At 40.8% G+C, this 72089-nt stretch overlaps 1 protein-coding gene across 4 annotated transcripts; it reads right to left on the reverse strand.

The window, feature by feature from the left end:
• Nucleotides 1-4634: 4634 nt before the first annotated feature.
• CR2 (complement C3d receptor 2) lies at nt 4635-27841 on the reverse strand. Of its 4 annotated transcripts, none has more exons than XM_079761138.1 (25): nt 27748-27841; nt 27222-27310; nt 26176-26574; nt 25078-25254; nt 24888-24990; nt 24139-24224; nt 22592-22981; nt 21118-21306; nt 20933-21032; nt 20614-20696; nt 19474-19881; nt 18448-18624; nt 18278-18368; nt 17907-17983; nt 16630-17037; nt 16072-16248; nt 15911-15998; nt 15473-15555; nt 14693-15085; nt 13435-13620; nt 12225-12413; nt 11547-11570; nt 10227-10302; nt 6528-6636; nt 4635-5252 (listed from the first exon to the last, which is right to left on the reverse strand). In XM_079761138.1, the coding sequence occupies exons 1-24, from the start codon at nt 27792-27794 to the stop codon at nt 6543-6545; spliced, it is 4134 nt and encodes a 1377-aa protein (XP_079617264.1). In that variant the 5' UTR covers nt 27795-27841; the 3' UTR covers nt 4635-5252; nt 6528-6542. The 4 variants fall into 4 exon arrangements, with proteins under 4 accessions (XP_079617264.1, XP_079617265.1, XP_079617266.1 ...); XM_079761139.1 differs by having other exon boundaries at nt 4635-5267; XM_079761140.1 differs by lacking the exon at nt 16072-16248.
• Nucleotides 27842-72089: the final 44248 nt, after the last annotated feature.

The raw sequence follows: 72089 nt of genomic DNA on the forward strand, positions 1-72089 counted from the left end.
AAGATGGCTCCTTTCAAATGGACCACTGTGAGGCTGCTAGGAATCCCTACTGTATTTGCCTAGTCCATTTACTCTATCCTTCTCCTAAATGGCTGTTTCATATTTTTTATATTGACATTGAATGCAGACATCTCCTACATCATTCTTAATCTCTGTTTATACCTTTGCTGCTTTTCTTCAGAGAAAAATAGAAGCAATCCAAGAGAATTTCCACAAATTTCTCTCATCACTTCCCCCCAGGGCCTGTATCTGGCCTATATAGCTTCCTTCTCTCCTATTAGCATGGTTATACTGTTCACACCGTTACCTAAGGCTCACCTCTATAGCAGTATAGATCATCTGCTCTCACTTTTTCAAAAACATCACTCCAGGAATTCTCCTCTCTCTTCGGTACCACTGTTTCCCCCTTTCTAATAGAGTTTACCTTAAGCATGCAGATATGTCATTTCTCTAAAACAGCAGGCATAGTCCTTTGTTTTCCTTCTAATGGTCCTTTTGCTTGGAATACTTTCTGACCAGAACATTCCTTAGCACACCAAAGAATGTACATAATCATTTGTTGAATGAATGAGTGAAATGATTGAGGGAGCTATGGTTAACTATTTTCTTAGATGCAGCAGTGGTAAAGAGAAGGGTACATCAATCCTACCCCAGCTCCAAATATGGGCAGGCAGCTCAGGCCTTGCCATCTGCTAGTTCATTGCCCTGGCCCTAGTAAGTGGTTCAGTTGGAGGCATGTGACATTTTTTTTTTGACATATTAGAGCTAATGAAGGGACTTCTGAAGGAGTTATTAGAGAGAAGCTCTCTGTGCTGGAATGCTAGGCTGACAAGGTGTGTGTTTGGCCTTGTCAGCAAATACTTTTCCAGTTTTTAGGGAGTGTCGACCACAGAATGAGGCCAGCATGGAAAAGCAGAACCAGGGGGTGGAATAGATTCCTGAGGATGTGATTTGAATGTTTTCCTGTTTAGACTGAAGCCAGCAGTACCCGCGATCTTTTCTGTCATGTGATGCAATAAAATTTTTGTCTAATCCAGTGTGAGATAAGATTTCTGTGACTTGGAGATGAATGGTACTAGCTGGATCAGGTTGGCAGGTGGAAAGGAGCCAGCGATGACAGAGGGTATAACTGATGGAGCCATGTCCTGGAAGAAACAGGGAGCAGGGAGAACAGTGCAGTCTGTGAAAGTGGTCAGTGGAATGGATGGATATAGATAAGCTTAGAGGTGGAGGGAGAGGAACTTGAGAGAGATACCCTGTGATGTTTTCATCTGCTCAGTGAAAGATGGAAAATAGAGATGATGGTAGAAGAGAGTAGATGGTCTGAAGTGCATGAACAGATAATGTGGAGAAATGAAAATGGCACTCTGAATGAATAATATATGTTGAACAACATCTTACTTCTGGGTATATATCCAACCGAATTGAAAGCAATGTCTTCAGGAGGTATTTGCTGCACACCTGTGTTCTAGGCAGTGTTATTTCCACCAGCCACGAGGTGACAACAAGCCAAATGTTCATTGAGAAATAAATGGATAAACAAAATGTATACACATGCAATGATATATCTAGCCTGAAAAAGAAAGTACATTCTGGCACATGTTACAACAGGGATGAACCTTGAGGACAACATGCTAAGTAAAATACATGTGTCACAAAAGGAAAATACTGTATGGTTCCCCCTATTTGAAGTACCTAAATTAGTTACATTCACAGTAACAAAAAGTAAATGGTGGTTGCCAGGGACTGGAGGAAAGGGGGAATGTAGAGTTTTTGTTGAAAGGGAATAGCATTTTTTTATTTTTAATAAATATTTATTGTTCAGATTATTACAATTGTTTCTCCTTTTTTCCCCCCATATCTCCCCCTTACCCGGTTCCCTCCCCCCCGTTGTCCTTATCCATAGGTGTATGATTTTTGTCCAGTCTCTTCCCATACCCCCCACACAGACACCCCTTTCCCCCTGAGAATTATCAATCCACTCCCATTCTATGCCTCTGATTCTATTATGTTCACCAGTTTATTCTGTTCCTCAGATTTTTAATTCACTTGATTTTTAGAATCACTTGTTGATATGTATTTGTTGTTCATAATTTTTATCTTTACTTTTTTCTTCTTTTTCCTCTTTTTAAAGAATACCTTTCAGCATTTCATATAATACTGGTTTGGTGGTGATGAACTCCTTTAGCTTTTTCTTATCTGTGAAGCTCTTTATCTGCCCTTCAATTCTGAATGATAACTTTGCTGGGTAATCTTGGTTGTAGGTGCTTGCTATTCATCACTTTGAATATTTCTTGCCATTCCCATCTGGCCTGCATAGTTTCTGTTGAGAAATCAGCTGACAGTCGTATGGGTGCTCCCTTGTAGGTAACTAACTGTTTTTCTCTTGCTGCTTGTAAGATTCTCTCTTTGTCTTTTGCCCTTGGCATTTTAATTATGATGTGTCTTGGTGTGGTCCTCTTTGGATTCCTCTTGTTTGGGGTTCTGTGCACTTCCTGAACTTGTAAGTCTATTTCTTTCACCAGGTGGGGGAAGTTTTCTGTCATTATTTCTTCAAATAGGTTTTCAGTATCTTGCTCTCTCTCTTCCTGCACCCCAAAAATTCGGATATTGGTACGCTTAAAGCCATCCCGGAGGCTCCTTATGCTATCCTCACACTTTTGGATTCTTCTTTCTTTCCACCTCTCTGGTTGGGTGTTTTTTTTCTTCCTCATATTCCAGATCTTTGGTTTGACTCTTCGGGTGCGGTGGTCTACTCTGTATATTCTTTATTTCAGACAGTGTATGCATAATTTTTGACTGGTCCTTTTCCATTTTTTTGGTATTCTCCTTTGGGTCCTTAAAGGTCTCTTCAAGTTTCTCAGCAGTTTTTAGAAGATTCTTGAGTAACCTTATAAATATGGTTCTGAACACTGTGTCGTCCATTAGTTTGCTTTCATCTATCTCTCCTACTTGTGACATACTTCGATGTCTCCACATTTTGGCTGCCTCCCTGTGTTGATGGAGTGGCTTTGTGTGGTCGGTGACCTATAGGGGCCGGTAGCTCAGCTTCCTCAATCACCCTAGGTGGTCGCTCTTGGTACTCCCCTTTGCGGGCTGAGTGGAAAGTCTTGGTGTAGTTAAAAGCCCTGATTGCTGTTGGTACACTGGGAGGAATTGACCTCCAGGCCAATTGGTTGTGAGGGCCTGCTGTGTCTATAACGGAAGAATTGCTGTGCTGGAGACACAGTAGGGCTTTGGTGCTCACTGAGTCTGCCTCTTGACTGTGTCCCTTATGAGAGTGGTTGAAATCTGGTGTCGTCCACACCGACAGAAAAGTCACTCTCACTCTCCGACCGATGGCCGAGAGTCCTGTAGGCATCTGGGTCCCCCGCGTGGCCCCAGAAACTGGAGTTCAGAGTGGTTGGGATTGTTGGTATCACTGGTGGGAATTGATCTCCAAGCCAGTTGGCTGTGAGGATCAGCAGCGTCTCCGCTGGGAGAGCTTCTGTGCTCAGCTTGGATAGTGCAGAGTCTCAGAATGGCGCAAACTTGGTTTCCATCCGCACCGCCCTAAGAGGGCCGGTTTCTCCGTGCCCTAATCAATGGCTGCGCGCCTCTGGGAGAAGGCAGCTTTTGAGCCTCGCCTGCTGCCAAACAGACCAGTTTCTCCCCGACCACAGCTGGATTTCAGTGCAGTCGGGAGGTTTTGTTTTTCTACCAAACAAGAAAGCTAGCCACGCAGCGTCTGCTGCCCTCCCTTTCCGCGCACACGGATCTCTGCACCTCCACAGCTCCTGAGGCTCAGTGTCCCCCTCTCTTTTTTTCTCTAGTTGTAGGTTTTCCACTCTGCCAGCTTTCCGGTGGTTCTGGACGGTGTGCGCTCTGTTTTCCAGTTGTAGTTTCAAAATTATTGTGGTAGGGAACAATTACGTATTTACCTTATGCCGCCATCTTGGTTTCCTCGCATTTAATTTTTATAGCAAAGAAAAGTTCTAGAGATCTATTGTACAACGATGTAAACATACTTAACACTTCTGAACTGTACACTTAAAAAAAAGGGGGTTCCGATGAAAAATTTTATGTTATATACTTTTTATCACAATTTAAAAAAACATGCCAAACAGCATATATAGTCTGAGAGGAGATGGGGAGAGTAATTTTTGGTAGCCAGTGAGCAGGGTTTTATTTTCTCAATAGATTAAATGCTGGAACAGAGAAAATCAACAGCTGGATTTAGAGAGTGGCCAGAGAGAAGAGGGTGGTGATGCGCTGGGGGAAGCTGATAGTTGGACAAATGTAAGAGAAATTCTTGAGAATGAGGGAATTAAGTTTGTGATTTAAGACTTTGGCCAAAAAAACAACAACAAGGTGGTGGTATCTAGAATGCATAAATGTTAAATCACAAACTCTAAAACCCTGATTATGTCTGTATTCAGGAGTTCATTGAATCCAGAAAAATATCACATAAGGCACATTTCTGAAAGATAAAATTTATTCTAATAACAAATGTACATATTATTAAATGACATTTTATAAGCAACCAGAGCTTCTGACAAAACTGCCAATGAAACACCCAAAGTGTAAATTGTACACCCAAACGTTACAATTAAAACTTGACTCTCTTTACTTAAAAAAAAAAAAAAATTGTGCAAATTAGAATTACTGAGTGATTGAGGAAAGGCAAATAAACCAATAAATTCTGCCAAAAAAACCAGTAACCAAAGGCAATATATTGTGAGAAAAATTCAAGCTAAGTGAAAAAAGAAGTGAAATATTTAATCATATCTGAGGAAAAAACTACTATTACAGTAAAATTGGACTTCCCAACAAAGTTATGCGAACCGTAACCACAGAAAATGCTTCATACTTTGCTTAATTAAAACCACACTATAACCAAAAGTATGTGGTAACCAAGTATGCTGAATATTAAACAAAAAAGAAGAGTCTGCATATAAAAACAGTTCACTTTAGTGCCTTCCTAGAAAAGGTGACTCCTCAGAGCTATGTAATTGCTTATAGACAAAGCCTGGCTCCAGGCACATCCCAGGTGAGGCTTCAGAAAGTCCTTGAAGAGCAGCTGGCAGTGAAACTGGGCTCCCATCTTTCTCATCAAGCAAGTGTTCCTTGTGCTGCTTGAGAATAAGTGCAAATAGGAAGCTACAGCTTAAGAAATCATTTTAGTGAGGTGGCGCCCGTACAAAGAGGCTTGCTGATATTCAAGTGGTTTCTTTCCAACCCGTGTCCAGCTGCATTCCAAGCAAGAAGGCACACTGAAATAAGAACTCCTGGTGAGGAGGCAGCATGAAGAGCATTGGTACGAATCGAAGTTTAAATAATGGGAATGTTAACATTCTCTGTATAGACCAATTATAAGTGCTAGAACCAATAAAGCATCAAGCCATAGTCTCATCCTCATTCATTCACACATTCATTGAACAAATACTGATGTAATAGCTTTACTTTGGATCCCCACAGGTTTGGATTTAGAGGTCACTCTGGCATGGCCTCCCCTGTTCTCCTCAACAACATTCTTCTGACTCACCAGCAGCAAATAAACGTTTCTTGCCCCACTGCCACAGAAGTTTTTCTGTGTCTTGCTTATGGTATATAATCTTATGTGTACCTTATATTTTATTTTACTATAAAAGTTCCAAGAGATCAGAGGTGGTATCTTTATTTTATAGATTATGTAGGATAAAGCTGTTTGAAGTAAGATTTTACCTTGAATTCTACCCTTGTCAATTAATGACCCAAACCTAATTTAAAACTGTCAGCAAATCCTCCGATCACTGTGCTAAAAACGTATGCAGGACCCGACCTCTTCCCACCAGCTTGGTGGTAGCCACTCACAGCTTAAGCCTGGATAATTGTGATAGAGTCCTCAGTGATTCCCCATTTTCCGCCCTTGGCTTCTTACACTCTGTTCTTAACATAGCAATTAAGGTGACCATTAGCTTTTCCACTTAACCATTCCAACGGTTCCCAGCTTAGAATAAACACCAAGTTCAATCAATGACCTAGCATACTCTACATGATGGATCGTCCTCCCCCTCCTCCTCTTCCCTCTCTGATTTCATCTCTGCCACTTTCTCCCTTGGTCAGTCCATAGTAAGCCACACTGGCCACTGCGTGCACACAACACCTTATGATCTTTGCACTTACTGTCCTTTCTTCCTGCAATGTGCTTCCCCCACATGGCTGGCTCCTTACTTCACTCCAATCTTTGCTCAAATGCCATTTTCTTAGTGAAATCTTCCCTTCCGACTACCCTGTCCTCTCTATCCCCTTTTCTTGCTTTATTTGTGTTCATAATACTTCTTATTTATAGTATTCTTAATCACTTTGCTATTTAAGTATTTTTTGAATAGATAGATGAATAAAAATAACAGGAATATTAATTGGCAACATGATCTAATCATGTTAATTTCTATGCAAGATTTTAAAACTGCAATAGAATTAGTACTTAGCACTGTACTTATTGATAAGTAGAATTTGAATAACATTTTGACATAGAAATTAATAAACATTTTAATTTAATTAAATACCTGTTTATTTTCTGGTTAGCTTGCTTGGTTGTATGGATCAATAGAATATACTTCTCGTGTTTCTAAGTGAAGATCTCCTTCTGTAGGACTTTTATTTGTATAATAATTGCTAAATGGAAGGAGGAAGAAAAAAGTAAAATCTTTACTCATTGGCCATGATTACTATAAAGATGTAACAGTTGTTTTCTTTCCATAATTCACAACACAAGATAAGTACTTTTCATGGATGATACTATTTTTAAAATATATTTTTATTGCCCTGGCTGGTTTGGCTCAGTGGATAGAGCGTTGGCCTTCGGACTGAAAGGTCCCAGGTTCAGTTCCAGTCAAGGGCATGTACCTTGGTTGCGGGCACATCCCCAGTGAGAGGTGTGCAGGAGGCAGCTGATTGATGTTTCTCTCTCATCGATGTTTCTAACTCTCTATCCCTCTCCCTTCCTCTCTGTAAAAAATCAATAAAATATATTTTTTTAAAAAAATATATATATATTGATTTCAGAGAGGAAGGGAGAGGAAGAGAGAGATGGAAACATCAATGATGAGAGGAAATCATTGATTGGCTGCCTCCTGCACGCCCCCTACTGGGGACCGAGCCCGCAACCCAGGCATGTGCCCTTGACCAGAATCAAACCCAGGACCCTTGAGTCCACAGGCCAACGCTCTATCCACTGAGCCAAACCAGCTAGGGCATGGATGATACTATTTTACTGTCCTAAGCAACCTATGAAATAACCACTATAATCCTCAATTTTGGAAAGGCCCATAAAAATAAACGACTTACTAGGTTGCCAAGTGCCCTGGTCAAAAGTTGACGTTACACAGCTTTACTTTAGATCCAGGACTCTCAATGACCAATAACTATGACCCCCCATTTGAAAAAAAAAAAATCAAAGCTATTTTTTTTTAGGACATCATCATAGATTTGCCTTTTGGGGACATAATCTTCAAATCTAACTTAAAAGGAAAATTTTATATTTGATGTTTAATACATAGTCACATACCAATGAAAGCTTTAAATGATTTTAAGTGGATATTTTTATTTTTCCTCTTTGAAAGCACATATACTTTGCTGTGCTTCTAAAACCACTTTGCTGAAATTAGGAAAGGACAAGAAAATGCCATTATTCTACCATGTAGAACTCTGAAATAAAGTATTACAAAATTGCTGGGAAAGAAAGATTACTTCTAGGGATATTTACAGCATGCCCCTAACTACGGTATTTAAGAGGTCGGATTATAGGAAGATACATTAAGAATGTTATAAAATGGTAATTTTAGGTCAATTTAACATTTAGATTTTATAAAAATATCTTAGATGCCCAAAAAAGAATAGAATAGTTTCTCCTTCAAATGTTTAGATGGCTTTTATAAATATTTAATTTTGTTACAAGACATCCATTTTAAAGTGATTACCCATCTCATTTGCAAAAAGTACTTAAGGCAGATGAAAGGTCTGTATCAACTATAAAAAAATAAATTGAATTTGATTAGAAAATGGAAATAAAACAAGAAGGTGATGCTTAGGAATTTGGTTTAATATAAACATTTGGTTCATATCAATTGAGGCACTTAAATAATAGTATGTAATATAATCATGTTAATAAACTTCATAATAACCTATAATAATAAAATCATAATATGCTAAATAGACCAGACGTCCTTCCGGATGTCCTTCCTTCCAGACAAAGCCACAGTGGGCGGGGGCCTTGGCAGAGGCCCCTGGCTGCAGCGGCGGTGGATGGGGGCCGGGCCAAGGCCCTTGCACAAATTTTGTGCATTGGGTCTCTAGTCATGAACATAATTATTTCAGGTTGTAGCATTCCCAAAGGTTGCATATTCTTCTACACATGCTATGTCCTGATAGCAAATTTAGGAAGGAGCATGAAGGAAAGAGATAGAGACCACATTCTCTACTTATTTAAATTTGTTATTACTCTTGGCTAAAATTATCTTCTAACTTCCTGCGAGGAAGCCATGCAAATGACATCTCTATTTATTTATTTATTTATTTTTTGAGACCTTTTTCTTCCTTGAATTCTGTGCAACAATTGTCTCCTGGCTTTCCTCCTACTTCTGACTGTTGCTTCCCCTCTTGTCTTTTAAGCATACTGTCCTTCTGGGATTGGTCGTCAGCCCCATTTTTACCTTTTAAGTTTATTTTGGTGCCAAGGCTTCCATTGTGATTTAAACGTCACCTGTCTGAATTCGGGCCCCTCTCTCCAGTCCTACATCACAAGGGCCACACACTGGCAAGGTCAGCACTGAACTCATCTTCCCCCCCAAACCTGCCCTTTTCCTCTTTTGGTGAAACGCTGGGACCATCAAATGACCGCCACTTGGCTCATTCTCTGTGCCCTCTTGTCCCTCCTTCCCACAGGACACTCAACCCTGGAAATCTAGGTTCTCCACAGTGAAGATGCGTCCTGCATCTGTTCCACCTCTGGATCCCTGCCACTGCTGCTTCGGCTGATGGCCCAACCCTGCCCCTTCTTTAAAAAATGCGAATCTGAAGACACTTTTCTCTTGCTTCAGTTCCTATAGGATAAACTCTAACTCCTCGTTATGGCCTGAAGGCTTTTGATGATCTAGCTCCTGACCACCTTCTTAGATTCCTCAAATGTCTGTTAAGTGGAACATTAGTTCCAAGAGTTGTTAAACGCATTATGTGAGAGAAGAAAAAAAAAAGAGTTGTGTAGTCCAATTAGTTTAGGAAACACTGGTTTAAAAAACATGAAACTGGCTTCTTCATTATAGGACTTTACAGAAAAGCTGCCAATTTCTCACAAATTAATCTATAGACTTAAATGCGACCACAACATGTCTGTTTTTAGAAAATGACAAATGATCTAAAATCACCTGAAAGAACAAACAGAAGAGAATAGAGGGGGAAAATCCTTAAAAAAAAAAAAGTTATGGCGAGGGGATTCCTGCCCTACCAAATATTATAAGAGTAGAATGCCATACTTTTTAAATACAAAGTGATTTTGATAAAGTAGATCAATGAAGCAGGAAAAGGAGTCCAGAAACACAAAATATGCAAATATATTAATAATTTGATATTTGATCAAGTTAGGACAAACTTTCTGGAAAGTCATTTGGCAATATTTATTATGCATCTTAAAACATCATACACGTATCCCTAGAAATTCTAGAAATCTATGCTCTGGAAATAAGTACATGTATATGAAAAGGTTTATTAAAGGTGTTCATCATATCTTTATTATCAAGATAAATGCGGAAGCAACCTAAAATTACTACAATACAGAAATACATGAAACAGAACAATAATCTATTATATAATTAAAAAGAAAGCATGATTTCAAGACACAAAAATATGTACATACGCCAAACGAAAAAAAAATTAAGGCAGGAGATTATAATGTCAAAATTTCAATTTGAAAAGAAAAAAGAATGTAAGAAAAAGATCAGATGGACTATACCAAAATACCTGCATTTGTTTCCACTAGGATTTTTGTCATTCTGTTTTCTAGAATTTTTATAATGAGTGATTTGAATACATATCATTTAAACATGCGTCCGATATAATTTAAGATCTGCCAGATAGGGCTTCCCATATGTTGCATAAAATGCCACATTCCAGTTTTCACATTGCTATATTCTTTCAGGTAACTTGTCCTTCCATATTTAGTTGAAGCTTAAACCTTTAGTGAATTTTGGTCCAGCATGCATTGAACTTACCGTTTTCTGTGTTTTGGTAGCAGGTATAAGGTGACAGCAGTCAAGAAGAGAAGAAATAGCAAACCCACAGAAAGACCTAGAAAATAAAACAGCAAGCATCAAATGCCAGGAAAACGTGACCTATATGGTTTTGAAGTGATTCTGGGGCCTATTCCTAGTGGAGGGGAATATGGAATGTTACTTTTCTACTTATCGTTTCTGAGCCATATAAATATTGAATTTCTAAATAATGATACTTGGGGTTAAGGTTTTTCTGATTCAATCTAGTCCACATTTAATCTAAAGCACCAAGAATTTCACCACATGATTCCAGGCAAGCTCTGTGGGGCTTTTCTATTCCTTTCAGTGTTATTAGTAATATTCCAGTCACTGGGGTAAAATTAGAAGCTCAGAAGACCAGGATCCTACAATTTTGTATAACATCTGACTGTCAGTTGTGCACTAGTTTTTCTACTGTAAAATAAGCCAGCCTATTCTTATAATGCCAAATCATGCTAAAGACTAGGAGTTAATGTAAACTAAACTTTCAACTTAAAAACTGAGAATAGCTGGATGTTCTAATTATTTATTCAACCCTATCCAAAAGTGACAGCTTGTAATGTGAAGGGCACATTAAAAATTCCATAAACACCAAAAAAGATAAATTTCTTATGAGTTAAAGAAAAAAAAATTAGTAATACTCAGGCAGGATACAAGACCTCAAATTTTATATAAATTTTTACAAAATATCACTTGATCAAATTCATGAAAACTAACAGAGATATTACCCTCTAAAGTAGTTAGGTGTAAAGGGTTTGATGTCTCAAATTGTTTTGCAATGATAATAGTAATGTGTTGGATATATGTAGGTAGAGAGATATAAATGGGTTAAAGCAAATGTAGCAAAATATAAACAATTGGTAAATATAGTTAAATTAGATATCGGAGCTTTTATTACAATATTTTTGTAAGTTTTCTTTAAGTTTGAAATTATTTCAAAATATAAAGTTAAAACCGGTTTGGCTCAGTGGATAGAGCATCGGCCTGCAGACTGAAAGGTCCCAGGTTCGATTCCGGTCAAGGGCATGTACCTTGGTTGCAGGCACATCCCCAGTAGGGGGTGTGCAAGAGGCAGCTGATCGATGTTTCTCTCTCATCGATGTTTCTGACTCTCTATCCCTCTCTCTTCCTCTCTGTAAAAATTCAATAAAATATATTAAAAATATATATATATATATATAAAGTTAAAAATAAAATAATGACCTAAAACTGTTCAAATTTTTTTAAAGTTTATTTTAAAAAGATCATTAGAACATTTTTTAAGTAATTAAGAGAACTTACCACCAACAAGAGGAGTGAGTGAACCTAAGGAGAATCCAAAATCATGAACATATTAGTCTAGTTGCATGGTTCAATGACGTCCAAAGACACATGGCAATGTCTGAAGTTCGCATTCTCTCTAAGTTATCACTCCTATCTCGCGCATTCTACTTAAAAAATTAATTGGAACCTTAACTCTACCCACTCTTTCTTCATTTTTTATATAACAACTCATTGGACTTTAAACATATTTTCACTTTAATTAAGTGGGAGTAGTTCACCAAATAAAAAACCAATATACTCAGTATAACCAGGGATTTCTTGGGTTAGAATGCAAATATTAAGTGTTATAACTGGTTTGTTAACATATTTTTTTTGAGGCCCCTGTCAAATCGTTAAGCACTGATAAATCAAGTTATAGCAATAAGGAAAGTCGCAGCAGCAACTTCTTACAAAATGTAATGTTAGTTTTGCACCTTTTAAGTTAGTGTTCCTCTACTTTCTTTCTTTACTTCCCTCATCCTCCGAAAAAGTTTTGCTTCTTCTAGATTAGACAACCAACTTCAATTCTATCCATCGTATCACTGGTTACAGGCCTATGTCAATTTAAAATCCAGGAGTCCTTAACATTGAGGGTATGATACCCCTTACTGTCTTCTCGCTAGTGAGACAAGTATCAGCTAAGTCCCTTGTACTTACCTTGTGATTTGCAAACAGCCAGGGGAGGGTTCCATCCATGATCCTCCAGGCACTGGCTCTGGGGACTGCCTTCCAGGGTATATCCCTCTTCACACTCCAAATTAACAACTGCTCCATGCTTATACTTTTTCCCAGACACCAGCCCCTTCTGGATTCCATTCATATACTCTGGGGAGCTACAGTTTACCTCTGAAATGAAAGGAATCTAATTTACCAATGAAGTCGATACTGCTCTTAATGGAAAGTCTTATGAAACCATTAGCTTAGTTCATTCTCAGTAAATACAGCCTCCTTGAAATAACAAAATGATAACCTAGGTAGAGTCTTTCAGTGTCAGCCATCTATTTCAATAACCTCTAGGTAACTTAAGCCTGATTATTTTCCTTCCTTGTGCTTTAGTTTCTAACTAATAGCCGATTAATGTTAATGACTTGTTAGGGCTAAATGGGTACAAATTCTAAATTACTGTTTTATCAGTATCGACTCTTACTCTCCAATTCTTCAGACACGTACATACTTCCTCTTTCCTTCTTTCATCTCTTCAGTGTAGGGGTCAGTACTGTGAGATTTTGAATATGAATCCTGACTCTAGGACTTCCTAATGTGTGACCTTGGGAAAGTTATAAATCTCTTCATTCTACTGAGACCTCATCTCTAATATAGGAATAATAATGGCCCCACTTTCATATGATTCTCAAAAAGATTAAATGACAATGCACTCAAAATACAGTGCACAGTATCAGACATACAGCAAAAAGTGCTCAACAAATATTACATATTAACTCAATTCTCATATTCCATATGCTTAATGAAACATAAAAAATATACCCATAATCCTACCATCACTCAAAGGAAATACACTGAAAAAATCATTGTGCTTTTTCATTAGTATTTTGCCAGATGCATACTTATAATATCTACAATCACAGTGTAACTTCAATCTACACTTTGGTTGTTTAATTTACATAAGCATTTCTATTTTCTATATTTAAGTGACTTCATAAGTGATCACTCAACAGAGACTACACTCTAAGTCGTTTTTCTTATTCTGTGGTATTTAGATAAACTACATGTATTAATCCAAGGGAATACATTTAATTAAATTATCTAATTGAGGTATTTATTTGGTGACATTAAGCTGAAAGTACTTAACTGCATATATTTATTTGGGACAAATCAGAGTTTAAAAAAAAAAAGATAGATAATGCACCTTTACAAAAAGGGGCAGGTTGGCTCCAGGTGCCCTCGTGTGTGCAAATGAGGAGTGCCTCTCCCACCAGCAGGTAGCCTTCGTCACAGCTGTACACGACTGACATTCCAGGAGAAAATCGAGCTACCTCGCCACCAGTATGATTCCCATTGGACATGTTAAATGGAGGTTGACATCCTACGAAGGCTTAAACACCAATAAAAAAGGGTCTTTAATTTAGTACAGAGGAACACATAGCCAACACTATCTGTGAGTGAGAGCCATATAGAAAGAATACAGGCAACGAGCCAACCAATTGGTATCTAGTAATATCCATTCCACACAAACCCAGCAGTACTGGACAGAGATTTCCACCGCCTACATATGTTGTCTATGACCTGAAGAAAAATGTCAAAAGTAAGATCATGAAACATCAATGGTTGCAGCCCACAATTGTACTCTATCAGCCAATAGTGTTCTTTCATTTCCCCTTTAAATAGCAGAAAGGTTGTAGTCTAAGGGTCATACAAGTAGCCAGGGAGTGAAGCCACCAGATATGACTAAAGGGAAAGAACGCGCCCTTCTACAAATGACAGCCAAAGCCCAATTCAAGCAACCATTGCCTTTCAGGAAAGCAGAGGGGGCCCTCACTGAATCACAGGTTCAACATTGATCTTGGGCTTGGATATGGGTTTCACTTAAAGAGAGACTACTGTGTTGGCCAAAGAGAACAGTTCTGGTCAGTTGAATTCAGTTCTTGGGTCATTAATTGCCAGTCCCTGTTGTACATAGTCACCTAGTCACTGACAAGAGTAAAACTAAATGATAACTAAAATAAAGGATAACTAAAATGACAAGAAAGACAATTAACTGGGTCTGAAGGCCAGCTTCATGTCTCCGAACACTCAAAGTTCTCTAACTGGTATTATAGCCTTAAATATAAAATTATCAAGCAATATTACTGCCAACATTTGCCCCCCAAAATGATAATTTTTATTATTCAAATTTAAGAAAAATAATAAATTTTATAGAAGCCATCACTTCAGAAGTTAACCATAATCCTTTCCTGTACTTTTGCTCAACTGACTTAGTAAGGAAGGGGGGCCGGGGGGGGGGGGGGGGAGAATTCACTGAGAGGATAAGGCTGGTATCTTAAAAAAACACTATCATTGTCTTAGCATTTACATGCTTTTCTTTAGCTCAAATGGCAAGTGCAGATTCAAAAAACATTTCCTTATTCTAAGCAACATCCCATAGTTAACTTCTTAAAATAACTTACCCTTTCTGATACAAGTTGGTACACCTGGCACCCATTTGTTATTGGTATGGCACCTAATCAAGTCACTGCCATTCATGATGAAACCAGGGTTGCAGGCAACATATACAATGTCATTGTGGGAATAGGATGAATGAGTTTTATTCAGCGTGTATCCATGTTTGATTCCTGGGTTAGGGCAGTTGGCCACAGGAGGCGGTTTTAAGCACTGTGGGGGAGGTCCACTCCAAGATCCATGTCCTTCAGAATCACTTATGCATCGTATGTTTCTCTTTCCCAGAAGAGAGAATCCGTGGTCACATTCATAAGAGATTTCCATTCCATAAAGAAACTGTTCTGCCATCACACCTGTGTGCCTCCCGTTGTCAATCACCAGTGGAGGTGGGCAGTGAATAGCTGCAGAAGAGATTCGGGAAATGCGGCTTCAGCTAGTGTACCAAGGCGGACAGTCATCATTCGGATGCAAATAAAACTATGTGACTGCATGTAGGACACGTAACCATACAATTATTTAGCTTTACAATCTGCATTGTATTCTCATCAAAACAGCTTTATTAACATTTCTGATTATGTGAATAATACTCATTCCAAAAAAAATAAAAATAAGCTATAACTATAGGCTATATTTGTGTATGTTTTTAAAATCTTAAACAATTAGCAGATAGTTAATACTTAGTTCCTACTTGACAACTTTGGAAGTAGTTACTGGTATAAGCTACTTCTTATGGGGCCTGCCCTCTCTAACCCCCAACCACCTCACTTAAACTTTAATTTCTCTCTTACCTTCACAGAGTGGAATCCTTTGGAACCAAACCCCATTCCCAGCATCTTCACACTTCTGATAAGTATGCCCAGTCAGCTGGTACCTAGAGAGAGATTATAATACATTTCTTTTTCCCAAAATCACGTCTCTGAAACCTCGCCTCCTCACACAACAAATACAGAGGAACTCCTACGTAAGAACTTCAGTACAGAGGAATTAAAACCCTTGATCCTCCCAGTAAGCAAACTTCTTTAGATGAGAGTTGCTCACAGCAAAGCTATTTCCAGGCCAAAAAAGAACTAACAAGTCAGAGATGCTACTTAGACTTTTGGAACCTCATATTCTCTGTGAGTGTGGCAACGAGGAACCTCAACAAGAGTCACCAAGACAAGCTGAGGGTGGAACCAACGCACTAAACAAAGGGGAGACCCACTCTGGATGGATCATCTCACACTCACCCATCCGGACAGGATCTATTAACTAGAACCACATGCGAATCAGCTGGAAGCTCTTGAACATCTTCTCCCGCAGGCTGACATGGCGCTTCTAGAGGAGCACAGCTGGAGTTACTCACACATGCTTGCTATCAAAGGGAAAGGCGACTCTAGAGCTAAAGTACCTTCACACCGCGGGGCAGAAGGACTCCAATTTCCGGAAGGCATACAGTGAATGGATTTGTTTCCCACAAGCGAGTAGCCAGGGTCACAGGTGTAGTCTACAGTCATCCCAGAGACAAAGAGGACCCTATTTCCACCTGTATGCCGACCGTGGTGCAGCCCAGAAGGTGGCTGGCAGTCTGAAGAAAAAACTTCCCACATAAATACCAACAAAAGAAGAATTGATACTCAAGAACATTAAGAGCGCAACATTTGACAACAGACAATCTTAAACATCTTTGCCAAGGACCATAAAGCTCTAATTCATTACTGAATGCTTTCTGCTCGTTTGAAAAAAATTAGACTTCTATAAACAGGACCTCTCAGTATCTACCCTGAATATATTCTGGATACAAGAGCCATTCACATAACGAACATACACAACACACATGGAACATTGTTACAGATAAAAGAAATAGGGTAGTGATCTGTGTCCCATTGACTTTTCCCATGAGTGTAGTTTTGGGTGGGAGATGAGAATAATAAGTAAATACCTTGTTTTCCCCCATTGGGCTGTTTACCTTTTTCACAAATGGGTATTTCAGGATCCCAGGTGTTATTGGCTTTGCAACGAATCTCACTGCTGCCCTTCAAAGTAAATCCTTCATCACACTTGACTGTCACACTGTCGTTGTAGACATATGGGGCTTCCTTGCCCGGTAGCTGGTACCCATTTTCAATGTGGGCACGTGAGCACTGAACAGCAGGGAGGGAAAGTTTACAGAGAGGAGCAGGGCCACTCCAGATGCCCCTCTCCTGACCATTGCTTGTACAACGGATGGTGCGCTCCCCGATGAGGTTGAATTCTACGCCTTTCTCTGGCCCAGGGTTACATGAATAAGTGACTGTGGTTCCATATGGAAAGTCTTCTGAGGAACTCCCTGTGTGTGTCCCATTGTAGATAACAGGGGGTGGTGGGCAGGTGATTTCTGGAGAGGTGAGAAGTGACTATATAATTCTGTTTCAGTATTAGACACCATAGAAGAGAAAGGAAGCTGGTTATAAAACTGTTGTTATCACATTTCCTGGAGGATATGGGTGAGTTTTGATGATATGAGTTGTATCAAAGCTCTTATGTGTACACAATTCAATTTAAGCAGGTTTCATAGCAAAGATTTTTATAATGGAAATCTTTGTTAAAAGTGAACATGTATATCAATATCATATAGCGAGGGAGTAAAGGCCAGTAGTAAATTATTAATTAAAGCAATAAATATTTTTAAAATAAACAATAGATGAATAAAAGGCACAGGGACACAGAATTAAGCCTTTTTTGTTTGTTTCATCCTTGTGCAGAGGTTGATAGTTGAGCCAAGAATATTTATTGTTGATTGAGTATCTACTTACTGACACACAATTTTATCACTTAAAAAGTAGAGATAATACCATTTAGGTAAAATAACTTTGAAGTCTGCAATCTTAAGCTAAATTTATAAATGAGGGGCTAAAATTTCAAAGAAGTTGCATAAATCACCCAAGATCATATGAAGCCATAGATACAGAATAAGAGATCAGATCCCACACCAATCTCCTTTTTCTCCCCAAACTATAGCTTACCCGACATTAAACATGGTGGCTCATATACTCACTGCTTTCATCATCTCATACACTTAAATTACAAAAGAGGATCAGTGACTGAACACATTTAAATTAAGTGGTTGCTATGCTTTGAAGTGGATAGAGATGACAGTACAAAGACAGAAAAACTTGACAGTCTTTGGAACAGAGGCTAATATTCTTATTCCAACAACACAGCCTAAAAGAGAAATCTCCCAGGGCATACATAGGTGTCACTCACCTATACAAAGACGAATCTCCATAAACCAAGGAATGGCGCCTTCACACAGCTGATAAGCACTCTCACCTAACCGGGTCCTAGAGATAGAGTCACATCATTTTGCCGTCTAGTGACCATTAAACTAAGCAAGAGCTATTGGCTCAAAAGCAGACTCACCACTTCCAGGACAAGAAGCAATACGAACAGAATGTAGCCAGCATCAGCTCCATCACCCTTAGCACAGGCATAGTTCCCATACATGGAAAACTAGCACGGTTAGCACTTCCATGGACACGGGCCAGGGAAGGGTCTTTGAGGTAAACTCTTACACAGAGCTTGCAGTATGCACTGATAAGCCAGACCCAGTTCAGGCTGAGCCAGCACTCACTCACCCTTCAACGCAAGAAGATTTAACAGCTGGTCTAATCAATCGATCCTGGGGTTTTTTATAGAGAAACTTTCCTATAGGTTCACACTCCGCCACTAAGAAAAAGAGACTAAGATGAGAAATCAACTCAAACAATCTCAAAACTACAAAACATCTGCATGCAAGTCCTGATACCTTTGCATTTGGGGACAGTGGGTGTCCACACCCCCTCAGAGGTACAATGTATGGATTCTTCGCCCACCAGCACATAACCAGGGTCACAGCTGTATTTTATGGATGCTCCAGGCTCAAAGCGGATCCTGTGTCTATCTTCCTTTTGCCCATTGAGGATATTAGGAGGGGCTTGGCAATCTACAGGAAAGAAAAAAGTTTTATTGTACAAACAACAGCAACAGGGAGAAACAGCCAAAGAAATGGGCATTAATGCTATAATTCCTCTCTGGTGGCAGCTGTGTGATGCAGAAGGTCTCTTACAGCCCAGTTTGGGGTAATTTTAGATCAGCGTTTCACGATCTTTTCCTCTTCTTTGCACTTAAGCTGCTGCAGATTTTGTTCTGTTTCCACTCAGTGCTTTACCTCCACTCATTTCTTCCTTTCTTAAGGAATCACCTCATACGTTCTCAATGGGAGATTCTAATGTGCCCATGGAATGGGGGCTTTGATGACTTCCCTTTTAAGAAATCAGTATTAACACAAACAAACATTTTTCCCATAAAGAAATGGGCAACTTAGTGGTTCCTAATGTTATTTTTCCCAAGGACACTTCTACAAAATGAACAATCAGTGGGTGTAGTGTTAAAAAGCTTTCTACATGCCAAAACCGGTTTGGCTCAGTGGATAGAGCATCGGCCTGCGGACTGAAAGGTCCCAGGTTTGATTCCGGTCAAGGGCATGTACCTTGGTTGCGGGCACATCCCCGGTAGGGGGTGTGCAGGAGGCAGCTGATGGATGTTTCTAACTCTCTATCTCTCTCCCTTCCTCTCTGTAAAAAATCAATAAAATATATAAAATAAAATAAAATAAAATAAAATAAAATAAAATAAATAAAAAGCTTTCTACATAATTTATAAGCACCATACATATTGAAGAACTGAAGTGACTACAAACTGGAAAATAACCTGTTTACACCCAAAATCCCTACCTATAATTTTTAGAAAAGACAAAATCAGTAGAATCTTTTCTTGGTACTAGAACACTCACCCTTTTCACAGACTGGTGCAGATGGCTCCCATGTGCCTCGGGCACTACACCTTATTCCCTTGCTACCTTTCAAGGTGAAGCCAGACAAGCAAGCAAATTCCACAGTGTCATTATATGAATATTGATCTTTCTTCCCAGACAATATTTGGCCTCTTAGGATCTGGGGAGGTGGACAATGAATTCCAGGAGTAGAAAGTTCACAGCGTGGGGCAGGACCACTCCAGATCCCAGTCTTCTGACTATCAGTGGTACAACGGAGAGTGCTATTCCCAATCAGGACGAAGTCCACTCCTATCTCGGGGCCTAGGTCACAAGTGTAAGTGACTGTGCTTCCGAATGGAACGTTCACTGAAGGGTTGCCTGTATGTCTTCCATTGAGAATAGGAAGAGGTGGTGGACAAAGGATTTCTAGAGAAATTAGAGAAAAATGACAAGGTTGCAGCTGTACTACACACAAGAAACCCTCAGGCTTGATGCGATTCTCATCTCCTAGGTTCAGGGACCTAGAATATTTGAATCACTGATGAACCATCAAGGCAGCTATCTCTATATATAAAAGCCTAAGTGAACGTTATGACTGAACAACAGAATGACTGGAATGATGGGTGGCTGACTCAACTGCCCCCTCGTGGTCAGTGTGCTCCCACAGCCAACCTCCCCATGGCTGGCCAACCTCCTGCGGTCCCTCCCCCCATTTCTCCCCCTGGCCAGCAGGCCCTGATTGGATCTGGGCAAGATGGCCCCGATTGGCCCTGATTGCCAGCCAGGCCGAGGGACCCCACCCATGCACAAATTTGTGCACCAGGCCTCTGGTAACAATATAATTTTAAAAGTATATCTTGCTGATCCTTGGATTTCTGTTACTGAATATGCTAGCTCATTTATGTGCCTGGCTTACAAGTCTACTTACTTCTAGAGAAAGAAAATCCTAGGAAGCCTGTTTTACTTGAATAAGCAGAAAATAGAGAGGTAACTGAAGGATGCTTCAGTTATAACCCTTAAAGATGTCTAGGAGAGATATTTGCTCTATAAAGTTCTGTATAGTGATAACTGAATCAAAATCTTTTAGTTAAAAGAATGCAGTGCCCTGTTGAGCCTCAGATAAGTAACTAGGTTCAAACCACAGTTTGTATAACCTACCTTCACATATTGGCATCTTGGTCCATAAAGCTCTCTGTCCAGCAATTACACACTGACTAGAAGGTTGGCCTCGTAATCGATATCTGGAAACAGAGGGTGGTTATTCAGAACTATTAGACAGTTGCTGATATGGATCAATAATCTCTACTTAAAGTTCAATACAAACTCATTTAATTTGTGTGCATCAACCCTTATTAGCATTATTTCTCATAACCTCACCCCCGGCTCTCCATAGATCCTCACAGAGAAGCCTTCACAGGTCATACCACGCACAGAGAAGCCCAGTGAGTTAAATCTCCTAGGTCCTCCCGACACTCACCCTTCATTACAGGAAAGGGTCACAGTCACGCCAACCCGACGACTTGCAGGCCCCTTTATCTGCCCATTGAGCAATGGTCCTGGAGCGTCACACTGTGCCTCTATGGAAACAAGCCAAAGATGCTCAACGCACGGCCAATAACCGAACAGCCTAGTTTCTGAAAGTTGATTGTAAATTTGGGGTACCTTCACATTGTGGGGTGACTGCACTCCAGACTCCTGAAGACAAACAATGGATGGTCTTTGCTCCAACAAGCAAGTAGCCAGGTTCACAGCTGTAAGTCACAGACAGTCCAGGGACAAGGAGGCCAACATTCTCTGCTGTGTGATGTCCATTGGGGATCATGGGAAGTGGTGGACACTCCAGGGGGAAATCTTTACACACACACATTAGAAGAAAAGGCCATCAGATGACACATCCTTCACAATCGAGATTTTGACATAGTACATTCATCCAACTAAATGACACATTATCTGTGGTAACGAGTCATCATAAATTTCAACTCAATCTTTAAAACAAGTGTGATGTAATATCCATTTTATACACCATAGAGCTCATTATTTTCCATTTTTAGTTACTCTTTATGATTTTGTGAAATTTTTAATTTACCAAAAAATAGTCCATTTTCACAAATACTCTCATCCTACTCTCTAGTCCAAAAGTTGCATATTATTAGGGGGTTATCCTGCTAGATATTAGTACTATAGTTTTATAGGATCCCACATGTGTTACTTATATTCATACATATTGGGTGATTATATGTGTACTTACATCTTATTCTATGCCTTTCTTTGCTTAATAATCTATTTATGTTATCTTCCCATGTCAACACATGTAGGTCAACCTAAATCTTTAGAATGGCTTATTTTCTATAGTCACTCATATTGTGACTATCTTCAAATCTTCCTTACCTCCAAGATTATGTATCTATCTACAAATATATAGAATCATATTTTTCTAATAATTTTTCAGCTTTATTATTGATTTAGAATCAATTGATATTGTTCTTCACTAAGAAAATAAATACCTACTTTTGATTATAATAGTCAAATATGACAATCCCTGTAATTGTATGATTAAAATTCAGATTTAGATTTCTGCAACAACATAAACCTAAGTAAAAAATAAATGAGGAACTTATAGTAATCCTTACTTTCAAAGTCATTTGATTTGAAATGTTATGTCTGAAGAGATGACTTGGCACAGTAGTGCATCACTTCAGAAAGTGTTTATAGAGGTCTCATAGAACAGGCATCATTTCTGCCAGACTGTATTAACATCTATTTACAGGTGAGTTCTAAAACATTCGGTATATTTCTTCTCATTTTAACATTAACTCACATATATAGTTTAAAACCATACAATTCACACGGCACCATCAAAGTCTCACCCTCAATCTTGTGAGACTCATTCAGTTCAATTACTTTTTCTCATATTTTAAAAATTTCTGTTCTATTTATCTTTGTTAAATGAACATCCATATCCTTGGTAACAAAAAATAAAAAGTGAACAATAATTTTCACCCTTTGCTATGCTTCCCCCTTCACCCCTACCCTTTACACATCGACACTGTTCTTTATTCAGAATGAAACAAAACGTTATCTGCAGAGAAATGCAAGGATCCACCCTCCCTTGAGGTTGATTTTCTCTCTTACTCACCACTCTCACAGGTTGGTAGTGGCGTCGGCCCCCACCTGCTATTTGCTTGGCACCAAACGGTCTTGTTTCCTTTCATGGTGAAGTTGGCATTACAGGTAAAGGTCACAGAATCACCATGTCTGTATGGTGGTCTAGATATTTTATCTTTGTGTCCCCCTGCCACTCTGGGCTCAGAGCAAGTAGCTCTTCTGTTGAGATATTCACATGTAGGAGCAGCTTTATCCCAGATTCCTTTCACTTGGTCTTTACTTATACAAAAAAGATTCTTTTCTCCAATGATGCGGTAGTTATAGGCACAACTGTACCTCACCAAAGTGTTAAGAGGTATGGAGCCATAAGTATAACTATTCCGACCATTTTGGATAGGAGGAGGAGGGTCACAAGAAATCCCTGAAAAATACAAAAATGTGTTAATATTGATTATGACAAGAAAAAGATTCAGATGTAGATTAGAGCTCCAAATATAGTTTATGTCACCTTATCAGAAACACACCTAGAAATCTGTATAATTTATTTCTTAGGGACTCAGAGTCCCTACTTATCCCCAAGCTCCTAAATTCTTACCTTTCTTTTGCTGCTCAGCAAACAAATCAATATAGGACTTAAAAGTACCATCTTGACCAAACAATAACAATGAAAGAGAATTTATTAAATAATTCTGAGTCTAATCAATTTTAATAAAACTAAAGGTAAACAGCTGTGAAAATAATATGTTAATAACATGCTAATAACATGTGGGAGGTACCATGGACTAATGAAATATAGACTCAGACCTGGTTTCAAATTCCTACTCTTATTGAATAGCTGAGTGACCTTAGGCAAGTCTTACACTCTCTAAGCCTCAGTTTCCTAGTCTACTGTATAAATTAAGCTACCTCATAAGGTTGAAATGAAAAGTCAGAGAGATGCAAGTACCTGAAAGGAACAAGAACAATACCTGAAACGTACCAATTCTCGGATGCCTATTTCAAACACACAGTGGGGGCTACAAGTGGTGGAAGTTCATTCTTCCCCTCTACTAAAGGGACTGCAGCCTCACTACAGTCATTCCTCATCCTTTGATGCTGAATCCCTTTGAAAAAGCCACAGGAAGTGATCAAGAGTTTGGAATAATGATCTCATATCCTTAAGATACTTGTCATATTGTTCATTATTTATAGCTGTGTTGGTATATGCACACCTTTCCTGAGTGAGTCTCAGAACAAATGGAAATGTGTCAACCTCCAGAACTGCTGGTTGATTTCCATTTAGCTCCAAGAGCTGCTCATCAGTAGAGGAACTGGGATAAGAACACACACCACATCATTTCAGCACAGCAGTGCTGCTCAGTTCCAGTGGAATAAGAGCCTTTACCTTAATATAAATACAAGACTCAAAACAATATGAAGTCAACTGAATAAATTCAGTTTTGGTCTGCATGGTAGTACATACCGAAGAGTGGCATGTACATGTTCAAAGTATACATATGGATGTTATAACTGATAAATGCATGAGAACACACCAACATTCAAGAGGCAAGATTCATACTTATTTTTGCTTCTACTCACGTTCACAGACAGGAAACTTATTATTCCAGAGTACTCTCATTCCTTCAGAGACACACTGACTAGAAGATTTGCCATTTAAACGGTACCTTAAACAATAAGGGGCAGCAAACCATCATCAGAACAAACCAGTTCTCAGTTGCATGGACTTAATCACTTCTCTCGCGTAAGTGGTATAAATTAGCTCTATTATTTTCAGCATTTAAGGGTTAAAGAAAAAGTCCAACATTGTTTGTGAATCAGACCAGGTGAAGACTTCAGACCAGGTGAAAACACAGAGAAAAATATCCTAATGATTACATATTTAAAAAAAAAGTTATCCCTTTTCCCTTTCGTATCCAAATGTCAAGATTCTCTTGACCATGTAGAATGAAAACAACCTCAGGTTCAAAGTAAAGAAGACATCAAAGACCTTGTTCCCTAAGTTCACCCAAAGAGCCCCACTTACTAAACCCCTATTATCGATTCATCTCCAAAAGAGGGTCCTTAAATTGTGACCCCAAACTTTGCTTTTTCAATTGATAAGTGGGTAATTCCCAGTTTGGGCTGGCCATGCACAATATATACACTTGAAGAAAACCAGTAAGGTTTGGTTAATAAGAGAATGAGAATTCTTAGTCATAAAAGGGAAAGAGGGAAAGGCTAAGACAGGGGAAAAACAAACAAACCAGTAACTGTCGTTACAAATTACACTTTGCAATGCTTAGCTACGAGTCATGGTCTCAGTTCAGGCCCTGTCACCTCACACTCACCCCTCATCACAAACAAAAGAAACCTTTGCCCCAAGCTGGAGATTAGGAGGAGCCACCACCTGGCCATTGAGAAGTTGGTTTGGGATGGCATCACATGATTTCGCTAGGGGGAAAAAAAAGAAACAAGGCTAGCACACGAAAAGTCAGTTAACAGTTGAGTTCCCTTAAGATGGAATAGAGCTTTAGGCACCTTCACAATTGGGGGCTGTATGGCTCCAGGTTCCCAAGGATGCACACTGTATAGGGTTAGCTCCAATGAGAGTGTAGCCAGGCTCACAGTTGTAGGACACTTTCTGTCCAATTGCAAAGAATTCGTTATCCATTTCGTTATAATTACCATGGTGGATATGTGGAGGTGGTAGACACCCTGAGAAAAGAGCAGGACCAGAGGGGTTTTATTTCTGAAATAAGAACTTTCTTCTCTACAACCTAAGCCAACTTGTTGTTGGTAGGGATGGGATGAAGATGGTCCTGTCAACTCTCCCCAATGTGAAGCAGAGACTCCTTTGGTGAGATGGAGGGGGTTAACATGCATTACTCTCTTTAGACATGATGAAGTATACAACCACCTGCTTTGTCTCTTTGGATTTGTACCAGGAAACGTTACATCCACTCATCATTTTCCACTTCATTTAACTAAAATGACCTGGTTATCCTCTCACTAATATTGTAGTCAAGGGATTCAAACTTTGGTAGTACATAATCACTACCAAAATTGACCTCAATTTTCCTGCTCCCCAATCCAAGTTGATGAAGTTTCTGAGTTGTGTAAGAGGGGCTCCAAATGTTGTCCTTTTTTTTTGGTAAGTTACACATTTCTCAGAAAGAGTAGGGGAGAAAGGAAGAATGAGGGAAGAGACTCAATCTTAATTCTAACCTCATAAAGGCTACGTTATTCAATATGAGAATATATAATGTCTACAGTCTTTTGAATCAAATACCGACACTTCTCCCAACCTCATGGCCAATAAGATTGGGAATTTATTTATCCCAATTTAAATAAAATTTAATCATATGTTTTAGAAAAATCTCTGATCCTTGGCTCTGCTCTATCTGCTTTCTTTTTTCTTTAAATGTCTAAATTCCCCTACACTGTTCCAAAATATGGTAAATTTCCTACCTCTTCAACATTAAGATGTTACTTTCAAAGTTTACTTTCAAATTCTTTAACAAGGATACCCAACCACCTCTACTATCTTTCTCTTCCTTTTCTCATAGCCACTGTGCTATCTATTCAATCAAAGGTCGCATTTCACTTATAGATCACCGAATTTTCAGCCCAACTCACCCTTGAAGCAACTTGGCAGTGGAGGATCCCATTTATTGTTTGGTCGGCACCAAGCCTTGTTGCTGCCTTTCATGGTAAAGCCAGGCTTACACTTAAACATCACAGTATCATTTAAGGAAAATGAACGACTATATCCAGATTCCATAATTCCATTTTCAACTTCTGGAAATGGGCATTTGACTAACTCAATACACTGAGGAGGAGGGCTGCTCCAGATGCCAACTTGATTGTCTTTGCTGGTGCAATATATTGACTTCTCACCCACGAGGTCATAGAGCTTTTTCCCATTCGGTCCAACATGGCACCGATAAGTCACCACCATTCCATAGTAAAAGTTATCTGTACTGCTGCCATAAAATTCCCCATTGGAGATGTCTGGGGGTGACTTACAAGGAATAGCTTTTTGGGGTTAGGTGGGAAAAGAAAGAAGACATTTTAATGTTATATCTTCTAGGAATTTTGTCTTCAGTCTTGCAAAATGAACTCTAATTCAACCTACAATTAACCCATTTTTTTTTTGAAATTGTGTATCCTTATCTCAAAGATGGTTATAAATAGGAGGAGCAGGGTAGGAAGATACATGAATCTTCCCTAATGAAACATTAAAAAAAACAACCCAAAACAACAACAACAACAACACACACACACACACACACACACACACACACAAAACAAAAAAACAAAACAAACAAAAAAAACACACACAAAGCTATGATCCTGTCAGTAGATCCTATCCCCAGAATACAGATAAACTGTTGTAGGAGGCACCTACATTGTGCATGGTATAAATTTGGCAGTCTGTAATCTCATAGCATATTTTAGATTTAAACCCTTATTCACTATAAAATAACTTATCATCAAGGGAAAGTGCGGTAGGAATAGGAGGGATTAGAAGAATGTAAACAAACCATACCTCTGTGCCCAGAACTTCCCAAACCAACTATAACTTTCCTGGGTACTCATTTTGATACATAGATGCCTCAATTCCCTCTAGAAGGCTATAAGCAGAATTACATAGGGTGCAATACAGGGACCATTTTACTCACATTCACAAACAGGCATGTCCCTATTCCAGGTTACAATATTGTTGTGTGAGATAACACATGTAGCAGATGATGCACCAATGAGTCGATATCTAAAGACAAAGAGATGAGTGATCATCTCCCAGCTACACGTACATTTTAGGAAAGCTTAGTTCTTTGTCCACTGAAAGAATGGCAAAAAAAAAAAAAAAAAAAAAGGAAAACCATGTATGACAAATAGTAGTGATAGACTAAGGACTCATACAAAAGGCTAAAGAATCTAAAGCCAAACAAAAGTTGCCTTCTTGTCAGTAACACTAGAGATTTAAAATTGCAAGAGGGAAGACGGGGAAGTAGCCCAGGCGCCATTTTGTTTTCTAGGGATCCTCTCCAGTGGATGATCCTGAAAGGTAGTCTTAGAGAGCAGTTCAGGTAGGTGATTCTTTTTTTTTGCTTATCTATTTTGAAGAGTAGGTGGCAATTACTCAGATCTCTCTTGAAAGGCTGCTGTAAAACCCCTGTGCCCTGGAGATATCGCCTGCCAACTCACCCTTCATTACAAGAAAATGTAATTGTTGACTCAAACACGATACCCATGGGTATGAGGACAGAGCCATAGAGGAGTTCTCCAGGACTCACACATGATTTACCTACAGGGGAAAACAAAACAAAACAGGATTTGGGACTGGAATTTGAGGGACCTTTTGTGTTTTATATTACATCCCAACCTGACTGGACTTGCTGACTAGCTTATTTATGTTTATTCAAATAAATTTTTTGACATTTACAAAATTTCTGTCTCCCAAGGGAATAGTCAACTCCAGAACAGTATTTGTTTAAAGCACATAGTCTATATTTTGAGTGTGCATGCAAACATAATTTGTGGCCAACCATAATTATAATCTCTCTTTCCCCTTTTTATATTCTGTCAGGTGATGGCATCATTTACCAAGCCTTGTGGCTTAAAAAAAGCACACGTACAGTCACCATTTCCTTTCTGTAACTCATTCTTTATCCCCTGCCCTTCATTCATTTGGTCACCCCATTTTAGTGACTGAATTACAAAACTCTCCAACCAACTAGGTCATCACTCCTGTAATCTCTCACTGGATCATTGAGTAACAAAATTTCCCTTTCTGACTCTGGGGTCACTTGGTCTCCATCTTCTATGCACATCTACCACTGCACACATTACCTTCCAGAAGCACAAATGTGGTCATGCCACCACCTACATTTAAAAACTTACAATGACTTACCATAGTTGATCAGAAAAAAAATCATGGCCTGTCACAGTTAAGCTCCAATCCATTTAATCAACAACTATTCCTCACCATGCACCTCGTACTGCAACCACACTGAATTTTTCTATTTTCCAAAGATATAATGATCTTTCATATATTGGTGTTTTTGCATATGTTGTTCTCTCAACCTGTAATGCCTGGATTTCCCTAATTCATCTAGACAGCATTTCTTATTTACTTCTCTATGATCCCATATAAATTTATTTCTATGAATGACTGAAATTACATTATGGTATAGTATTTGTTTAAAGACAGTCTTCACAATTAGTAAAGGACTTCTTCACAGGAAAGGACCAGTAGACCTTTATGGTTCTCTCCAGCACCATCACCTAGCTTAAAGCTTCCTACCTATTAGTTACTCAAAATTATCTCTTGAATAAATGGGGTAAGAATGAAGTGAAACTAATATTCCTTGCATACTAACTTATAACTCACTCTAACACAGTACAGAGAGCAGAGAGCAAACTCATGGAGATTACAGGTAAGTAGGGTTGGCCAGCTGTGATGACTTAACCTCAATACTCAATGCCCTTAGGAGTAAAAGAAAACATGGAAAACCCAGGGGCCCCCTTCATTAAAAGGACTTACTAATTTGCTTGTCATTTACTGTTAAAAATAATGGGTTAGCTCACAGAAATACACTAATAGAACCAAAGATGCCTCTATTATAGAATACTCACGTTTACAGTACTGCTGAGCATGTGACCACTGGGAGGTCTCTAGACAGGTGATTGAGAATGACCTTTTGATATACCCAGGAAGGCATTCATATTCCCAAGATGTCCCAACAGCAAACTCAGACTGATCACTCCTAACTTTAGGCTTAGCAAAAGGGTAGCTTGGCAGGAACTTACACTGACCTACAGACAAAAACCACAGGAATATCAAAGTAAGAGAGGCTAAAACTTGCACTCTGCTTCTGTTTTGTCTCCAATATACTGACAACTTTAATCTTTAGAAAGTAAACCTAAAATGGGACAAAAATTTCAGGCATCAAAAAACCACACATATATCTGGCAGTTAGGGGTACATATACAAAGAAATAAGCTCAGAAGTTCAAAGACATTTTAGGATAGACTTTAGAGATTTTAGGAAGATATGGAGAAAATCACTTTTCCTAAAATTCCATATATAACCTGGAATAATTTTATATTCTTTCAACCTCATCAATAAAAACTAAAACCTTACAAATAAAAAGTTTTCCAGGATAGCATCGGAAACTAAAGTACATCAGAGACCTTATACACTGAGCACATGTTTGATTCTCTAACATTACTTTAATTCATATTACTATCTTAATCATTAAAACTTTAGGTCCTAGCAATAAAAAAATGTTTATTTATTATTTTTTATGATTGTATTCCATTAACCTCGTGGAATAACATGCTAAGAGAGCTTAGTAATTTCTTCCTGAACTGTACTAGATAAAAGAAACTAGTCATTTCAAGTCAGTTCCTGTTAGTTAAATAATAATAATATTAATGATTAAACAACTTTTATCCTAGGAGATAGATAAGAATCTGTGATATCCACATACTTGAGGATATGCCTGGAAAATTTTTAACTCCAGAATGGCAGTAGATTTGAACATGAAATTTATTAATTATTGTTTTCAAATGAGTCTGAGACAGATATAGGTGAAAGTCAAAGAAAAATTATGGACTGGCACAAAGGCAAACAGAGCTCCCACGGTTGTAGCCAGACTCAGCCTTTTTGCAGCCCAACACTTCTGTCGGAGAAGTCAGATAGACTGGGTTAAGAATAGCTATCATTGCTTGGACCCAGATCTCATTTTAGGTCTCTTCCTGTTTTTTTCCATGAATTTCTTTAGTTTCCTCTATTAACACCTACAAATGTTCCCAAGTGCATGCTTGTGCCAAACAGCAAGACTCTCTAGGAAAAGACAGGGTTTGACCAACTTCACGACCATGACATTACCTGTGCCAATTGACTCTAAGCAAGTGATTTAACCTGCAATTATCCAATTTAAATAAGGACAATACCAAATAACTAGCTACCAGTTGGAAAGCCAATGTAAGTCCACAAGATTTAATCAGCAGCAACGATATGGTGTAAGATTTTGAAGTAGCAAAAGCAGAAAGGTACTTTATATCATGGCCTTCTGGAGTGAAAGTAGAATAACACTTCCCAGATGGAAAATAGTGGGAAATTTTTATCCCCAATAAGGACAACTGGGGACTCTTGCTCTTTTGGCAGACACTAGCTCTCATTAGTCATGAAACTACCAAAACCCCAGATCAGAGACAGAATTTCCAGCAATCATATTCTGTTCCATATCAGAAAAGGGAAGGTTCATTGATGAGTCATTAAGTAATACAAATTTTCTTAATCCTGCAGGCATCTTCCTAAAATCCAGAATAAAAATCAGGGTCAATCATGACTGGACCTAAAATAGAAGATAGTGGCAAGACATTGACATAGACATCCCTTAAACCATGGTGCAAACTAACGAGGCAAAGCAGTTTCTAGGGAACAACGATACATTTAACTTTTTATTTGGATCCAAGGGGATTTACCTAGCATGGCTTAGAAATCCATTTGAAATTAATGAAGAATAACTGTAGAGGATAATAAAAATAAAACCAAAAATTCAGTCAGAAAACAGGTAGGAGAAATGATCATTGAGAATTATTATAATCAAATGCCTTAACACTGGCTACTTGATCATTTTTGAATGGTGGTTATGCATATTAACCAAGGCACTGTCTTAAGCACAGGAGATGCATCAATGAACAATCCCATTTTAGACAGAGGCCTAACAGCAGGGATGGATTTGCTACACTTTAGGATAGACAAAAGGCAAGTGTAGCCGGCATGCAGTGATCAGAACAGAGTGGCATGAGATCAAGGGAGAAGGCTCTGTAAGAATGGATCACAGGGGCTCTTCAGGCCACAGGAAGATGTCTGGATGTTATCCTGAGTCGAATCCTTGGAGAGTTCAAAACAGGAGAGTCATGTGGTCTGATTTACTTTTTAAAAAGAATAGTCTGGCAATTGGGTGGAGAATGGACTGAACTTTTACTTTCAGGAATGACGAGCGCAGTCTGGAGTCTATTAGAGTAGTTCAGACAGAAAAGTGAGGCTTAGACCAGAGAGAGATAGTGAGAAGTGGATGAAATTCGGCATGTATTTAAAAAGTAGAATTAAGACTTTTTGTTACATAAGAAAATGAGAGGATTTAGTAATAACTTCCAGGCTTTTGACTTGAGCTACTGGGTTGATGGTAATACTATGTGCTAAGATGGGAAATAACCTTTTTTTTTTTTTTTTTTTTGCTTTTTTGGTGTGTGTGTGTGTGTGTGTGTGTGTGTGTGTGTGTGTGTGTGTCTTAGTGCTGTAGGAACAGAATCGATTCCACTTTAGATTTGGTATATTTAACATACTTACTAGGTCTCCAGATGGAGATGCCAGGTAGGCAGTTGGATGTACAAATTTGCCACTCAGGAGATAGGTCAGGGCTATAGATAATGAGTCATTGGTATGTAAATAGCATTTAAAACCATGAGACTGGATGAGATCTCTTATGAGGAAAAAGTGTTGAGAAAAACAGAAGAGGTCCAGCGTTGAGCCTCCAAACCCTCGAATATTTTAGAGATAGGGCAAAAAGGAACAAGAGCAGCCAGGAGGTCCAGAAAAATGGGAATGGGGCTGTTTTAAGAGGCTGGAAATATTCAGCTTTTGCTAAAAGACTGAGAAAGCCAAGAATAGAAAATGACCACTGGATCTGCCAGCATGAAGGGCAGTAGTAACGTTGCTGAGAGCAGCTTTTGGAGATTGGTGGGGAAAGAAGCCTGTCTGGAGTGGGTTAAGGAGATCAAGTCATGTGAGCAAGTGGTCAATGAGTTTTGCTGAGAATGATGAGAAGAGAGGCAGAAAAATGCAGCTCCACGGAGTCATGAGAAGTCCCCTTTCCCAAACAGAAGACGTCCTAGGGCATGTTTAATGGCTGGTGGGCTTGAGCCAACAAGTGGTATAAATGCAATGATGCAAGTCAGGGACTGCTGCAGAAGTAAAGTCCTTCCAAAGGCAACAGGGGATGGAAGGCGGTCATGAACACTGAGAGAGGAGTTGACTTTGTCAGCAGAAAGAATACCTTTTCCATTGTTACAGGAGGAAAAGACCTTTCTTTCTTGTTTAAAGTATTACAAATAGTAGAACACATGTCTCCTTTTTCCCCTATTGACCTCCCCCTGGCCTCCCCCACCCCCCGACACATGCCCTCACCCCCCCTAGTGTCTGTCTCTATTGGTTATGCTTATATGCATGCATACAAGTCATTTGGTTGATCTCTTACCACCCCCCCCACCAAGTCTCCCCTACCTTCCTGAAGTTTGACAGTCTATTCGATGCTTCTGAAAAGAATAATCTTATTGAACACCTAGTTATATGCTCGTTCTAGAATTTTTTGGGTAATGAAACAGGGAAAGGTCGTGCTCCACTGGAACTTGTATTCCAGCGAGGAACCAAGCCCCAGACAAGTAAATAAGTAAACAAGAATGTTTCATATGATGATAGGAGCTCTTTGGGAAATAGCATGTGGTTATGTGATCCAGAGTGATCTGGGGGAGGACTGTTTCACGTAAGAGTCAGAGAAGTGTCCAGATGAAGTTGAAACCTGAATGCCCAGAAGGAGACAGTCAAGATGATCTGTAGACAGAGCATTTCAACAGAGGGAACACCTAGTGCAAAGGCTAAACAAACGTTGAGTGTATTCAAGGAATGAATGGAAAGAAAGTCAATGTGGCTGGAGCACATGAAGTGAGGGGGCAGGACACAGAATTTCAGAGAGAGAGAGAGAGAGCGAGAGAGAGAGGGGGGGGGAGGGAGGCCTGGAGTCAAGGATAAGGGGCATTGACTTTGTTCTAATGTGATGGGGAGCCCTTGGCAGGTTTTAATCAACAGAGAAAAAGGATCTGATCTCTGATGGAGGTAGAGGATTAGAAATCAAGAAAATTCCCAGTTGAGAATTTTGGCAAGAGTGAAATATAAACAGTAAAGGAATCAGTGTATGCAAACAGACAAAAGAAAGAAGTGGAGCAAGACTCTAAGAAAGAAATTTGCTGCCCATAGGACTGCTCACAGCCGTGTGCTCTATAGACATCTGCCTCAGAATTTTCCAGAAGTGGAGCAAGACTCTAAGAAAGAAATTTGCTGCCCATAGGACTGCTCACAGCCATGTGCTCTATAGACATCTGCCTCAGAATTTTCCAGAGAGCTTGTTAAACCTCAGCTTCCTGGGCCACAACCCAAACCTATGAATCTCTGGGGAGGCGGGGAGGGGGAACCTAGAAGCCTGCATTTTAAAAAAGCACCGGGAGTGTTTCTTAAGCGTGCTCAAGGGCAAGAACTGGCCAAGAGTCAAGGGATAGTCCAGGGAGGGAACACAGTAGGAGCAAAAGTCTGGATGGGGGTATGGGCAAAGCATGAACAAAGAACCATGAAGCAACAGTCAGCAAAGACAATCAATGGTGCATTCATGATCGGAAGAACGGGGAATTTGGAGGGTCATGCTTAGATGGGATCCAATCACAAATGGCCTGAAAGGCTGAAGACATTGGTTTTTTTTTTTTTTAATCCCACAGGCAGTAGGAAATCCTTTTAGATTTTTGAGCAAAGAAGTGGAATAATTTTTTTTTCCCAAAAAAATTCTGATTTTCACTACTGGAAAAATTAAGGACTGAGATCCGAAAGGCCAGAGGAGGTTGTGTCTGGAGCTGAGTGATAGGAGGGTCCTGCTCTGGTACTGGGAGGGGATGCTCTGGCCTACGTGGAAGGAAGGATGAATTGGCAGGGAAGAATTTGATTTTCAATTGATAATAACCTCTTTGAAATTTAGAAATGGGAATGCCATGCTGCTGAGAAGTCAGGTCTGCAACTGTGCCTCAGAGAGGGGTGAGCGGAAGCTGTGAAGGTGCATTCCAAGGGAGCTGACGGTCAGGAGAAAGTTAAACGTCAGCAGGCAGACACAACCTTGTTGTAATAGAAGCAATTTATGTGGTTGCCCTTAGCAAGCTGGAGGTGGCTCCATAAGAACAGTTCATGCAGTGTAGCCTTATTACTGATATTTAGTAGTAACAGCTGGCACCTAACTCTCATTTGCCCATTTCACCTGCTACTCAGGGCGGTTCTGGAAGGCCGTTTATCACTGGCATCATTTCACAGATGAGGAAACTGAGGATCAGGGAGCTAAACGACTTGCCCAAAGTCACCCAGTTATGGAGGTCTGCCTACCGTAAGCTTCTTAATAAACTAGGAATCCACTGTACCCTGGAGGTAGTTAGACCTATCTTCTCTCCAGGAGACTCTAATCTTTAAAAAAATAAATAAATAAATAAAGCATTTCTTTAAATTGTGCCACTCCTGAGGGTTAGAGGTGGTACCAATAAAATTAAGTGAGACCTCCTGGCACCCTCACCATGACAGAAGGTAAACAGCATAAAGACCACTCGCTTTAATTCATGCCTCAACTTTCCTAAATAACCCCAGGTTAGGATCTCATTACCAATATTAAAAAAAAAAAACACAAAAAAAAAAAACATAGTGAGAACCATGCCTGGGCACTAGGCGTTAGTTATTCTTACTCAGGGCAGGCAGCGGAGGATCTGCTGCTTTTACTGGGCAGGAGCGGGTTCAGCGGCTGCAGAAACCCCCGCGCCCAGTGGAGCGTGGAGCGTGGAGCGTGCGGCGTGGCCCCCACACCTCCGGTCTGAGAGCGAGAAGCACCTGCTGAGCCAGGGCACCCCGAGTGCGCGCCACCGCCTCCCCAGGTACAGCCCACAGTGCCCCTCTGCGGGGCAGCCTCCCGGTCCGGTGGTCCCAGCCCCGGGCACCTAGCGTGAGGACCTTCAGGACCGGGGGATCCCGGGGGTCCCCCCGAGCGAGCGGGAGGCAGGCGAGCGTCTGGCACTGCCCCCGCCTTCTCGCCTGGGACTCTGCTTTGCATGGCGGCGCAGAGAGCCTCCCGGACCCAGACAGTCGCGCCCCTCCCTCCGCGCTCCCCCTCCCGGCTCACCGAGGACCCCTGGCGTGAGGAGAGCCAAGGAAACCCAGAGCAGGCCCGCGGCACCCATGCCCCGGCGGCAGCCCCGGCGGCGGGATGCGTCCGAGACCCGCGAGCCTCTGGCAGCTCCGGGGGCAGCTCCGGGGGCAGCGCGGGAACCGGCGGCGGCTGCCTGCGAGGGAAGGTGTGCTCTTAAATAGGGGCTGACACCACGTGCCGGCTCCGCGCACCTGCAGGCCGCCTGGGGGCGGGACGCCCGGCCGGCGGGGCGGGCCCAGGAGGAACTGGGACTCCAGTCCTTCGCTCAAATCCAGCCCTCAGTGCAGTGACTTTCCAGCTGCTTGTGCATCTCAGGGCATCCACTTTTGCCTCTTTGGATAACTGAAACAAAAGATTCACGAAATAGCAATCACTCTGATTAATCTACAGGGATCTAATCCGCCCTTCCCCAGTTTCAACGGGGCCCCAGTTTCATCCCTGCCCTTCTCTTTCCCCTTCTCTTTCCCCTTCCCTTCCCTTCCCTTCCCTTCCCTTCCCTTCCCTTCCCTTCCCTTCCCTTCCCTTCCCTTCCCTTCCCTTCCCTTCCCTTCCCTTCCCTTCCCTTCCCTTCCCCTTCCCCTTCCCCTCCCTTCCCTCCCCTCCCCTCCCCTTCCCTTCCCTTCCCTTCCCTCCCCTTTCCCCTTCCCTTCCCTTCCCTTCCCTTCCCTTCCCTTCCCTTCCCTTCCCTTCCCTCCCCTCCCCTCCCCTTCCCTTCCCTCCCCTTCCCTCCCCTTTCCCCTTCCCTTCCCTTCCCTTCCCTTCCCTTCCCTTCCCTCCCCTTTCCCCTTCCCTTCCCTTCCCTTCCCTCCCCTTCCCTTCCCTTCCCTTCCCTTCCCTCCCCTTCCCTCCCCTTCCCTCCCCTTTCCCCTTCCCTTCCCTTCCCTTCCCTTCCCTTCCCTCCCCTTCCCTTCCCTTTCCCCTTCCCTTCCCTTCCCTTCCCTTCCCTCCCCTTCCCTTCCCTTCCCTTCCCTTCCCTTCCCTCCCCTCCCCTTCCCTCCCCTTCCCTTCCCTTCCCTTCCCTTCCCTTCCCTTCCCTCCCCTTCCCTCCCCTTTCCCCTTCCCTTCCCTTCCCTTCCCTTCCCTTCCCTTCCCTTCCCTTCCCTCCCCTTCCCTTCCCTTCCCTCCCCTTCCCTTCCCTTCCCTCCCCTCCCCTTCCCTTCCCTTCCCTTCCCTCCCCTTCCCTTCCCTTTCCCCTTCCCTCCCCTTCCCTTCCCTTCCCTTCCCTCCCCTTCCCTTCCCTTCCCTCCCCTTCCCTTCCCTTCCCTCCCCTTCCCTTCCCTTCCCTTCCCTTCCCTCCCCTTTCCCCTTCCCTTCCCTTCCCTTCCCTTCCCTTCCCTTCCCTTCCCTTCCCTTCCCTTCCCTCCCCTTCCCTTCCCTTCCCTCCCCTTCCCTTCCCTTCCCTCCCCTTCCCTTCCCTTCCCTCCCCTTCCCTTCCCTTCCCTTCCCTTCCCTTCCCTTCCCTTCCCTTCCCTTCCCTTTTATTTATTTTTATTTTTGGCTTGGATCCACAAAATTCATTTCAAAAGTTTTTAATAATTCTAACTGTTGAAACAACAGTTTACTTAGAAAGGAAACTTATGAACAGCAGCAAACCTCTACTATTATGTCCTTTTTATTTTGAAATAATTTCTACAGAAAACTTGCAAGAATGGTACAAAGCATTTATATATGTAAAATATGTATATAATTTTCCAAATGTTAACATTTCACTGTTTTCTTTCTCATTCTCTCTCACTTTGGATGGATGGATGGATGGATATAGAATAGATATAGAATAATAGATATAGATGATATAGTGCTATATATATGGATATTTTTATATATGGATATATATCTATAATAATAAAAGCATAATATGCTAATTAGACCGGACAGCTGAATGACCTACTGGATGTCCTTCCGGACGAAGCCGTGGTAGCAGGGGCCAGTCAGGCAGGCAGGTGAGCAGTTAGGAGCCAGCAGTCCCGGATTATGAGAGGAATGTCCTGGATTGTGAGAGGGTGTAGGCTAGACTGAGGGACCCACCTCCCTGCCGCCCTGCCCTGTACATGAATTTCGTGCCCTGGGCCTCAAATATATATGGAGAGAGAGAGAGAGAGAGAGAGAGAGAGAGAGAGAGAGAGAGAGAGAGAGAGAGAGAGAGAGAGGAGAGAGAGAGAAGGAGAGAGATACTTGCACATATAATTGTTACTTTGGAAATGAGATAAGTTACAGGCATGACACCCCTCCTCTCAATACTTCAGTGTGTATTTCCTGAAAATGAGAACCTTCTCTTACATAACTACAATGCAATGAGCAAAACCAGAAAATTAATATTGGTACAATACTATTACCTAAGCAACAGATAGTACTCAAATTTCTCCAATTGCCTTGATGATGTTTATTTTAGTAAACACACACACACACACACTTTTTTTTCTAGTCTAGGATTGTTCAAAGATCACACATTTAATTTGACTGTTATGTATGTTTTTGTCTCAGTTAATCTGAAAAAAGTCTTCAGGGTTTGTTTGTATTTGTGTGTGTGTGTGTGTGTATGTGTGTGTGTTTGTCTTTCATGACTTTGACATTTTTGAAGAGTATACATCAATTACTTTGGTAGAATGACTTTTTAAAATTTTGTTTTATTGGTTTCAGAGAGGAAGGAAGAGGAAGAGAGAGATAGAAACATCAAGGATCAAGGATCAAGGATTAGAGATAATCATTGATCGGCTACCTCCTGCATGCCCCACAGTGGGGATCAAGCCTGCAACTGGGGCATGTGCCCTGACTGGGAATTGAACCGTGACCTCCTGGTTCACAGGTCAATGCTCAACCACTGAGCCATGCCAGTCAGCAGTAGAATGACTTTTAAATTAGTTATCTATTGCATAGTAACAAATTACCCTAAACATATTGATTTAAAGCAAGAATAAACATATATTATCTCACACAGTTTCTCTGTCAGGAATTTGAGAGCAGCTTAGGGGAGGTAGTTCTGGTTTGGAATTTCTCATGAGGTTGCAGTCAATACATCAGCTAGAAGTGCAGTCATCTGAAGGCCTGACTGGGACTGGAGGATCCTCATCACTCACATGGCTTTTGGCTGGAGGCCCCATATTCTTACCATGTGGACCTCATCAGAGGACTCTGAGTATCCTTTCAACATGGTTGAAACATGGTTCTGGTTTCTTCTCCTATAATAAGAGTAAGGCAGAAGCCACAGTGTCTTTTAAAATCCATCCTCCGAAGTTACACTATGTTATTTCCATGATATCCTATTGGATACCATGATGATTAATTTTATGAACCCAGATAATGGTCAAACATCATTCTGAATCTTTCTGTAAGAGCGCTTCTGAATGAGATGAACATTTTTTATAGTGGTAACTGACATTTATTTTTATTCCTATTTTTCCAAGTTTTATTGAGATATCATCCTATATGATAATCGAGGGATATGCTAATGAGCCCGGATGCCTTAGCAGACATGACCAGTCAGGTGCGTAATAGTCACCACCGATCAGGTGCGGCCTGGGAGTGGCCCCCAGCAGAAGTGGCCACCAGCGGAGGCCTGCGTGGGCCCGCAACGCTGCCCAGCCCGGAGGCCGCCTGGCCGGGGGTCACGAGCAGGCCCGCGGCGTCCCCGCCCTGGCTGAGGTGGAGCTGCCCCGGGTGGATTCAGCCACCAGTGGCGGCGAGAGCAGGCATGCTGTGCCACCTGGCCCAGAGGCCACCGGCGCGGGAGCGGCTCCCGGAAGCAGCCACCGGTGGAGGTGCACGCAGGCCCACTGCACTGCCTGGCCCAGAGGCCACCCAGCCACAAGAGTCACTGGAGACTTTGGTTAAATTCAATAGTTACAATCACTAAGCTCTGTGAGAGCTGACATCCTCAAACACTCAGGACCCTCTATCGTACAAATTAATAGGAAACAATTGCATAATGCTTTGACCTAATTGTACACACTTTAGTATAGTTTAAAAATTATTCTACATCCTTCAAGTAAATTCAGCAGCCCGGCTCTGCTATCTTGAGTTTGTGGTTTCCAAGGAAACATCCAGAAAGGATGATAAACCCTCTGCAAATGGCTCAGACGGCGCCTATCTAAGTGGTGGCAAGCGGCTGCTTGGTTTAAATCGAGCCTTTCCGGCAGTGAATGACCCTAACCCTCCCTAGATCACGCAGGTTCCTGTGGAGTGCAATCTCCACGCAATACAGGGACCCCAGTTTCTCCCTGGCGATCTCATGCAAGTTAGCTCGGGGCAGTGGAGAAGGAAGGGAAAAGGCATCACGCGGGGCAGCTCTGATGAGCAAGCAGAAGGAAACCATGTCTGGCAGACTCTCCCCTGCCACCCCCTTCAATGTGTAAGAAGAATCAAATAAACCAATACAAACACCCCTCCCCAACCCTGGGAGAGATTCCAGAATGAGGGGCGTGTCCTGCCCAGGGGCGTCCTGCTTCCCACCCCCTTCATCCAAATAGACAGGTTAGGGGGTTAAGGGGAGGAGGAGGAGCCTCGGAGGAAGGGCATTCCCTGGAACCACACCCCTGCCCTCCCTCCAGACCTGACCTCTCAGAGCTCAGGGCCTGACCCCGCCCCCAGCAGATTTGCATATCCCAGACCCTCCAGTACTTCCAGGCACTGGGCATTCCACGTCTTCCCTGCCTCCCAGCAGCTGACCCTCACAGTCTCCTACCCCAGAAGCACTCTGTCCTCCCCAACTTTTGGTCTTTATAGCCTAAATGCATGGTGGGTGTAGGTGCTTCTCCACGGATTTTATTGGATAAGAACCCAGCAAAGTCGATTAGCAACTGAACTGCTCAGACTTCATCAGGGACAAGGAAAGACACACCTTAGTTGGCTTTGATAGCAAAGCAATTTTATTCTTTTACTAGAGGCCCGGTGCATGAAATTCATGCACGGGGGTGTGTGTCCCTCAACCCAGCCTGCACCCTCTCCAATCTGGGACCCCTCAAGGGATGTCCAACTACCCGTTTAGGCCTGATCCCGTTAGAATCGGGCCTAAATGGGCAGCCGGACGTTCCTCTCACAATCCAGGACTGCTGGCTCCCAACTGCTCGCCTGCCTGTCTTCCTGATTGCCCCTAACTGCTTCTGCCTGCCAGCCTGATCACCCCCTAACCCTGTGGTTGGCAAACTGCAGCTCGTGAGCCACATGCGGCTCTTTGGCCCCTTGAGTGTGGCTCTTCCACAAAATACCATGGCCTGGGCGAGTCTATTTTGAAGAAGTGGCATTAGAAGAAGTTTAAGTTTAAAAAACTTGGCTCTCAAAAGAAATTTCAATCATTGTACTGTTGATATTTGGCTCTGTTGACTAATGAGTTTGCCGACCACTGCCCTAACCACTCCCCTGCCAGCCTGATTGATGCCTAACTGCTCCCCTGCCAGCATGATTGCCCCTAACTGCCCTCCCATGCAGGCCTGGTCACCCCTAACTGCCCTTCCCTGCAGGCATGATCGCCCCAACTGCCCTCCCTCCCAACTGCCCTCCCCTGCTGGCCTGATCACCCACAACTGCCCTCCCCTGTAGACCATCTTGGGTGGCCATCTTGTGTCCACATGGGGGCAGCCATCTTTGACCACATGGGGGCAGCCATCTTGTGTGTTGGAGTGATGGTCAATTTGCATATTATTCTTTTATTAGATAGGATTAGATAGGATAGAGGCCTGGTGCACAGGTGGGGGCCAGCTGGTTTGCCCTGAAGGGTGTCCTGGATCAGGGTGGGCGTTCCCTTGGGGTGTGGGGCGGCCTGGGCGAGGGGCCTGTGGTTGTTTGTAGGCTGGCCATGTCCCCCGGCGACCCAAGCAGAGGCCCTGGGATCTGGGATTTATTTATCTTCTATAATTAAAACTTTGTAGCCTTGAGCGGAGGCCTGGGCTGGCCAGAGTGTGCAGGAAGCTTGGCTTCCTCCATTGCTGGGGAAACCCAAGCCTCCTGCTCGCTCTGTGGCCACAGCCATCTTGGTTGGGTTAATTTGCATACTTGCTCTTGATTGGCTGGTAGGCATGGCTTGTGGGTGTAGCGGAGGTACGGTCAGTTTGCATTTTACTCTTTTATTAGATAGGCTATTTTAAAATAGATTTTTATTGATTTCAGAGAGGAAGGGAGAGGAAGATAGATAGAAACATCAATGATGAAAGAGAATCATTGATTGGCTGCCTCCTGCACTCACCCTACTGGGGATCAAGCCCTCGACCCAGGCATGTGCCCTTGACCAGAATTGAACCTGGGACCCTTCAGTCCTCAGGCTGAAGCTCTAGCCACTGAGCCAAGCTAGGGCAAGCAATCCTATTCTTAAAGACTTGATTTTTGTCATAAACAAGTGGATTTGAATCATATCAAACCAATATACATTTTTTAATGAAATGTCTCTTCATTTCTACTAATCCAATTCTACCTTAAAGCTTATGTTGTATAATCTATACTAATAAAAGGGTACTATGCTAATTAGACTGGACATCTTCCAGACATCCATCTGGATGTCCTTCTGCACAAAGCCATGGTGGTGGGGGCCGAGGCAGCGGTGGTTAGGGGTGACCAGGCTGGCAGGGGAGGGCAGTTAGGGGCAATCAGGCCAGCATGCAGGTGAGCTGTTAGGAGACAGCGGTCCCGGATTGCAAGAGGGATGTCCAACTATGGGATCAGGCCTAAACTGGTAGTCAAACATCCCCCAAGGGGTCCGGATTGGAGAGGGTGCAGGCCAGGCTAAGGGACCCCCCCCCCCTGCACAAATTTCATGCACCAGGCCTCTAGTTGACATATAATACTGTATTAGTTTAAGATACACAACATAATGACTTGATATATGTATATATTGTGAAATGATTACCACAGTAAGTTTAGTTAACTACCATCACCTTTTTTTCTTATGATTAGAACTTTTAAGATCTATTCTGTTAGTAACTTTCTAATAGACAACACAGTATTGTTAAATATAGTCAACGTGCTGTACATGATATCTCCAGAACTTATTTATTGTCAACAGGAAATTTGTGCCTTTTGACCACCTTGATCCATTCACCCCACTCCTTGGCCCCCACCTCTGGCAACCTCCAACCTGATCTTTGTTTCTATGTGTTCAGTTTTGTTACATTCCACATATATGTGAAAGCATAGAGTATTTGTCTTTCTCTAGGTGACTTATTTCACTTCACATTATGCCCTCTCAAGGTTCATCTATGTTGTCAGAAATGGCAAGTTTTCATTCTTTTTAATGGCTGAATGATATTTCTCTGTCTCTGTGTGTAACATTTTCTTTATTCACTTATCCATCTATTCCAGGGAGTGATTTCTTTTCCTTTGGATATATACCCAGAAGTGGAGTATATGGTAGTTCTATTTTCAATTTTTTGAGGAATTGCCATACTGTTTGCCTAGTGGCTGCACCAATTTACATTCCCACCAAAAGACTTCCACATCATCTCCAACACTTGTTATCTCTGGTCTTTTAGGTGATAGCCATTCTAACAGATGTGAGGTGATGTCTCATTGTGGTCTTGACTTGCATTTCCTTGATCATTAGTGAAGTTGAGCATCTTTTCCTGCTCGCTGTGCAGAAGATTTTTAATTTGATGTAGTCATACTTGTTTATTTTTGCTTATGTTGCATTTGCTTTTGGTGTCAAAACAAAACAAAACAAAACAAAAAAACACCTCTGTCAAGACCAATGTCAATGAGCTTACCCCTCTATGTTTTCGTCTAAGAGTTTTATGGTTTCTGGTCTTAGGTTTAAGTCTTAATCCACTTTAAGTTGATGTTTGTGTATGGTGTAAGATAGGGGACCAGTTTCATTTTTTTGCACATGGCTATCAGGTTTGACCACCACCATTTATTGAAGAGACTATCCTTCCCCCATTGTATATTCTTGGTTATTTGTCATATATTAATTGACCTATATGTATGGATATATTTCTGGATGCTCTATACTATTCCATTGACCTATGTTTCTGGTTTATGTAAATACCATACTGTTTTGATTTTTATAGCTTTGTAATATAGTTTGAAATCAGGAATTGTGATGACATCAGCTTTCTTCTTTCTCAAGATAGCTTTGGCTACTTGTAGTCTTTGTGGTTCATACAAATTTTAAGATTGTTTTTTCTATATATGTGAAAAATGTCATTGGAATTTTGATAGGGCTTGCATTGGATCTGTAGATCACTTTGGGTACTGTGGGCATTATAACAATATTAATTCTTCCAATCTATGAGCACAAAACATCTTTCTATTTTTTGTGTCTTCTTCAATTTCTTTCATTAATGTCTCATAGTTTCTAGTGTACAGACCTTTTACCTCCCTGGTTAAATTTATTTCTAGATATTCTATTCATTTGATGTAATTATAAATGGCATTGCTTATTTTTCTTAAATGTTACCTTTAATGTTTTTTTAAAATATATATATATATATATATATATATATACATATATCTTACCTTATAATAGACAAATATGCAAATTGACCGCACCTTCGCTACACCCAAGCCATGCCCACCAACCAAGCCACACCCACCAAACCACACCCACCAGGAAACCGTTGCAGGGACGTTGGGGTGTGGTGGAGCCCAAGGCCGGGAAAGCCGCCGGCCCGAGGCTTTCCCGGCCTTGGGCACCAGCGGGGAGCCTGCACGGATCGCAGGAAACCACTGGGGGTCGGCTCCTGCGATCCTTAGCAGGGATGTTGGGTGCGGCCGAGCCCAAGGCCACCGCCCGGGGCCAAGCCCCGACCCTGAAAGAAGGCAGAAGGCGGTGGCCACAGCCAAGGCCTGGGTCCCCGGTGCCGGCAGAAAACTGGTGCAGGCAGCCAGGTGAATGAAGGTCTATTGCACGAATCTTCGTGCAAACGGGCTACTAGTATATGTATATGTATATATATATATACACATATATATTACACATATATGTATATATATATATATATTTTGATTGATTTCAGTGAGAAAGGGAGAGGGAGAGATAGAAACATCAATGATGAGAATTATTGATTGGCTGCCTCCTATGTGCCCCACACTGGGGTTCTAGCCCACAACCCAGGCATGTGCCCTGACAGGAAATTGAACCAGGACCTCCTGGTTTATAGGTCAACACTCAACCACTGAGCCATGCCGGCCAAGCTATGGTATTGTTTTCTTAATTTCTCTTCATAATAATTTATTAGTTTATAGAAATGCAACAGATTTTTGTGTATGACCTTGTATCTTGAAACTTTACTGAATGTATTAGTTCTAACAATTTTTTGTTAGAATCTTTAGGGTTTCTATATATAATACCATGTTGTCTGCAAATAGACACAGTTTTACTTCTTTCTTCCTGATTTGTATGCCTTTTATATATTTTCCTTGACTGATTTGGATGTGTCTTCTCTCTCTTTCTCTCCCTCTGTATCTTTAACTAATTAATCTGACAGAACTTCCAGTACTAACTTGAATAAAGTGGCAAGAGTGGGCATTCTTCTCTTGTTCCTGATCTTAACGGTAAAGATCAGGAACAGCTATGGACTTATCATATATGGCCTTTGTTATGTTGAGATGCATTCCCTCTCTACCCAGTTTAAGTTTTATTATGAATGGATGTTGAATTTTGTCAAATGCTGTTTTACATCTATTCAGATGATCATATAGTTTTTATCCTTCATTTTGTTAATGTGGCATATCGCATGGATTGATTTGTGAATGTTAAACCATCCTTACATCTCTGCAATAAATATCACTTAGTCATGATATATATGATCTTTTTAATGTATTGTTGAATTTCATTTGCTAACGTTTTATTAAATACTAGAGGCCCGGTGCACGAAATTCGTGCACGGAGGGGGGTTGTCCCTCAGCCCAGCCTGTACCCTCTCCAATATGGGACCCCTCAAGGGATGTCCGACTGCCCGTTTAGGCCCGATGGGATCGGGCCTAAACGGGCAGTCGAACATCCCTCTCACAATCCAGGACTGCTGGCTCCCAACTGCTTGCCTGCCTGCCTTCCTGATTGCCCCTAACCACTCTGCTGCCAGCCTGTTTGCCCCCAACTTCCCTCCTCTGCCGGCCTGGTCACCCCTAACTGCCCTCTCCTGCAGGGTTGATCACCTCCAACTGCCCTCCCTTGCAGGCCTAGTCCTTCTCAACTGCCCTCCCTTGCAGGCTGGGTGCCTCCCAACTGCCCTCTCCTGCTGGCCATCTTGTGGTGGCCATCTTGTGTCCACATGGGGGCAGGATCTTTGACCACATGGGGGCAGCTATATTGTGTGTTGCAGTGATGATCAATCTGTATATTACTCTTTCATTAGATAGGATACCTCCAAAGCACAATGAGTAAGAATCTGAAGGTTTATGTGGCTTCTATTTGGTTTCTAGGACAAAGTTCTTTCCTTTACCCACCACTCACTTCTCTCCTTTTACTCTTAAATGTTAATTTCAACATAATTTTTGTAACACCTCTTGAAAAGGATCCCACCAAGTTTTTGATAGTCCACATGATAAAACTTACAGAATAATACAGCATGAGACTTTCATTCTCTCACTAACTTCTTCATATAACTGTAATTCCTCAGCCTCTAAAGAATGAAAAAGGAAAATAAAAGTGCCTTCTCTCATTCCAAGGCCTTTCTCAGTCAGGCAACCACAAAAAGAAAGAATGAGCCTACAATTCATGTCATGAAATCTCTATCAGGCATAATTCAAATCAAATCCCATCATGCAAAGTCTGGGATACTTAAAATGTATAAGAGAACAGTGGTGACCTGGGGGAGAACTTATGAAACCTTGTCTCCTGCTTTTGCTGACTATTCTTTTCCTTATGCTAGACTCCAAGTCCCTATCGGGGACTTGGTCAGGCGGCTGTGGGTGCTAACCCACGCCACCTGGATCCGTGATCCGGTACCTGGGCAGGCCTCTGCGGGTGCTAACCCATGACGCCTGCCATGGTCTGTGATCCATGATCGTGGACCTGGGCAGCCTGCTGCAGACTTTAACCCACGCTGCCTGCCCTGCTCTGAGATCGGTGATCACGGACCTGGGCAGCCGGCTGTGGGCTTTAACCCACGCTGCCTGACCTGGTCCATGATCCCTGATAGGGGCTTTAAGTCAGCTGCCACTGGCAATGGCTGACTCGAAGCCCTTATCCAGGACCTGGTCAGGCGGCTGTGGGCGCTAACCCAAGCTGCCTGCCCTCGTCCGAGATCGGTGATGGCGGACCTGGGCAGGCAGCTACGGGCGCTAACCCTCGCCGCCTTCCCTGGTCCGTGATCCCTCATCATGGACCTGGGCAGGCGGCTGCAGGCCTTAACCCACGCTGCCTGCCCAGCTCTGAGATCAGTGATGGACCTGGGCAGGCAGCTGTCCTGGTCCGTGATCTGTGATCGTGGACCTGGGCAGCCGGGTGCCGGCCTTAACCCACGCCGCCTGCCCTGGTCCGCGATCGGTGATGGCGGACCTGGGCAGGCGGCAGCGGGCGTGAACCCACGCCGCCTGCCCAGGTCCGCGATCGGGGATGGCGGACCTGGGCAGGCGGCAGCGGGCGTGAACCCACGCCGCCTGCCCAGGTCCGCGATCGGGGATGGCGGACCTGGGCAGCCGCCTGCCGGCCTTAACCCACGCCGCCTGCCCAGGTCCGTGATTGGTGATGGCGGACCTGGGCAGGCGGCTGCCGGCCTTAACCCACGCCGCCTGCCCTGGTCCACCATCATGGCTTGGATCTCACTGACATGGGTGCTGCCCTTTCCCCCCGCCATCTTTGCTGGTTTAACGTGTATATTTGCTCCTGGTTGGCCGGTGGGCGTGGCCGGTGGGCGTGGCTTATGGGTGTAGCGAAGGTGCGGTCAATTTGCATATTACTGTTTTATTAGATAGGATTTTTAAGTATAATGAGAGAAGTTGGCCTGCAATGTACTTCTCTTGTAGCATCTTCCTCTGGTTCTCATCTGAGGGTAATACTGGCCTTTTAAAATGAGTTTGGAAGTATTGCCTCCTCTTCTATTTTGGAAGAATTTGAAAAGGCTTGGTATTAAGTTTTCTTTAAATATTTGGTAGAATTCACCAGTGAAGCCATGTGATCTTGGACTTTTCTAGGTTGGGAGGGTTTTGATTATTGATTCAATATCCTTACTAGTAATTGGTCTAAGATTTTAATTATTTTTCATAATTCAATCTTGATAGGTTGTAGGTTTCTAGGAATTTATCTATTTCTTATAGGTTGCCCAATTTGTTGGTCTATAATTATTCATAATAGTCTCTCATGATCCTTTGTATTTATTTGGTATAAGTTGTAATGTCTCCTTTTTCATTTATAATTTTATTTGAGTCCTCTATTTCTTAGTAAATCTAGCTAAGGTTTGTAATTTTTTTATCTTTTGAAAAAAATAGCTGTTCGTTTCACTGATCTTTTCTATTGTCTTTTTAGCCTATATTTCTGTTATTTCCTTCATTATCCTAATTTTGGGTTTTGTTCTTCTTTTTCTAGTTCCTTGAGATATAAAGTTGGGTTGTTTGAGATTTTTTGTTGTTGATGTAGGTATTTATTGCTATGAACTTGCCTCCCAGAATTGCTTTAGCTGCATTCTATAAGTTTTGGTGTGTGGTATTTCCATTTTCTTTTGTCTCAAGATTTATTTTTATTTTGATATGTTTGATCCATTTATTGTTAAATGGCATGTTGTTTAATCTCTACATATCTAAGACATTTTCAGTTTTTCTTCTTGCAATTGTTCTCTAGTTCATACTATTGTGGTCAGAAAAGAAGGTTGAAATGGTTCCAATTTTATTAAATTTGTTAATACTTGTTTTGTGGCCTAATATATACTAGAGGATGTATTATGTGCACTTGAAAAAATTGTATTTTGCTGCTGCTAGATGGAATTTTCTTTAAATGTGACTTACCCACCACCATTACAACATTAGAGTATTCTGAATTTAACTATATTTTTATTTTTACCCGTGAGATTATACTTTCATATGTTCCCCTGTTACTAATTTGCACCCTTTTACTTGAGCTTAAAGAAATTCCTTTAACATTTTTTTGTAAGACTGGTCTTATGGTGATGAATTACTTCAGCTTTTGCTTGTCCATAAATCTCCATCTCTTTCAATTATCAAGGACAACTTTGTGAGGTTTGAGCCTGCAACTGAGGTACATGCCCTTGACTGGAATTGAATCTGGGACCCTTCTGTTCATGGGCTGACATTCTAACCACTGAACAAACTGGCTAGTGCTCCCATTTATTTATTCATTTATTTATCTATATCAACATGGACTCAATATATCAATATAGACTTTATTCAATGGCTTATAACTTATTATCTTTATTTTGGTGCTCAGTTTGCCTCCGTTTTTGCCAGTGGGATCCCTCAAATTAGCTCCTGTGTCATATTGACCCCCTCATTCTTTGAGCTTTTCTTTCTGGCAACACAAGATGTCCCAGACTCACCTTGCATTTTTCCATATACAGAATGGAACTTACCATTTCTCCAAAGAGGGCTGGTTTCTTTTAGCAAAGAACAGTATTTGAAAACCAAGATCTTGATGCTAAGTGTGCTTATTGCTTTTGGAGTATCATTGCTTCTACCCCCTCTGAGAAAGCAGTTCTGGGAAATATATGTATGTATACCTATTCTATAGCTACTTAAATCTTTTTATATCTATAGTAGAGGCCCAATGCATGAAATTTGTGCAAGGGGCTCGGCCCTCACAGCCCTGGCTTTGTCTGGAAGGTCATCCGGAAGGTCGTTCTGCCTTTCAGTCTAATTAGCATATTACGCTTTTATTATTATAGATTTATATCTAAGTCGTGGATTTCATATCAATTCTTCACATTCCAGTCCATTACCATAGATAACATAAACTTCCCTCTTTCCATCTTTGCAACTCCTTTCTCCCACAGTGAGATACCTAGTTCCCATTATCTACGATGTATGAACTTGTTTGCTTGATCCTAGAATACACAGAAAGTTTTGGAATTGCTAATCTGTACTATGGTGGAAAGCAACCCTAGGTTATGGATGGGATCCTTGCACTAGCACACTGTGTGACGATTGCCATTGTACAAATGGGACTAACTCATATGCAAGTTGTGGTTTTGGGTGGTGACAGGGTATGGGACCTGAACTTCCTGGCATATTGCCAAGAACACACATGTACAGTGAGTGTCTGGGCATGGTAGAAAGCCCCCAGATAGCTATCAGGGAAGAAAATCATTCTCCATGCAACTTAATTTTTCCCAACTCAAATAGTGTTTTAGGAATCTGTCTCGACACTAATCCTGTCATGACATTAATATGGAGTTTAAAACAGCTTCAATGTTTATACCATCTAATTAAATTAACTGGAATGTGGGTCTCTTGAATACAAAAAATAATCATGTTTTTTGTTTGTTTTTTTTTAAAGAAAAATCAATTCCTAGAGATTTACTGGGGGAAATCTGGTTCACTTAAAAAGCAGAAGAGGAACTGCTCTCTCTGGGGGGTTTCCATATTGGCTTTGGAGTGTGGAATGTGGCATCCTCAATAGTGAAAGAAGTTTATTCAGAAGTCACATAAAGAGCAATGTTGTTCCCTTTTGGAAAGCAGAATTAATGTAATATCAGATCTAGGGGAATCTGTGTCTAGATCCCGGCTAGGACAATCCGCCCCCCCCACCCCACCCCCCACCCCCGCACCTCCCTCCTAAACCAATTAACTATTTCAGGGAGTGACCAGTTTAAAACCAGCACCCTGTATTGTAAATTACCTCAGTATAATCCTATCACATAATGTTAATGAATCAATTGTCCACAAAAATGGTCAAAAATCGGGTGGCAATGCTGAACCTTGAGACCAGGTGGTGGTGCTAGTGGTGACAATGGTGTGGGATGGCCAGGAGGCTAGGGGAGGGGGACATTTACAGGGGCTTTCCAGGCTACCTAACTTTTCACAGACATTTCATCAGCATTTATATTTTCTTCCTTTGAAGTCAAGGCAGCAGAGGTTTTGCTGCCATTTGGACCTACCTTCCTGCAAAACCCATGGATTTGCATGTCATATTTTACTGCATTTAACCTATTTCAGATTCTGTGTTTGAAAAATTACAGTTTTCAGCAGTGCAGAATACTGAGAATGCCCCCTGACCAGTCCTGGGAATGGGACTGATTGCTGTCATCTGTGGCATCCGTCTTTGCCTCCGGAGGTGGCCTGGTTAAGAAGAGCAGTGAGGAGCCAGTAAGTAGTGGAAGAGGGTGTCTCTTCACTCTCCTTCCAGACTTCACCCTTTCTCAGCGGCTCCTTTACTTCTTCCTTGGGTTTGTCCAAATGTTAAACAAAGATCTTTGGTTTCAAGAAGATAAGGATGAGTCATGACTCTTTGTCTTTATTCCTATTCCTCCTTGACACGTGAAGAAGTCCTTTAGCTCATCTTCCTTGCCTACAGTTTACTGTTAAAAGAAGGTTAACAAACTAATGGACTAATGACATTAAATTAAATTCCAAACACTTAAGATACAATTTCATTGAAAAGAAAGCACTTTCCCTGACTTAATCATCAATCAAGTATTTTTTTAAAAAATTTTTCACTGAATATTTGAAGATTGAGGAAATGCAGTGCCAAATTATACAGATTATTATTAGTTAATTAAATATATATGATTATATGCTTTTATGTATGTGTGTGTGTGTGTATATATATATATATACACATATATACAAAGAAGAATAAAGTGAGATTTTTAATATATATATATATATATATATATATATATATATATTTCATAGAGGAAAGGAGATAGAAACATCAATGATGAGAGAGAATTAGGCTGTTTCCTACAGGCCCCCCCCACTGGGGATCGACCTCAAAACCAGGCAGAATCAAACTGGTGACCACTTGGTTCCTGGGTCAATACTCAATCGTTGAGCCACATCCAGATTGGCAAAAGTGGGATTTTTAAAAAGGCATTTTTAAAGGCCAAGAGCATGTTATTTCTTTTTGTTACTCTATTTCATACAATTTTATTTATTTTCTCTTTTTAAAATTTTTATTGAATTTATTGGTGTGACCTTGGTTAATAAAATTATACAGCTTTCAAGTGTATAACTCTATATAACACATCATCTGTATATTGCATCATGCATTCATCACCCAAAGTCAATTCCTTCTTCCATCATTATTTATCTCCAAGAGTAAATTTTCATGAGTTGAAATTCAGTTTTTGTATTAAGAGGAATTTGAAAGAATTATTCTCAACATTAGAAACAAGACAAAGAATAATCAAGTGAAGTAGTTTTGAATTTCATTAAAATCTACAAGCTGTAAAATGTGTAATTCACATGACAAATAGTACAACTAATCCAGTGAAGAAGTCAATTTGCTCATAAGACTAATGATATGCATAAAAAATTAATAAGCTTACTAAAGCAATTTTAACAGCTCTATAAAAGCTCTAAATCACTTTGCTCACTATGAAGACATAGGATTTAAAGCTTAAAATAAAACCAATTTCTCTAAAATCAAAAGCAATAAAAAACCCACCAGCAATAAATATAATAAAAACTTTATTTTATAAGCATTTCCAAAGATCCCTCTTTAAACTTCCCAGGTCATTGGGCAGCACCACACAATTTGAGATTGGGCTATTTTTAATCTATATTTGATAGCAGTAGATCAATGATAGTTAATATTTGCAAATATAGCAAATAAATGAAAAGGGCAAAATTCATTAAGAATCTACAACTTTCCTGTGCATATACAATCTCACTATTGATTCCAACTAATAGGGAACAAAGATATATAAAATCAACAGTGGCAGCAGATAAGAAACTTAGACAATCTATTATCTCACAAACTGTAAATCTCCCAGAAAGTCTACAAACTCTTGCTAGCGAACATATGATTTTTAAGTGATTTTTTATTTGCTATATATTTCAAGTTCCATTGTAATATATAGCAAATAAAAGTTTCCTTCCTTCGAAGTTTAAGAAAATAGTTCATGCATCCAAGTTAAATAATGCATGAAACTATTAATGAACCACTGCATCTAAATATATTCTCTGTTCCTGTTAACAACCATTTATCTCTTAATACCATAAATTACAGATAAGAATTCCCCAGTATTTGTAAGTCATACATCTAAAAATTTACTTCTCTGAAACAGCTTGTAGAAGAAGTGGAATAAGTAATAATATGTGAACGTGCTCAGAGTGAGTAGACATGCAGTTTTTCCTCCAGGGATTTTTTTGTTTTACAAGCTATTACTGCTTCTCTGGCTGGTGATTTTGCAAGCTTAACAACAGTCATGAAGATTTCTCGACATACTTTGTACCCCTAGCCATAGCCTCTAGAACAGGGCCCCCTTCAGGCAGAAGGAACCCTGTGCCCGGGAGCTGGACTTGAACTGGACTCTATTTTAGCTACTTCAGCTCTGTGCAGAGCAAACTGCATAATCACCCGCAGAGGCTCTGGTTTAGGCCTCAGTAAAAGGTTTTGTTGTTGTTGTTTATTTATCCTTTCGATTGCTGAATTACTCCCACATGGCATCACTCCCTCCTTGTGCCTTTAACATTAACTTCTTCAACCATTAACAATTCATTCAATTGTCAGTAAAGCTTTTTGTCACGCTTCTCCCATTGTTCTTCGCTTAAATGTGCTTGGAAAATGAAGACGTTACTACTGCGTCTGAAGTCAGTTTCCCAATTTCAACATGTAATAAAACATCACAGTTTCTTCTTCCCGTAACATCTTTTTTTTTTCCCATGGCAAACCTGTTGCAGCTCTTTTCCTCGTTTCAATAGTCTATGTCTGTATTTACTACTTTCTAAACTATTTTTGCCAGTATTAATGTATTATAGAGATGCTTAAGGTCTAACTATGGTAGGATTCTGGGAAGACTTCTCTTGGCAAAATTGAAAATGCACACAAACTTCTTATGATGCTAACACTCTGTTTTTTGGACGTTGCCATTTATCCATATTCCAGATCTTGCCATTTTTTGAAGCCTTCTATTTATATAACATTCTATCCTATATAATAAAAGGATAATATGCAAATTGACCCTAATGGCTGAATGAACCTGGAATGACCGGTGGCTATGACGCGCACTGACCACCAGGGGGCAGACGCTCAATGCAGGAGCTGCTCCCTGGTGGTCAGTGTGCTCCCACAGGAAGAGCTCCGCTCAGCCACAAGCTCAGCCACAAGCTGGGCTGACAGCTGTGAGAGCAATGGCGAGAGCCTCTCCCGCCTCCTCAACAGCGCTAAGGATGTCCAACTGACGGCTTAGGGCTGCTAGAGAGATATCTGACTGCCAGCTTAGGCCCAATCCCCCGGGGAGTGGGACTAAGCCAGCAGGTGGACATCCCCTGAGGGGTCCCAGACTGCAAGAAGGTGCAGGTCAGGCTGAGAGACCCCCCTGAGTGCACAAATTTTTGTGTACCAGGCCTCTAGTTTATTATATAAATGATATCTCATAAATCCTAATCTAGAGACCCTAGGTTAAATTTCCATCCCAATTTGGAATTGGGGAGTCAACTGTTTTGTCCCAGTAAGTGTCATCTGGTTCATTTTCTAATTCTATAGTGTAAATAAATTTCACTAAAAATTTTTACTTTTGATAAGATCATTATAATTGCAGTACATGTTTTCCTTTAGTGTTTCCTTTCATGGATCTCCATTCTTCCTCAAGATTTTACGGTATGGTAACTATATTTTATTCCTTCTATAGGCCCCTGAAATTTACCTTTTATATGGTTCTCAATTTGGACAAAAGATTCAACTTAACTGTTTAAAACAAATGTGTATTATTTGAAAGTTTTATTTAAAAATTAGTCCCTTAAGCCACTCCTCTTAAGACAATAGCTACTTATATTCTGTGATCTTTTAAAATATTTATGCAAATGCAAAAATAATTTTATATCGTTACATAGTAATAGTTTATATTTTAAAGCTACTTTATTGCTTCAAATTATGTTCATATCAATTGTTTAGTTTAATCGTTACAACAACCCTATGATATACATACTACTTTTTCACTTATCCTAGGCCTTAAATTTTTTTCATGTATTTCTAAAATCTCCATATGTATCACTTTAATATCCATATTCATATGCCACTAAACATATTCCAAAATTTACTTAACCATTTACCCAACTTAACTATTACTCCAGTCTCCTATCCAAAAATACTGACTGACAGCTACTTTATAGCATTTCTATATATAAAGTCTTATTTTACAAAACCTGGTTGTGAAACAGCACACAAATCCCATAGACCAGCTTAAAACCGGTTCTTCTCCCTAAAGCAGATAGGTGATTAATATAACCTTTGAGTTATTTTACAGGGACAGTGCTGCGCAGGTGGGACCCCTGTTCTCCAGCTGCACCCGGAACCAAAGTCTCCCTCCTCCCCATGGAACCCCAACGGTGGGGCCTAACCGGAGCATGAACACCAGAACCCTTTCCGAAGCAACAGCTGTTTCCAGGGAGACCCAGTGCTGAAGCCTCTTACCATAAAGGGTCAAATTCCAAAACTCTCCCGCCAGGGTTTCTGTGTGCTTTTTTTTTTTTTTTTTAATGTATTTTTATTGATTTCAGAGAGGAAGGGAGAGGGATAGAGAGAAACATCCATGATGAGAGAACCATTGATTGCCTGCCTCCTGCATGCCCCCTTCTGGGGGATCAAGCCTGCAACCTGGGCATGTGCCCTTGGCCTGAATCAAACCGGGGCCCCATCAGTGAGCCAAACTGGCTAGAGCTTCTGTGGGCTTTTTGCTCCTAACTCCTTAAAACCTTCTGATTGTTCGCCATCGGGGAATACAGGCTTCTCGTTCTCCTTGCTTAGTTCTCTGCAAATGAAGCGACTCTACTCTCTTCACTGCAAAACTCGGTGTTCAGTTTTCAGCTCTGCAGGTTCCAGGCGATGAACCCTTGTTCAGTGACAGTTGTTCTTCAATTTGATAGGCGGACCAAAATCCTAATTTTCTTCTAGACTATTTCCTAATATTCCCTCATAGACACTAAGTTATTTGAGGATGTATCTACTATTTAACTCATTTTGAATTTTTTTAAATTCCTCTAGGACTTTACTTCAGGGCCAATGTTATAAGTAAAGTCCATTATTCCTATCTAGGCGTCTTCTCCTCGCCTCCAGCCCCTCAAGGAATCCACAAGGTGTTGAATGCATTTGCTTGAAATCTCTTGCTTTGCAGGATTGTCTTCTTTCTGCACTGTTTCTGGTTCTCTTTCTATTTCTTATATAAGTGGTATCTCATAAATCCTAATCCAGAGTCCCTAGGTTAAATGTCCACCCCAAGATCCTGAATTTAGCCTCCAGTTCTTTTCCTTTGTTCTTGAATCGCCACTGTTATTGATTCCCCTACCACAGTCAAGCTACGTATACACCTTCTACATGCAGAGCAAATCACCACCCGGTTACCACTCCATCAGCACAGAGTAAACTGAGTGCTAATTACATCTCCCTTCACAATTGCCTGCCTCCATTTATATGGGGGATTTATATGGGGGCTAATTTTACCAATAGTGGTATCTGAGATAGAGCCTCTTGGATTTTCTTTTCCTACATGCCCGAGACTGGAGTTTCAGATTCTAGTCTCTCAGTCCCATCAGTGTCTAAGGGAAAGAATTCGGTCAAGTCACATTACTTCTCCAGGCCTTTGAAATGTATACTCTTGAGAGCCGTGTTAGCTCTGATGTTTTATGATTTTTAAGTCACTTCATTAGCACTTTTAAGACTGATCTACTTAAAACGGGCCTCCAGCCTCATCTGTAGAAATGCTGCCTTTATCACAGCTTTATCAGTTCAGCTGTCCTTGCTCTATGGAAACAGATGATTGTCTGTGGTCCCAGCGATGCCTGTTTGAGTACATCGAAGTGGAAACAGAATCCAGGAGTAGATAACAGATATTGCAGAAACAATTCCTGAGAGTTACTGGCTTATGTTCATGCTGACTGACTAAAGGACATTTGTGCTTTGTGAAACTTTTCATCATAGCAGTTTTCTTCCTAATATGTATTTTTTAATGAGACAGTACAATTGGCTATTTGGACAAAAGGTCCTTTGCTCCCTTTGGAAAATCCCTGTATTAGACAGAAAGACCGGTGCTTTCTGCAGGATAGCAAAGGAGTATTATATTTGACCCCAGAGCATCCATAAAATCTAACCAACATCAATGATATTAATTTGTCTAATAGAATAATTAGACAATAACTGACCTAGCATTGTTTTTTGTTTCTTCATTCTTCTAAATTCTCTTTCAGGTCATATTTTTAGGATATTCTTATAAGTTAAATAATGACAAATTAATAAATATAAATTACCTTAACCTCACTGCATACTTCATTAGACCATTTGGCCAACAGCATCATCTTTTGTATGCATTTGGGATTATAACATTTAGAGTTGGAATAGTCTTTACGAAATAATACGATTCATTGCTTTCTCAACATGGCTGGTCATCACAATGACCAATGAGCATGTTGAAGATGTAGATTCCTGTGCTACAACCTAAATTACATCCAAATAATTTAGAAGCCCCAAGTGAAGGATCTAGAACTTGTTTTTAATGATCTCCCAAGTTATTTTTTTGATGTTGTTAGCTTGGCACCAATACTTGAACAGCTTTTAAAGTCACTGAACATTTCATCCCTCTGTCTAAAGCATGACTCTGTGCTAGTATTACCCTCAGAGAGCTTTACTAGTTGTCCCTTGAGTTGAAATCTGTAAAGGCATTTTCTCCTTACTTGTTTTGGCCTGGAGACAAAATCCCTCCATCAGCCATTGGCCTGACTGAGTCCTGCCATTTGGAGCTACACAGAATGAGCTAATGCTGCTTCACATATTTGACACCAGCTGTATCTTTCTCTTCTATAGGCCAAGTATTTCACTTCTTTAATTAGTTACATTAGAGTCAAGTTCTTGTACCATCATCTTCACTGTTGCTAACAGCCCAGTTTGCTAATGCTCATTCTAAAAGCTGACCTCAACATCATGCAGGGTTCAGTGAAGATAAGAATGAGATTATCATTTTCCTTTTCCTGAACACTATACTTGTGTTAATGTTCCAAAACAACAGCAGTGATTTAGCATGTTCTATCACCTTACTGGCTAATATTGAGTTAATTTAACTCTGAATGGTTTCCACACATGCTGCTCTTAAGCCATGTCAGTTCCCATGCTGAACCTAAGCATTTGAAGATTTTTTAAATAATTAAGTACCAGCACTTATAGTAATGTTTTTAGTATTTCTTTATGTTAGATTTGACCTAAAGTTTTCCTATGTCAGTATTATTTTGGATCCTTCTCCTTTCAATAAGCTCTGGCTATTCATTTACTAGTATACTTCATATCAACTACAAATTCCATACACCCGCCATCAATAATTGTTCCAAGTCACTGAGAGGACCAAAGTCACGCTTCTATTTAAGGTGAATTATCAATTGCAAGGAATAATTATTTTGTAAGGATTTAAGTAAAATTAACTGTAGCACTAACTCATAGATCATGCATGTGCTTCACAGTGGTGTTTTATAGTCACTGAACTATGTTTCTAAACATATGGACTTTAAAAGGGTTTCGTTGCCTCTACCTGGAGTCGGTGAGTCTTACTGCTGTTTTTTTTTTTCTAGCTATTTTGTGGTGATTTGACTTACATAACTAACTTCACTTCCTCCCTTCCCCCTGCAGGTTTGAATCTTAAACTGCTGTCAGAGTTCCCATGGGAAATAGGAAACAAGGTACATTGCACTTCTTTTCGATTCTTCTTTTTCTGGTCCTTCTTAGGTTAAAGAGTGTTGTGACAATAGCAACTTTGAAAGTTTGTTTTAAGCCTCTGATTGTCTTTGCTGTTGTTGTTAAAGAATAAGCTTATATTAGGAATGGTCATATAATTTGAAGTAATCATGATTTGAAGCTACGTTTTAAAGAAAAATTTTTAAAACTTTCTTTTTTGTGTCACTTAAAGATATAGCTTATACAAAGCTAGTTTTAGAGCTCTTGTAGAAATCTGAAGATATCATCCCTAATCCGAAGTTGTCTCTATCCTATCATAAATCACTCTCTTCTCTTCTTTGTATTCCTTTGGCTATTTTAGTAGTTTTCAGCAGCACCTTTAATAAGTCTTCTACAATAACTTTCCAGTTATCTCTTTTTTCAGTCTTCAAAAATCATATATGGAGGAGAATATTTTAAAAGAACAGTTTGAAAGTAATATCACAAATAATTATACCATTTTATAGTAAAGTCAATCTATCATACAGTTATTATATAATGTTACAATAAAGTTATTATAATTTTATTGTACTCTTATAATAGAGAAATTGTGAAATAGCCCTTGCTCCTTGTTTTTTTAAGACAACCAGAAGATAAAAATAATGGAATATCTTAATATTTTAAAATTACTTAAAATCCATAAATTGGGCTCCATGAAATATACATTTTGACTTCATTTGTTTATAGTTTGTGGCCCCTTCTTCAAGCATTCCCACTGTTCCCACTGCTTCCTTTTAGATGACTAGTTCCAAAGTGTATATTGAGGAGTTGAGATATCAGAGGCAGAATTCTTCCCCATCTCTCAGGCCAATGGTTCAATTTTGTCATCCCTGGTGAATAGTCAGAATTACTTGGGAAGACTGTATATATTCCCATCCTCCACCTGAGAACTACTTAATCTACTGGTTCACTGTGGGCAGGCTGGGAACTCATAAATTTAAAAAGCTCCACAGTTGATTCTGGTGATCAGCCAAGGTTGTAGAACTGGTAGGTGGGTAAAAGAAATTTGAATGCCATTGAAAGGAAGTATGCAACCTAAATATAAAATTTTACAGTTGCTAGTTTAAAATATGTAAATAAAATCTATGAGAATGGATTCTGAGACTGAACATGAACATTTATCCCTAGTGGATTTAGATTATTAAAATAATATAAACTAATAAAATGGTACTTGTCTATATATGGACTTTAAGAGCAAGGTTAAAATTTAGCATCGTTTCAAGCAGGTATTTTTAAACAAACCACTTCCTTGGTAACACTCTAGGCCTTGTTATGTCATAATTTTGCACAACTTCCAAAATCACTAATTTAACATCCTGCTCTCTGTTTATTATCTCCTTTATATTCAACTTACTTATTCAACTACTCACTCTTGACCTTTGACTCTATTAGGAACTTCTACTTACTCTTTAACAAAATTATACAGGTTTCAGGTGCACAATTCTACAACACATTACCTGTACACTGTATTGTTCACTGCCCCAAGTCAAGTCTTCTTCCATCACCAACCCCAATATATTCAATAAAAAGGAAAACAATAAAAAATTTTTAAAGAAAATAAACTTCTACCATTCTTGACTTTTGTTTGACCAAATTAGGACCTTGTGTAGCTCCTCCACTTCACTCTTTCTTCAGTTCCTTAATCAATCTAAATACTATAATCCACAAATTAAATAGCACTTCTACCAATAACCTGAGCCTCCTTTGCCTCTATTTTCTTATAGAGGCCCAGTGCACGAATTCATGCATCAATGGGGTCCCTCGGCCTGACCTGTGGGATCAGGCCGAAACCAGCTCTCTGACATCCCCCAAGGGGTCCCAGATTGCGAGAGGGTGCAGGCTAGGCCAAGGGACCCCACCGGTGCATGATCGAGGTGGGGAGGGATGCGGGAGGTTGGCCAGCCAGGGAGAGACCAAGGGAGGGCTCCAGGGTATGTCTGGCCCATCTTGCTCAGTCCCGATCGGCCAGACCCCAGCAGCAAGCTAACCTACTGGTCAGAGTACCTGCCCCCTGGTGGTCAGTGCACATCATAGAAACTGTGGGGTGATCATGGGGTGATGGTGGGAGCCCCCCACCACCACCACCAATCGCATTGTACCTGCCTTAGCTGGCTTGGTGCCAGTGCATGGTATAGCACGGTCATCTGGAAAGTTGTCCGGACGGTCGTTCTGCTGTTCAGTCATTTGGTCGATTTGCATAGTATGCTTTTATATTATACTAGAGGCCCAGTGCACGAAATTTGTGCACTTGGGGGGGTCCCTCAGCCCAGCCTGTGCCCTCTCGCAGTCCAGGAGTTCTCAGGGGATGTCTGACTGATGGCAGTTGGACATCCTTGGCGCTGCTGCAGAGGCGGGAGAGGCTCCTGCCACCGCTGCTGCACTCACCAGCCATCAGCCTGGCTTCTTGCTGAGCGGTGCTCCCCCTGTGGCAGTGCACTGACCACCAGGGGGCAACTTCTGCATTGAGCATCTGCCCGCTGGTGGTCAGTGCGCATTATAGTGACTGGTCGTTCCATCGTCTGGCCGAAACCGGCTCTTTGACATCCCCCGAGGGGTCCAGGATTGTGAGAGGGCACAGGCCAGGCTGAGAGACCCTACTGTTGCATGATCAGGGCCAGGGAGGAATGCAGGAGGTTGGCCAGCTGGGGAGGGACCGCAGGAGGGCTCCAGAGCATGTCTGGCCTGTTTCGCTGAGTCCCAATCAGCCAGACCCCAGCAGCAAGCTAACCTACTGGTCGGAGTGTCTGTCCCCTGATGGTCAGTGCATGTCATAGCAACTGGTTGACTGATTGCTGCTCCCTGGTGGTCAGTGCATGTCATAGCAAGCAGTTGAGAGGCCTTAGCATATCATTAGCATATTACGCTTTGATTGGTTGAACAGCCAACTGAACGACTGGACACTTCGCATATTAGACTTTTATTATATAGTGTTATTTTATTACAAGTGTTTAGAAAACTCCAAATCTGGGTCAACTCTATTTTTCTGCTTTCCCTGCGCCTTCTTATTCTTCAGTTGCAGGTTGTACTGGTAGATAAATTCAGTAACCAATATCAAATGTCTATTCCACCTTGCAAGGCAACTTTACAGTTTTTTTTCTGCTTAATTCACTTTCTCAGTTATAACTTTGAACCTTCTTTATACTCTCTATTCTTCCAAGCATATTGCCCCCGTTCCTGCCTTCTCACCTCATTCTTTTTAAAAAATTGAATTTATTGGGTATCATTGGTTCGCCATCAGGGATATATTTGAATTTCCTTCTACCAATTCTATGAACCTCCATCTAAACCTATCTTCTGCTTCTTCCCCCATCTCTACTCCTATTTAAGGTTAATCTTTTCACCTGAGTATTGGCTTCTACTCTTCTCTAATATTTCAAAAACATTACCTTACCAAATAGTTCTTCTCATTTCTACATATACAAATGCTTCCTAACATTGGATCATTCCCAGTGGTATTTAAATATGCTAAAAAATATTTTGAAGCCAAGATATAGAAGCAATATAGGCATCCATTGGTAGATGATTGGGTAAATGTAAACAATGAAATATTATTCAGCTATTAATAAAATGAAACCTTGCCATTTGCAATAACATGGTGGATCTAAAGGGTTTTGTGCTAAGTGAAATAAATAATATAAAAAAAACCAAATACCATATAATTTTACTTACATGTTATATCCAAAAGCAAAATAAACATACAAAACATAAACAATCTCACAGATACAGAGAATAAACTAATGGTTGCCAGATGGGAGAAGGTTGAATGGATGGACAAAAAAGGTGAAAGGGATTAAGAAGTGCAAATTGTTAGTTATAAAAATAGTCACAGATATATAAAGTATTACATGGGGAATATAGTCAATAATATTATAATAAATATGTATGGTGCAAGATATTAGTAGACTTATCAGGGTGATTGCTTTGTAAAGTATAAAAAAACCTAATCACCATGTTGCACAGCTGGAATTAGTATAATATTGTATGTCGAGTATACTAAAAATAATATTTAAGTGACCTAAAAAAATTAAACATCATTTTTAAACATTTAAATGGTAAATAACATTTTAAAGCTATTTTTCAACCCCTGATATTTAGACCCCTTTCTAGCTAATACCTCACTTTCAATCTTTCTCCTTACTTTCAGAGTTAAACACTTAAAATTTTACAGTTATAGGTTCCCTATTCTATTCAACAGCTTTTCCTAATGTTCAATTTACTTTAATTCGGCCTCTGCCCTCTCATTTGGATTAACAGTCACCTCCATATTGCCATACCCAATGGATATTTTTCAGCTCTTGGTAGTATTTGACATTGTTAGCCAGATATTCCTTCTTGCAATAGTTTGTTCTGCTGGCTTCCTTGAATATTATATACTGGTTTTCTACAAAACTCTCTGGCTGCTCTTCCTTTCTATCATTAAATTTTTTTCGTTGTTGTTGCAGATTCATCCTCCTCTACTTATTAATTAAATGATGGTGTTTCTCACTCTAGCCAGTTTGGCTCAGTGGATAGAGCACCGGCCTGCGAACTGATGGGTCCCTGGTTCGATTCCAGTCAAGGGCATGTACCTTGGTTGCAGGCACATCCCCAGTAGGGGGTGTGCAGGAGGCAGCTGATTGATGTTTCTAACTCTCTCTTCCTCTCCTTTCCTCTCTGTAAAAAATCAATAAAATATATTTTAAAAAATGATGGTGTTTCTCAAGACTCAAACCTGGCCTGTCTCTCTTTACATTCTATTATATCTCCACAGGCAAATACATTTATTACAAATATATGTACATGACTTTTAAAAATTGTAAATCTATCTCACACCTCTTTTCTAAGCCTAGACCTTATATATCTTATTTCACATCTCCACAAGGATGCTCCAGTTTCAACATTTCAGATACCAAATTCCCTCCAAAGTTAGTTCTTTCCAATGCTTCTAATCTCATTGACCAGAAACAACCCTGTGTCCAGTGTCATAACTTAAAATTTATAGACACCACGCTCTTAACACTCCAATATTTAATCCGTCTTTGAAATCTGTTTATTCTTCATTCTAAACATCTCTTCTATCCATACACACATTCCATGTCTTCTGCTACCATATTCTGTTACCACCATCTCTAACCTGAATTAATGTACTAGTCTTTACATTAATTTCCCATCAATTGTGCCTTACCCATTCTAATCCATGTTGACAACATACTAAGTAATTTCTTTAAAATGTTTCACCAAATTGATAACATTTTGGGTCATTCTTTCTTCAAACGTTGTTTTTCTTTTCATCACTAAGAAATTGAATTATTACATGTGTATTAGCTGACTTAAAGTTATCTCACAGCCCAAAGATGCTCTGCCCTTCTTTGTCTCTGTGTCTTATTTGGAAAGTTTTAATTGCTATGTCTTCAAGTGTACTAATCTTTTCTTCTGCAATGTCTAATATACTGTTAACCCTTTGCACTCGCTTGCTTTTTTCTCGATTCCTTTATCCTAATGCTAACCGTGTCGAGTCACACTCGACATCCGAGTGCAGAAGGTTAATCTTACCCACTCTATTTTTCATTTTACATATTTTAGTTTTAACTTCCAGCAGTTCAGATTATGTCTGTGTATACCTGTCATGCTTTAAATTATTGTTTAGAACATATGGAATATGGCCATAACAACTGTTTTACTGTACTTTTCTGCTCATTCTATCACGGAACGTAGGGTCTCAGCCCTAGCCAAGGATCCTCTACCCAGAGCAACAGAGAAGAGAAGGGGAGCCCATGTAGCATTGGGTGGTGGGAATCAGTGGGGATTTGGTCCACCTGGGAGACTCCAACCACATCATCCCAGGCAAAGAGCAATTTTTTTGTTACAACACCCGCCTAGGAAGTTAGCTCTGGTCTGGGACTGCAGGAAGGGCCACTCGCCAGTACCTGGGGCTGGTGGAGGGGTCTGCTCCATACACCCAGCAGTGAAATTGAGGGGTCCTCTATTCTCTGACAGGACCTTGGGTAAAGCACCGGTCAGAGACTTAGAATGGGTGGCTTGGGAAAGAGGATCGATCTTGCACACCTCCAGCCCACCTTCCACCCAACGACTAAACTCCTGGGTTTGCCCCATTCTGCTGTGATCCTAGGCAAAGGGGAATGGTGCTGGGCTGGAAATTTGCACTCCTCCTCTTCAGTTTGAAGGTGTGTGTATGGGGGAAGGGGTTGGACAGAAGAGCGGATATTTGGCCTGATAGGAGCCTGGTCAGAGGCCCACCCAGCTGAGGCCAGCCACAAGAAAAGATTAGAGTGCCAAGCAGGGTTCATTTTTGTTGTTGATCCCCACCCACTTCCTTTGGCCAGGGTTGGGCATGTGCTGGGCCCTGGGGCTGCATCACGGGGAAGCAGATCTGAGCTCTCCAGTGAGTTCAGCCTGTGCAGCCCTGGGAAGAAGAGGAAGTGTGCCCACTGCCCTCCTACAGGTTAGAGGCATCACCCGCAATGGGAGTCTGTTTAAACCACCCCAGCCAGGTCCTGGATGCCCCTGCTGAGTGCAGTTTTGTGGGGAAAGGCGAGAGCAGCTCGTCGAGGGGACACTCCACTTTTTAAAAAAAATATTTTTTTCTTTATTTTTCTTTTCTATTTCCATTTTTCTTCTCTTTTTTCATATTTCTATTTTCTTATTTTATTTCTCCTTTTTTATTCTCTTTATTCCTATTTTTTCTATTCTACATTTTATTATTTACTATTATTATTCTTTAAAATTATTTTATTTTAAATTTTTATAATTTTTCTTTTTTATCTTTCCTTGTATATTCTCACTTTTTTATTTCAGTTGTTTTTTTCTCCTCTAATCCTTTTTGCATCTTTTGTTATTTTTGTGTGTGTGTGTCTCTTTTTTCTCCTCATGCATTGTTGTTGTTGTTTCTGTTTTTGTTGGTTGTGGTGGTTTTAATATTTCCTTTTGTTTTCAGTTTGATCCTGTTTTGTCTTTTTTGTTCTGTCAGTACCTGTACAACAGTTTGCACAATGTGGCCGGGGTTGAGCCGCACTACCAGTCAACTCAAGAGCTGAGCCCACCCATTATCTGGACAACAGCAATCAAAACTCAACTACACCAGGGGGACCACATAACCCACATAAGGGACATTCCTACAGCACCCAGCTCAGGAGATCAAAGAGATTACACCACTGGGTCCCACAGGACACTCACTACAGTCAAGACTTCCAAGCTCATTTTATGAGGCCAGGATTTTCCCAATTCCAGAACCAGAAAAAGACACTACACAGAAAGAAAATCATGGGCCAATATTGCTGATGTACATAGATGCTAAAATCCTCAACAAAATATTTAGCAAATTGGATCCAGAAATACATTAAAAGTTTATACACTAGGAACCATGGCTACCATCAATAAATCAACAAACAACAAGTGCTGGTGAGGAAGTGGAGAAAAGGGAACACTAGCTCACAGGAAATGCAGACTGGTGCAGCCACTGTGGAAAACAGTATGGAGTTTCCTCCAAAAATTAAACATTGAACTGCCATTTGACCTAGTGACCCCACTCCTAGGAATATATCCTAAGAATCCCAGAACACAAATCAGAAAGAATATATGCACCCCTATGTTCATAGCAGCATTATTTACAATCTCGAAGATCTGGAAACAGCCCAAGTGCTCATCAGTAGATGAGTGGATAACAAAGAGGTGGTACATTTACACAACGGAATATTAGGCAGCTATAGAAAAAAGAAGAAGGATCTCTCACCCTTTGACAGAGCATGGATGTACCTGGAGATTATTATGCTAAGCCAAATAAGCCAGGCAGAGAAAGACAAATTTCACATGATCTTATTTATATGTCCAATCTGATGGACAAAATAAACTGATGCACAAAATAGGACCAGAGGCATGGATACATGGAACAGACTGACAGATCTAAGAGAGGAGGGGAGTGGAAAGGGACTGGAAGAGATTAACTAAAGAACAGATACTCATATGTTCATAGTCCATGGACACAGATAATAATGTTAAAAAGGCCTAGTGGGGCTGGGAAGTGGAGGGTGGTTGGAGGAGAGAAACAGGTCAGGGAGTGGTGAACATCTATAACAGTATCAATAATAAAAATAAAAAAAAGAGAAGAACAAACTAATAGTTTAAAATAATATAAGAAAATTATTTAGTCACAGTAAAGATTTGTCTTTGAGTTTTCTGGAAACAGAACCATTAAGTTCCACCTAGAACCCTTGACAAGAACATTTGGGAAACCCTGTAACTGAATGCAACCTTAATATGAAAAATGCATTATTTGGACACTACAATATGCTGTGTGACCATCCTAAAATTCACTGCCACATGAACAATATTTTGTCTCATGCTCCTGCTTCTGTAGGTTGATGGCAGTTTGGCTGATTTAGGATGGGCTCAGCTGGGTGACTCTGCTTTAGAAGGAGGAAGCTGGGCTAGGTTATGGGTGAACTCAAGATTATAGGTGAACTCAAGCCTATTCCCCATTTTCCCCCCAGGGCCTCGTCTAAAGGTCTTCATGGCTGTTTATCAAAGGACAGTAGGGCAAATGCAGACACATATTTAAGTTTTCTGATTGTGTCAAATGTGCTAAATTTCACTGGCCAAAGCAAGTCATTTGGCCAAGGCCAACATCAATGGAGGGAGAGGACTGGTGTAAACTTCTCTCCTGTGGGACAGCAGTGAATATTTACTAAATTATTACAGGTCAAATAATTTCACTTTTAGGAATCTATCCTAGAGAAATAATGAGAAGTGCATGCAAAGGTACTAATCTCTGCGTTTGTAGTAAGATGAAAACAAACCAAACATGCAAATATCTAAAAGCATGGATAGCTAAGTAAAGTAGGATCTATGAAGGAAATATTATACAGAAATCTGTAAAACATAATAAGGAAAACATGGGGAAATTCAAAAAGCAGCATGAAGGAGGAAGACAAATTGTCAGTTATAACATGAATTTGCCCAGTGACTGCTTCAGCATTTTAGAAGAATGACAACGTTCTTCACAGGGAAAAGCTGCTCTTTTGTTTGTGGAAGATGAAGGGGCGTCTCTGGCGCTGAAAAAGGGCCATAGGCCAGTCTAGATAAGAAGAGATTTAGAAAAATCAGAGACAAATTTCTCATCATATCACAAGTTCTCAGTTTTTGTATTGGTATCCTGAAAGATAGAGTGTTCAAGACCTTGAGCAAGAAAGAGAAAAGAAGCAAAAGGAAGGTCAACCACAGAGCAGTAGTGCAGGCACTAGGGAAACATTGCTTTTGAAATGAAAATAAACCTCTAGTTATATAAGAATACTTGATCTTAATTTTTAAACTTTTCACCACATATTGTTACATGGTGCTTTTAATTAGAAGAGAAGAGCATGACAAATACTCAAAACCTGTTAACACTTGAATAAAAAGGTAATTATTTCTCTACCCATCAGTTGCAGAACTGAGGCCCAATCAGTTTACTGGTTGGTTGGATTTATACATTGTACCTGCAGGTTAGTGAATTTGAGCAACAGTGACACCTGCTATTTCTTTTTCAGTTATTTTCCTGTCTTTTTCCTCTGCTATTGCCAAACCTTTAGCAAATACCTTTATTTTAATGTCCAGCAGCAACGTGAGTTTGGTGTTTTGGAAAATATAGGAGTGGGAGCTAGGCAATAAGAGGAAATGATAAGCAGGTGCGGGGGGGGTGAGGGGGGGGTTAATGGGGGGAGAGGCTTCAGATGAGCAAGGGTGAACCAGAGCAATGACATCCAATAGAACATTCTGCAATAAGATAAGCCATATGTGCTTATTGAATATTTTCAGTGTGACTAGTATGCCTGGGGAGTTGAATTTTCAATTTTCCTTAGATATAATTAATTCAAATATAAACAGCCACATATAGCTATTATATTGGACAGCACCAAGCATCTAGATAAAACCAGAAACAGTGGGTGAAAAATGATCAAAAGAATGTAAGTAGGTTGTCTGTCATTCAGAATTCTCAGAACGAGTAGAAAAGGCACCTGATATCTGGAAATCACATAAAATAGAAGCTTAAAATAGTTTATTTAGTTATTTCAGAAAGGGAAACTCTAAAATGTTGAAAGGTAACGTGTATAAACTTAAAGTTTAAAGTACATTTCTGTGTTCAGAGAAAGGACTGGAAGGATATATTCAAAAGGTTAAGTTTAGGTGGTGTGATTGTAAATAATATTTTTTCTTTATCTTTACTGCATTTCTCAGATTTTCTCCATGAGCATGCATACGTTTTTATTTTATATCTAACTGTTTACTAGACTGGATGATCTTTTGAAGTATTAATTCTGCCCTCCTCCTAAAATTTCTCCATTTCCTTCCCCTGCTCAATTGACCAGGTAACTTACTGTGACCCTGGGCTTCCTCGTTTCTGGGAAAGTGTGTGGTTGGCAGAAAAGCAGAAGTTATCTGCAAGATTTCCGGTCTTTTGTTTGAGGATGTAAAGATGCGCAAAATTATTAAGAGAAATTGGGGGGTTTCAACAAACAGAAAGGGCAATAAAACTTGCTCCCAGAGAGCAAAATGCTTTTAGGGATTGAGAGAGTGGTCTGTGCATTTCAGACCACAGGCCACCAGGATGGGCTGTCTGGTAGACCTGGGGTCTTACATAACCTCAGAGGGAAATGGCTGCAAGCAACGTGTGGGGAGTAGAACTTACAAACCTTGGGATTCTCTGCTTTACAAGGATGTCCCTTGTCTCAAGGGGGTGAGAGAAAGCTGCCAACCATGAAGGTGTCAGCTAGCAGCAAAGAACATTTCAGTGATAATCTGTGTGGATGAAAGGGCCCAATACCACTTCTTGCATTTCATTCCCGTCCTGGTGTAGGTGTGAAGGGCAAAGGAAGAAATGAAATTTCCTTCCTGCTGGTCAGGAAGGATTTGAAAATTATATTAAGTAGCTTAAAAAAAGAAAGTGGCCCAGCCAGTGTGGCTTAGTGGTTGAGCATTGACCCAGGAACCAGGAGGTCACGGGCACATGCCCAGGTTGTGGGCTCCATCTCCAGTAGGGGGCGTGCAGGAGGCAGCCAATGGATGATTCTCTCTCATCATTGATGTTTCTATCTCTCCCTCTCCCTTCCTCTCCTTCTGATATCAGTAAAATTATATTAAAAAAAAAAGAAAGAACTTGAAGAAAATGGGAACCCTGTCCAGTATACAAAAAGATGGCTGGGTTTGATTCCCAGTCATGGCACATACCCAGGTTGCAGATTTGATCCCCATTTGGGGTGTGTGTGTGAGGCAACTGATCAATGTTTCTCTCTCACATCAATTTTTTTCTCTCTCTCTTCCTCCCCCTTCCTTTCTCTAAAATCAACTTAAAATATTTCCAAAAAGAAGAAGAAGAAGAAGAAGAAGAAGAAGAAGAAGAAGGAGGAGGAGGAGGAGGAGGAGGAGGAGGAGGAGGAGGAGGAGGAGGAGGACGAGGAGGAGAATAGAACCCTTATGCATTGCTGATTGGAAGGTGAAATGGTGCAACCACAGTGGAAAAGTTTAGCAGTTCCTCATAAAGTTAAACAAGGAATTACATAACCCAGCAATTCTACTTCCAGGTATAGACCCAAAGGAATTGAAAGCACAAACTCCAATACATACTTGTGTGGACAAAAAAAGGGCCACATGCTAACCTGAAAAACTCAGGGAAGGTCTGCGTGGAGGCCTCGCAAACTCAAGAAACCTAATAGTAAAGTAACCACAAAGGATGTTCTGAAATTAAAAACCTTTCATTAAAAAACAGTTTGTAGTGGGTAGTCATGTCCTAGGCCAGTATCTTCCTTGACAAAGATCAACTTCGATCTTTATTGAGTCTATTGTCTTTTTGCATCTAAGATAACATACCTGTGAAATGTCAGGGTAACTTGTAACTTCCCTTTTTCCGGACCCCTCAGGGCACAACCATACGTCCCTGGGCGCCAGGACTGGAGACCACAAATTCATTAATTGTTATTGTTATCATGTTAATTGTTGACTGTTAACTATCCTATAGCCTCTTGAGTAAAAGAAGTATTTGTCTACCATTTTACTTTTTATCCAATCCCAGAGGTTTCCTTGCTTTGCTTTCTCCCGCCTCCTTAATCCATCACCAATGGATTTCATGTGACCCACTTGCTTTGATTGTAATGTACAAAACAAGGTGAAAAACTGCCATTCTGGAGCATTATCCCAATATGTTGAGATTCTGCTTCCTGGCAATTGTCCATAGTTTGGCTCAAATAAACTCACAAAAATTCTTTACAGGTTTGAATGTTTTTCACATGAACACTTGTGCACCAATATTCACTGAAGCATTATTCACAAAGGCCAAAATGTGGGAACGACCTAAATGGCTATCAACAAGGTAGTGGTAGAACGGTACCAGGTGTTATTGGTAATTGGACCTCGGTTCAGCAACCTCGGCGCTTCAGTTTGGCAAAGAAAGGATTCAGAGCCAAGGAAATCAAATGGAAGGAGAAAGTTTCTTTAGGAAGCCACAGAAATAGAAAGAAGTGAGTCAGCTAGGTTGTGACAGCTCAGGAAACAAATTACAGCAAGCATGTCAAACCCAAAGGCTAACATGAACCAAATAAACAAGGTTTAAGTTTATGGGGGCCTCAAAAAATCAAAAAGCTTCAATTTTCATAGAAACGTAGGTTTATTTCAATAGAGACATGCTGAATACAAAGGGCTGAAATAAATGAGTAATCATTAGCATAAAATAATAGAGCATTTTAATAACTAAAATTTTTTTCTTACCAGACACTAAATAACTGCACAAATTAATAAGCGTAAGGCAAGTAAACCTATTTTTCTTGTTCTCTGAAAAGCGAAATATTTCCTGTTGCACACACCAAACAAGTCAGTCCAAGACTAATGACATGGCAGTCGGCTGCTAAAATATTCACTGCTAGTATTAGTGGAAATGGTGTGCCTGCGCATAGGTGTGTAAGGGAAATCAATGCAACATGATTATAATAATCAGTCATTATCGAACGTGGTAGTTCATTATTAATAATTACATATAACAAGATATTGTAAAAATTAAATTACGAAAATTTTATTAAAACGTTTCTTACATACCGTTATGTTGGCTGGGCCGCAAAAATATTCATTGTGGGCCGTGAGTTTGACATGCTTGAGTTACAGAGGCAAAAGAAGGGCCCTTGGAGCTTAACGGAAAGAAAGGCAAAGTTATACACCCAGAGAAAGGAGAGGAAGAAAGGCATGAGCATGAGAGAGAGAGAGAGAGAGAGAGAGAGAGAGAGAGAGAGAGAGAGAAGAAGAAGAAGAAGAAGAAGAAGAAGAAGAAGAAGAAGAAGAAGAAGAAGAAGAAGAAGAAGAAGAAGAAGAAGGAGGGAGGGAGGGAGGGAGGGAAAGGGATCCTGCGTGCACCCTGGGGAGAGAAGAGGATGGGACAGGGAGGTGGGAAGGGCAGGTGTGCTCTCTGGGGGAGGATCTCAATAGAATGTTCACCAGCTTTCCAGGTGTATCTTTTCAGGGTCGTGGTCTCTACTAATTGATTGGTGCCAGGACAGGGATCATTAGTCATTGCAGCTGGTCCCGATGTCAGCCATGGGGTCACTCCTCCTGACCTTGCTGCTTTTTCTGGACCTGGAGCTGACACTCAATTGAATCTCTAGGCCTTAATGCTTCAGGGAGTGGTAGTGCAAGGGCTTCTATGGGAGTAGAATGAGGCTATTCTCTAGCCCCCTGCTCCTCCTCTACGGGGGTCAACTACATGACCAGCAAAATGCCAGGGGAGGAAAGGTCAGGGGGAGGGTCCGAACCACAGGACCAGTGATGTGAAAGGTCAGGGAAGTCTAAAC

The sequence above is a fragment of the Cnephaeus nilssonii genome (genome assembly GCF_951640355.1).
Source record: "Cnephaeus nilssonii genome assembly, chromosome: 21".
Lineage (NCBI taxonomy): Eukaryota > Metazoa > Chordata > Mammalia > Chiroptera > Vespertilionidae > Cnephaeus > Cnephaeus nilssonii.

What these genes read in the sequence shown, in the direction of transcription:
- CR2 (XM_079761138.1), bottom strand. Translation starts at nt 27,794, where the DNA reads ATGGGTATCGTGTTTGAGTCAACAATTACATTTTCTTGTAATGAAGG. An exon ending in GGACATGCCTGTTTGTGAAT is followed by an intron (nt 26,575 to 27,221) that starts GTGAGTAAAATG and finishes AACCCCAAAAAG; the next exon opens with CTATTCCTTGTAAGTCACCC. An exon ending in GGAGATTCGTCTTTGTATAG is followed by an intron (nt 17,038 to 17,906) that starts GTGAGTGACACC and finishes TCACCTCTCCAG; the next exon opens with AAATCACCTGCCCACCACCC.